The 72089-nt window shown below is 38.4% G+C and overlaps 1 long non-coding RNA gene and 2 pseudogenes across 2 annotated transcripts; all 3 read right to left on the reverse strand.

The window, feature by feature from the left end:
• Nucleotides 1–19700: 19700 nt before the first annotated feature.
• LOC113894692 lies at nucleotides 19701–20014 on the reverse strand (annotated as a pseudogene).
• Nucleotides 20015–21153: 1139 nt separating this feature from the next.
• Nucleotides 21154–41855, reverse strand: LOC113894693. The gene is made up of 4 exons (XR_003511637.1): nucleotides 41649–41855; nucleotides 39654–39715; nucleotides 26246–26302; nucleotides 21154–22094 (listed from the first exon to the last, which is right to left on the reverse strand). It is a non-coding gene; the product is annotated as an uncharacterized LOC113894693 (long non-coding RNA).
• Nucleotides 41856–48016: 6161 nt separating this feature from the next.
• LOC113894785 lies at nucleotides 48017–51012 on the reverse strand (annotated as a pseudogene). The gene is made up of 3 exons (XR_003511655.1): nucleotides 50932–51012; nucleotides 50741–50801; nucleotides 48017–49731 (listed from the first exon to the last, which is right to left on the reverse strand). The product of XR_003511655.1 is annotated as a eukaryotic translation initiation factor 4 gamma 2 pseudogene (transcript).
• Nucleotides 51013–72089: the final 21077 nt, after the last annotated feature.

Raw genomic sequence — 72089 nt, forward strand, 5'->3', positions numbered from 1 at the left:
TATGGCCCAACTCTCACATCCATAAATGACTATTGGAAAAACCATAGCTTAGACTAGACAGACCTTTGTCGGCAAAGTAATGTCTCTGCTTTTTAATATGCTGTTTAGGGTGGTCATAGCTTTTCTTCTAAGGAGCAAGCGTTTTTTTAATTTCATGGCTGCAGTCACCATCTGCAGTGATTTGGAGCCCAAGAAAATAAAGTCTATCAGTGTTCCCATTGTTTCCCCATCTATTTGCCATGAAGTGAAGAGATCGGATGCCATGATCTTAGTTTTCTGAATGTTGAGTTTTAAGCCAGCTTTTTCTCTCTCCTCTTTAACTTCATTAAGAGGCTCTTTTGCCTTGAAGGTTTCTCACTCCATCAGAAGTACATTCTCTATCTGCATGAAAATCCAGTTTGTAATTGTCCAACTCTAATAGAACTAGATTCATTAAGCCCCTCTCCTCAGAGATCCTGGTCCCATGCTCATGAGGTCCTTTCTTCTATGGTTCTGCTGCTGCTGCTGCTGCTGCTAAGTCGCTTCAGTCATATCCAACTCTGTGCGACCCCATAGATGGCAGCCCACCAGGCTCCCCGTCCCTGGGATTCTCCAGGCAAGAACACTGGAATGGGTTGCCATTTCCTTCTCCAATGCATGAAAGTGAAAAATGAAAGTGAAGTCGTTCAGTTGTGTCCGACTCCTAGCGACCCCATGGAATGCAGCCTACCAGGTTCTTCTGTCCATGGGATTTTCCAGGCAAGAGTACTGGAGTGGGTTGCCATTGCCTTCTCCGTCTGTGGTTCTAAATTTCAATAACTTTGTCTCTTTTCCTCCCAAGTATGTATTAGAGATGAGGGATGCTTACAGTACTTGCAACCTCTAAGAAATTTAGAATTCTACTTCCTGTAACTTAAATAACAACTTTACCCTTATGTAACATTCAAGCTTCTGTCCTGACTGAAACTTGACCCGTACAAGGTCATATGTACAGTTATTAAGTGATGGTCAGGAACTAGACTGAATATACAGTTCCTGCACTGCCCACATTCTGGCAGGGTAAACTGAGGTTAAACAAGTGGGTACTCTATGAAAAGTATGTAACTTTAGGTTGCTTATTTCTGAGTGTTTTTTGAGGGAGGTCTTTGGTGGAAATAATAAAATACCTCTTAATGTACAACTGGATGGTAAAGAATCAAAACTTTTAGATTTTTTTCTAGGAAATGAATTTATTATCTCAATCAAGTTTGTATTACACAGAAACTTTGCAAGATTAAGGAGCTACAAAGTGACAATGTGTTGATAACCCTTGTTTGCTGTTGTTTAGTCACTAAGTCCTGTGTGACTTTTTACGACCCCATGGACTGTAGCCTGCCAGGCTCCTCCATCCATGGTATTTCTCAGGCAAGAATATTGAAGTGGGATACCATTTTCTTCTCCAGGAATCGAACCTGCATCTCCTGCATAGGCAGGCGGATTCTTTACTGCTAAGCCTACTTTACCAGGGAAGCCCACTGACATCCTTACTTTCCCTAATTTTAGGCCATGTTCCAAAACCTAAGTGTCCAAGCAAATACATAGTTAAGCATATTTGCCAGGTTGTTTTCAGTCACTAAGTTGTGTCCGACTCTGGGACCCCTTAGGCTGTAGCCCACCAGGCTCCTCTGTCCTCCACTATCTCCCAGATTTTGCTCAAATTCATGTCCATTGAGACAGTGATGGGGATACTATCTAACCATCTCATCCTTAGCTGACCCCTTCTCCTTTTCCCCTCAGTCTTTCCCAACATCAGCATCTTTTTAAAGTTGGCTCTTTGCATCAGGTGGCCAAAGTACTGGCTTTCAGCACTCTGCCTTCTTTATGGTCCAACTCTCACATCCATACATAATTACTGGAAAAAACCCTAGCTTTGACTATTTGGACCTTTGTCAGCAAAGTGATGTCTCTTCTTTTTAATATGGTATCTAAGTTTGTCATAGCTTTTCTTTTAAGGAGCAAATGTTTTTTTAATTTCGTGGCTGAAGACACTGCAGTGATTTTGGCACCCAAGAAAACAAAATCTGTCACTGCTCCCACTTTTTCCCCTTTTGTTTGCCATGAAGTGATGGGACCAGATGCCATGATCTTGGTTTTTTGTATGTTGAGTTTAAAGTCATATTTTTCACTTTTGTCTTTTGCCCTTATCAAGAGGCTCTTTAGTTTCTCTTCACTTTCTGCCATTAGATTGGTATCATCTACATATGTGAGATTGCTGATATTTCTCCAGACAATCTTGATTCCAGATTGTGGTTCATCCAGCCCAGGATTTCACATGATGTACTCTGTTTATAAGGTGCAATTTCATTGCCTCTTGAGTCATATTTACCTTTCACTGTAAATATGTACAGTTCTCACAACCCACACACCAAATGCTTTGAAAAGCTTTCTTTAGTGTTACTAGAGAGTGGCTGAGTTGGACTGTGGGAAAGATGCTGTGACTAGAGGAAATGAGAGCAGGGTATTATTTGCCTCTTGTGCTCCCATAACTCATTGTCTTCTCCTGTTCTCCATGCCATGTGGGCATGCTCAGTTGCTAAGTTGTGTCTGACTCTTTGCTATCCCATGCCAAGCAAGTTTTAATCCTATAGTCTGCAACTTTTGCTATACCCAGACATCACCCAGGAGGCTTAGAAATGCAAATTTCTGAGTTGTTAGTGTATAGATTTTTGAACTGCAATTTTCCAGATTCATGCAAAAGGTCTGGGGTGAAAGCCCACTTGGTCATGATGTATGATCTTTTTAATATGTTGTTGGATTCTGTTTGCTAGAATTTTGTTGAGGACTTTTGCGTCTATGTTCATCAGTGATACTGGCCTAAAGTTTTCTTTTTTTGTGTCATCTTTGTCTGGTTTCGGTATTATGGTGGCCTCAGAGAATGATTTTTGGAGTTTACCTTCCTCTGCAATTTTCTGAAAGAGTTTGAGTAGGTTAGGTGTTAGCTCTTCTCTAAATTTTTGGTAGAATTCACCTATGAAGCCATCTGGTCCTGGGCTTTGGTTTGTTGGAAGATTTTTTATTACAGTTTCGATTTCTGTGCTTGTTATGGGTCTGTTATGATCTTCTATTTCTTCCTGGTTCCCTTTTAGAAAGTTATACTTTTCTAAGAATTCATCTCTTTCTTCCAAGTTGTCCATTTTATTGGCATATAGTTGCTGATAGTAGTCTCTTATGATCCTTTGTATTTCTGTGTTGTCTGTTGTGATTTCTCCATTTTCATTTCTAATTTTGTTAATTTGATTCTTCTCCCTTTTTTTCTTGATGAGTCTGGCTAATGGTGTGTCTGTTTTATTTATCTTCTCAAAGAACCAGCTCTTAGTTTTGTTGATTTTTGCTGTAGTCTCCTTTGTTTCTTTTTCAATTATTTCTGCTCCCATTTTTATGATGTCTTCCCTTCTACTAACTGGGGTTCCTCCTGTATTCTTTTTCTAGTTGCTTTAGGCGTAAAGTTAGGTTATTTATTTGACTTTTCTCTTGTTTCTTGAGGTAGGCCTGTAGTGCTGTGAACCTTCCCCTGAGCACTGCTTTCACTGAGTCCCATCATTTTGGGTTGTCGTGTCTTCATTTTCTTTTGTTTCTGTGCACGTTTGGATTTCTACCATGATCTGTCAGTTATTCAGAAGTGTGTTGTTTAGCCTCCATATGTTTGTATTTTTAATAGTTTTTTTTTTTTTTTTCCTGTAGTTGACATCTAATCTTACTGCATTGAGATTAGAAAAGATGCTTGAAATGATTTCAATTTTTTTGAATTTACCAAGGCTAGATTTATGGCCCAGGATGTTATCTCTCCTGGAGAATGTTCCACATACCCTGGAGAAAAAGATGAAATTCATTTTTGGGGGGTGAAATGTCCTATAGATATCAATGAGGTCTAACTGGTCATACATCATGACCAAATGGGCTTTATCCTAGGGTTGCAAGGATTCTTCAATATTAACAAATCAATCAATGTGATACACCACATTAACAAATTGAAAGCTAAAACCATATTATTATCTCAATAGATGCAAAGAAAGCCTTTGATGAAATTCAGCACCCATTTATGCTAAAAGTTCTCCAGAAAGCAGGCATAGAAGGAACATACCTCAACATAATAAAAGGCACATATGATAAACCCACAGCAAACATTATCCTCAATGGTGAAAAATTAAAAGCATTTCCTCTAAAGTCAGGATCAAGACAAAGGTGCCCACTCTCATCACTGCTATTCAACATAGTTTTGGAAGTTTTAGCCACAGCAATCAGAAAAGAAAATGATATAAAAGTAATCTAGGTTGGGGAAAAAAGAAGTAAAACTCTCACTGTTTGCAGATGACATGATTCTCTATATAGAAAACCCTAAAGACATCACCAGAAAATTACTAAAGTTAATCAATAAATACAGTAAAGTTGCAGGATGTAAAATGAATACACAGAAATCCCTTGCATTCATATACACTAAAACAATGAGAAAACAGAAAGAGAAATTAAGGAAACAATCCCATTCACCATTGCAATGAAAAGAATAAAATACTTAGGAATAAATTTACTAAATAAACAAAAGACCTATATATAAAACACTGATTAAAGAAATCAAAGATGACACAAATAGATGGAGAAATATACCATGTTCATGGATCAGAAGAATCAATCTAGTGAAAATGGGTATACTACCCAAAGCAATCTATAGATTCAATGCAATCCTTATCAAGCTTCCAATGGTACTTTCCACAGAACTAGAACAAATAATTTCACACTTCATACGGAATCACAAAAAAACCTCGAATAGCCAAAGCAATCTTGAGAAAGAATAATGGAACCAGAGGAATCAACCTGCCTGACTTCAGACTATACTACAAAGCTGCAGTCATCAAGACAGTACAGTACTGGCTCAAAGACAGGAATATAGATCAATGGAACAAAATAGAAAGCCCGGAGATAAATCCATGCACCTATGAACACTTTATCTTTGACAAAGGAGGCAAGAATATACAATGGAGAAAAGACAATCTCTAACAAGTGGCTCTGGTAAAACTGGTCAACCACCTGTAAAAGAATGAAACTAGAACACTTTCTAACACCATACACAAAAATAAACTCAGAATGGATTAAAGATCTAAATGTAAGACCAGAAACTATAAAACTCCTAAAGGAAAACATAGGCAGAACACTCTGACATAAATCACAGCAAGATCCTCTATGATCCACCTTTCAGAGTAATGGAAATAAAAACAAAAATAAACAAATGGGACCTAATTAAACTTAAAAGCTTTTGCAGGACAAAGGAAACTTTAAGCAAGGTGAAAAGACAGCCTTCAGAATGGGATTACTTTGCCAACAAAGGTCCGTCTAGTCAAGGCTATGGTTTTTCCTGTGGTCATGTATGGATGTGAGAGTTGGACTGTGAAGAAGGCTGAGTGCCGAAGAATTGATGCTTTTGAACTGTGGTGTTGGAGAAGACTCTTGAGAGTCCCTTGGACTGCAAGGAGATCCAACCAGTCCATTCTGAAGGAGATCAGCCCTGGGACTTCTTTGGAAGGATGATGCTAAAGCTGAAACTCCAGTACTTTGGCCACCTCACACGAAGAGTTGACTCCTTGGAAAAGACTCTGATGCTGGAAGGGATTGGGGGCAAGAGGAGAAGGGGACAACAGAGGATGAGATGGCTGGATGGCATCACTGACTCGATGGACGTGAGTCTGAGTGAACTCCGGGAGTTGGTGATGGACAGGGAGGCCTGGCGTGCTGCAATTCATGGAGTCACAAAGAGTTGGACACAACTGAGCAACTGAACTGAACTGAACTGAATAGCAAATGAAGCAATTAGCAAAGAATTAATCTCAAAAATATATAAGCAGCTCAATACCAGAAAAATAAATGACCCAATGAAAGAAATGGGCCAAAGAACTAAACTGACATTTTTTCCAAAGAAGACATACAGATGGCTAACAAACACATGAAAAGATGCTCAACATCACTCATTATCAGAGTAATGCAAATCAAAACCACAATGAGGTACCATCTAATACCCATCAGAATAGCTGCTATCCAAAAGTCTACAAGCAATGAATGCTGGAGAGGGTGTGGAGAAAAGGGAACCCTCTTACACTGTTGGTAGGAATGCAAACTAGTACAGCCACTATGGAGAACAGTGTGGAGATTCCTTAAAAAACTGGAAATAGAACTGCCTTATGATTCAGCAATCCCACTGCTGGGCATACACACTGAGGAAACCAGAACTGAAAGAGACATATGTACCCCAATGTTACAACAGCTAGGACATGGAAGCAAACTAGATGTCCATTGACAGATGAATGGATAAGAAAGTTGTGGTACATATACAGTATGAATATTACTCAGCTATTAAAAAGATCATATTTGAGTCAGTTCTGATGAGGTGGATAAAACTGGAGCCTATTATATAAAGTGAAGTAAGTAAGTCAGAAAGAAAAACACCAATACAGCATACTAACACATATATATGGAATTTAGAAAGATGGTAAAGATGACCCTATATGTGACACAGCAAAAGAGACACAGATATAAAGAACAGACTTTTGGACTCTGTGGGAGAAGGCAAGGGTTGGATGACCTGAGAGAATAGCATTGAAACATGTATATTACCATATATGAAATAGATGACCAGTCCAAGTTTGATGCATGAAACAAGGTTCTCAAAGCTGGTGCACTGGGACAACCCAGAGGGATTTGATGGGGAGGGAGATGGGAGGGGTTTGGGGATCAGAGGACACATGTACACCCATGGATGATTCATGTGAATGTATGGCAGAAACTACCACAATATTGTAAAGTAATTAGCCTCCAATTAAAATAATTTTAAAAAAGAAAAAGGTCTGGAGTGTGGCTCACTACATTTTTAAGAACAACTACTAGTTGAGAATTGCTGATGCAAAAGAGTCATTGCTTCAAATGTTAGCTAGGTGCACTGGAATGAGAGTAAGCTAGAAAAGTGTGATATGGATTCAGGACCTGGAACACAATGTAAAGTAAATCCACCTGGGTTCTGAAAACATCTTGGGAAGATGATCATCTGAAGTTCTACACACTTACCTGATGATTAGGGAACTTAGTGAAGCAGATCCTTCCTAGCTTTATCTCCTAGGGCAGCGGTTCCCAATTTCTCCTGCTCCATAGAATCACCTGGGGGAATATTTTAAAATCCAGATATCCAGGTCACACAAAATCTCTAGGGCTTCGTCCAAGCCTGAGTATTTGTTCTTGGAATATAATTGATGTCAGTTTCATGTGGACAACACAATGATTCAATATTTGTTGTTGTTCTTATGAAATGATCACCACAATAAGTCTACTTAACAACCATCAACGTGCATAGTTAACAAACGCTGGTTTCCTTGTGAAGAGAACTTTTAAGGTTTACTCTCAGAAAATTTTAATATGTGATTTGCTGTTTTGTTGTTTAGTCGCTAAGTTGCATCCAACTCTTTTGTGACCTCATGGACTATAGCCCACCAGGCTCCTCTGTCCATGTGATTTCCCAGGCAAGAATACAATATGGTACTATTAACTATAGTCACCATGCCATACCATCCATCCTCATGACTTATTGATTTTATAACTGGAAGTTTGTACCTTTTGACCTGCTTCACCATTTCAACTCACTCCCTACTTCTGAACTTAGATAACTGCCAATCTGTTCTTTGTATCTATGAGTTATTTTTCATTTGTTTGTTTAGAATCCACATATAAGTGAGATTAGATGGTATTTGCCTTCCTCTGTCTGGCTTATTTCACAGGCATGAGTATTTTGTAAAGCTCTCCAGTGATTTCAATGTGCAACCAAGGTTGGAGTGATTAGAGAATGATCCCAGAAGTCAGGGATGGTGACCAAGAATCAGTATTTTTTCGCAAAAGCTACAGGTGGTTCTTATGAAGACAAAGTTTGGAAGTTATTAAATTTGATATACAAGGATATATTTCAAGTTATTTAAAGAAATAGCCATCCACAAATGACTAACTTTATAATATACAGTTCATAATATACATAAAGTCTTTCTTTTTGGAATTGATTCTGCCATTTCTTAGTTCAACATGCCTGCCTTTAGTTGCAATTGATGACTGCTTTAAACACACACACTGTAGCATTATCACCCTTACATTGTGAAATAAGGACTAAATACACAGATGACAAGTCAGGACCTTAATAAGATTGATTGTTTCTTGACTAATGTGATGAAATATTATTTCCTTAAATGTGTTTTAGGGTATGGTGTTGAAATTGCTTTTCCTGGATAACTTAACGTTGATTTCTATCAATCCTTTTAAAAGTCAGAGTGGAGCAACTTGTTCCCAAGAAGGAAAGTTCCACCCTACCTTCCAGAAACATAAACTGGAACACAATGTATGTCCCTCTGAGTATAGCAGAACAGAGAATATGTCTTAAACTGTAACCAACCAGGCAGAAGATTATTTATTAAAACATCTCAATGATATCCTACAAAACAGACACCAGGGTAGCACCATGGCTCGAGTCCATGAAACCTTGACTATGGTTTCCTCCATCATGTTATACAACCATCTCATAGAGCCATAAGACCTCAACTCTGAGCTGCACTGCAGAAACCTCGGTGTAGTCTAGCTGCTCTGTTTGAAAGGAAAGGAAAATGATGAACAAAAAAATGAACTGATTTGCGTCAAGTCAACACTACTAATGCCTGGTTTCCGTATCTCCTGAGTGGAATCCCAGAACTCTTAAATGCCCCAGATGCTGTCTGTGTTCTCCTCTAAATCATGCACCTTTAGACTAGCTGTTATTAAACACTCTAAACTCTAGCAATCTGGGGAGATCTAACACTCTTCCTCATTCACCTCTGAGGAGTAAAAAACAAGCACAATCTGGGGAGATCTAACACTCTTCCTCATTCACCTCTGAGGAGTAAAAAACAAGCAATATTCTCTTAGGAAGATGGAGCTTTGACTGTGATTCAATAAGCCTCTGTATAGTGACTTTTCAATAGATTTTCCATCTTTCCATTCCCTTTAGTCTTTTAGGGGTAAGAACAAGGCCTGAGTCAGGAAGATAATTACATGAGCAGTTTATTAAACTGTATCGTAGCCTTTAAAGAGATTTCATTTTCTTTTGGCCCTTGTTTCCTTATGTCTCCCTCATCTTAATTCTACTGTAGCTGCTGTGATGTTAACACTGCATGAACAGGGTATGTGTTCATGGAAATGGCCTGTTTTTCATTTAGGTCAGAATTTCTCCAACTGGTATGTACTCTTTGACGTTCTAGAATTCTCTATGTGAAATCAAAATTAATTTGAGTGCATTCTGTAACTTTTGGAAGACAATCTGTAATTTGAGTGTTCACATTTGAGTTTGTGTCACAGGTGTGTTCTCATCAAATGAAACCCAGGTAACAGCATAAGATGCTTTAGGAAGGAAAGTTTTTCATTAGTTTAAGTTAAAAAATGTGGCAGAATGGAGTCATTACAGACCACACAGTAGGATAGACCCCATGGCAGTCAGACTCTATTGTAATTGGTAATCTGTTGGTTTGGACCCACTTTTTGTGCAAAGGCTCCTCTGCCCTCCATTGTCTCCCAGAGTTTGCTCAAACTTATGTCCATTGATTCAATGATGTTATCTAAGCATCTCATTCTCTTTTTTGCCTTCAATCTTTCCCAGTATCAAGGTCTTTTCCAATGAGTCAGCTCTTTGCATCAGCCCACTTTGGCCGTCTTTGACTCAGGTGGCCAAAACATTAGAGCTTCAGCTTCAGCATCAGTCTTTCCAATGAATATTCAGGTTTGCTTTCCTTTAGGATTGACTGGTTTGATCTTGTTTGGGTGTTAAATTTAAGCAAATTAAGAAGGAGGGCTGAGCTGAAGTTTTAACATCACTATACCAGACCTGGTGGGCACTGGGCTGCCCAAACAACTCGTAGCCTTGGTGATCACCCGTCCTTGTGGAACCGCATAGCTGATGAGCATCACCTTCTGGCCTTTCCTCCTTCATTTTACTGTTTATTACAAGACCCAGCATGACTATACAGTGAAGTTAGGAGGAATGGCCCTTCCACCTCATCTCTCCTTACTGCTCAATGCATGTAGAAGATCTGTGGTGTAGCTCACAGAATTCCTGTTGACACACACACATAATTTCTTGCAAAGAAAAGTGGGAGACAAATGTGACAAGGTCAAGTTAAGGTTTCACAATGATCTCTTGAATTTTAGAACTCAAGGTGTTTTATAAGAGGAATTTAAAATAGCATACTATTATTATCTAAACAAATCTCTATGCCTTTATCCATGTTGTTTCCTAGAATGCCTTCTGGTGTCCCTCAGCACCATTGTATTTTATGTCTAAATACTACCCACCTAACCTCACTCAAATGCCAACCATAAAAATTCCAGATTCACACAGCAAGAAATGACCCCTCCCTATCTGCAGGAGACATTAACTTCTGACAGAAAGTACATTAGGATTACATGTTAAAATCTTAGGATTTTAACTAGGATTAAATCTTAAAATCTTTCTCTTGTCCAATTTACCCAAACACCAGCCCTATTTATACTAATATATGACAAGTGCCTGACAATTGCAGGAGGATAGATGATTTCAAGTTGAAAAAATAGATAGATCTAAAAGAGTCATTACTTAGGACATAGGTGTCTTTATTAAAAATATGACCTTGTTGTACCATCAACGATTTTATCTACTGCAGCCCATGAAAAAGCTTTTGTATGGGTTAAATTTCTTGAAGGCTTTATATTCGATTCAGTTCAGTTCAGTCACTCAGTCGTGTCCGACTCTTTGCGACCCCATGGACTGCAGCACGCCAGGCCTCCCTGTCTATCAGCAACTCCCGAAATTTACTCAAACTCATGTCCATTGCATCGTTGATTCCATCTAACCATCTCATCCTCTGCCGTCACCTTCTCCTCCCGCCTTCAATCTTTCCCAGCATCAGGTTCTTTTCCAATGAGTCGGTTCTTACATCAGGTGGCCAAATTATTGGAGTTTCAGCGTCAGCATCAGTCCTTCCAATAAATATGAAGGACTCATTTCCTTTAGGATTGACAAGTTGGATCTCCTTGCAGTCCAAGGGACTCTCGAGATTCTTCTCCAATGCCACAGTTCAAAAGCATCAATTCTTCCACGCTCATCTTTCTTTATAGACCAACTCTCACATCCATATATGACAACTGGAAAAACCATAGCTTTGACTAGATAGACCTTTTTTGGTAAAATAATGTCTCTGCTTTTCAATATGTTGTCTAGGTTGGGCATAGCTTTTCTTCCAAGGAGCAAGTGTCTTTTAATTTCATGGCTGCAGTCACCATCTGCAGTGATTTTGGAGTCCAAAAAAATAAAGTCTCTCACTGTTTACATTGTTTCCCCATCTATTTGCAATAAAATGATGGGACCAGATGCCATGATCTTCGTTTTCTGAATGTTGAGCTTTAAGCCAACTTTTTCACTCTCCTCTTTCACTTTCATCAAGAGGCTCTTTAGTTCCTCTTCACTTTCTGCCATAAGGGTGGTGTCATGTGCATATCTGAGGTTATTGATATTTCTCCTGGCAATCTTGATTCCAGCTTGTGCTTCATCCAGCCCAGCATTTCACATGATGTACTCTGCATATAAATTAAATAAGCAGGGTGACAATATACAGCCTTGACATACTCATATCCTGATTTGGAACCAGTCTGTTGTTCCATGTCCAGTTCTAACTATTGCTTCTTGACCTGCATACAGATTTCTCAGGAGGCAGGTCAGGTGGTCTGGTATTCCCATCTCTTTAAGAATTTTCCACAGTTTATTGTGATCCACACAGTCAAATATTAGTTGACTGAATAAATTATTTACATAGTAAGGTAGAGTTGATGATCTTGTGTACTAGAATATTGAATTAATTTCTTGCATTTCAAGACATCAGCATTCTCTGTAACTTTCTGCTACATCCATGCATGCATGCTAAGTCTCTTCAGTCATGTCCAACTCTTTGGGACCCTATGGACTATAGCCTACCAGGCTCCCTTGTTCATGGGATTCTCCAGGCAAGAATACTGGAGTGGGTTGCCATTCCCTTCTCTGGGATATCTCTAACCCAGGGATCGAACCCATGTCTCCTGTGTTGGCAGGCAGGTTCTTTACCAGTAGTGTTCTGGGAAGCCCTTTCTCCTACTTAGAGAAGCTCATATTCAAGTGATGAAGAGATCACTTCTTTGACTTCACAGCTTCCTCCTCCTTCCCCTGTTTCTTCAACCATAGTTTTAAACACTCCTGTTTATAAAACTGGCTAAATTTGCTCCTGCCTTACGTGATTTGTACTAGCCATTTCCTGAAACTATAATTCCCTTCTGCCAAAGATTCTCTCTCTACATGATGGAAGCTTCATCTTTCAAGTCTCAGGTCAGATACCCCTTGCTCAGAGAAGCCTTGCTCAATCATCTAAGCTAAATTACCCTAGTCCAACATTCCACCATGTTTGATTTTCTTTCTAGTATTAACTGAGTTTATTGTGTCTATTTTTGCCTAGTTTATTTTTCTGCCTTCATAAGATTGGAACTTTATAGGAGAAGAAATCTGGTTTGTCTTTGTTTATATAGGGCCAGCTCCAAGAAGAATGTATGAAAATGGAAGATGCTGAACATGTAACTGTTGAATGAATGGATGAATAAAAGAACAGCTTCCAAATAAAAGTGCTTTTACATATATTTTCAGTGAAAAGCCTCGGGGCACACAAAAGCACATGACTTTATATGCTTAACTTTCACTGGGGAGGTAGCCTGGTTTAAATTTTCTGCTCCGTAGGAACTTGAGTCATAGCATCTGTAACACCTTATTAAACACCTTATTGGTCATACCTTAAAGAGAGAGCAGGCAGGCTCTTGCTGTTACATTTTTATGCCAGTGCTTGACACAGTTCATGACATTAAGTGGAACAAATTGAGTAATGGGTTAAGTAAATGTGGCTTGATTCTCAAACTCTTATTTTACCTTAGTACTTACCCATTTTTCAAGAATAATAACTATCATTTTTGGAACAGCTACTCATTAGATAGGTATTTTGTATTCTTTATCATATCAATTCACTTAAATAACCATTTAAGAAAGGATTACCATAATCCATTTTTAAAACTTAAGCAACAAATGATTCTTTGGCATTGGACACAGGTCTAGTTTCCAAAATTCATAATCTTAGTTCAATCAGTCAATTGCCTGTTCTTATTAGACTAAAAGAAATTCAAATATACTTGACAGACAGTTTATTTGAACATTAACTACTATCTCAGACTTTGCTGACTAATTCCTAATAGTCTTCATAGCAAATAAGTACTTTGTAGCATGAATCTGTTCTTAATATATAAACAAATCTATGGAGATTTTTGCTATACATCTAGCCTGTCATTTTTAATAGTTTAACATAAAAATAATTTTGTTATGATTGTAAAAAATAATATTGTCATTGCAAAAAGTCAAATAATACAGAAAATATGGAGAAGAATATACAGACTAAAATCCCATCTTGTGTGGGCTCAGTTGCTCAGTCATGTTTGACTCTTTTTCACCTATGGACTGACTGTAGCCCACTCCTAATGTAGCCCAGCCTCCTGCATCCATGGAATTTTCCAAGCAAGAATACTGGAGTGAGTTGCCATTTCCTACACCAAGGGATCTTCCCAACCCAGGGATCAAACCTGATTCTTCTGCATTGGCAAGCAGATTCTTTTACCACTGAGCCACCTGGGAAAGTCCATCCTAAATATGTATAAAATTTTATGTAAATAGAATCAAATTGTATATGATATTTTTTTCTTGTCTTTCACTTAGAATTATATCATGCTACTACTTTCACAAAAAAACGTTTAGGCACTATCATGGACATTTGGATTTATTGTCTCTATTCAACATAGATGGCACAGGTGACTTAAAATCTAGCTGAGTGAAACCTATTCTGACTTCTGAAGTACTACTAATCTAACTCTGCTACTGCTGCTGCTAAGTCGTTTCCATCGTGTCCAACTCTGTGCAACTCCATAGACGGCAGCCCACCAGGCTCCCCCGTCCCTGGGATTCTCCAGGCAAGAACACTGGAGTGGGTTGCCATTTCCTTCTCCAATGCATGAAAGTGAAAAGTGAAAGTGAAGTCACTCAGTCGTGTCCGACTCTTAGCGACCCCATGGACTGGAGCCCAGCAGGCTCCTCCGTCCATGGGATTTTCCAGGCAAGAGTACTGGAGTGGGGTGCCATCGCCTTCTCCAGTGCATGAAAGTGAAAAGTGAATGTGAAGTCGCTCAGTCTAATTGGTTTAGTTTGTCAGGTTTACCATCACATATGCCTTCTCTGAGGCAGAAAATCTACAGAAGTCTTAAACTGGGAACTGTATTCATATTTATTCAATAAACTACAAAGAACTGAAGCAGACTGGTTTTTATTTTTTAATGCTTTCTCTTTTCTGCTGCCTTTCAACTTTTGACAATGACGTGTTTTCATCAAGACTCATGTTATTGAAGGTACCAATGGTTCCTCCTCCCTTACGCTCTGCATCCTTTCTCTTTCACTCCATCTACCTCTGTCCAGTGTTAGAAATCTGAGCCCAGGCTATTACAATTCTCACATATATCTTATCCACTCCAACTCATGCTGTATATAGCAATCATCAGATAGATATTTCTGAAATATCCAATTTTTTATAAGATCATATCCAAGCATCTTAATCAGACATTCCAAGTCTTTCACAACCTGGACTCTATGGATTCTCCAGATTCTCTCAACCTCATGGGCTCTGTGTTACATCCAGGCTACTGTACACAGAGTTCTTTCATTCAGGAGACATGCTGTCCGAATCCTTAGTACCTTTTAACACTAAAATAAAGTTGGCTCATTGGAAAAGACCCTGATGTTGGGAAAGATTGAGAGCAGGAAGAAAATGGAGTGACAGAGGATGAGATGGTTGGATGGCATCATTGACACAATGGACATGAGTTTCAGCAAACTCAGGGAGTTGGTGATGGACAGGGAAGCCAGGTGTGCAAGGAATTGGACACAATTTAGCAACGAACAACCCTGAAATATCATCTTCCCCTGAAATCTTCTTACTCCATTTAATATGTTTCTGCTTAATTGCAGGTATCTTCCATATAATTCATTCATTCCAGAAATATTTTTATTGAATATTTGCTGTGTATCAGACATTGTTCAGGGCACTGGGGATATATCAGAAAATAAAGTGGACAAAATTCTCTGACTTAGTGGAATTTGTGCTCTTATAGAGATACAATATACATAATTTACAAAGACAGTGTATGGTACAATGTGATAAATGTTATTTTTAAAAATTGAGAAGGCGAAGGCATCAGGATTGCCAGTGAGTGCTTCCAGTAATTAACAAAATGTTAAGCTTATCCTCAGGGGTGGGCAAACTTGTTCTGTAAATGAGCAGATATTAAATACTTTAGACTTTCAGGGCCACATGGTCGCTGCCATAACCATCTAACTTGACCATTTTAGCACAAAAGCAGCCTGTGTTTCAATAAAACTTTATTCATGAGCCCTGAAATTTGAATATCATGTGATTTCCATGTGCCATAGAACATAATTCTTCTTCTGACTTATATGTTTTTAAATACAAATCTAAGTGCTATTCTTACTTTGTGGGCCACACACACACAGGCAGGAGGCCAGATTTGGCCCACGGATGATAGTTTGCCAACCCTTTGTACACCACTGAGAAGCTGAGATTAGTGAAGACATGGGGAAGATAACAGAGTGAGCATGGGGACAGGTAAGAGTAGAGTATTCTAGGCAGAGGGTACAGTCACTGCAGAGTTTGTGAGACAAAGACATGCCTCCAGTGTGCCAGAGCAAGCTGAGTGAGAGAGAGAGGCAGGAGATGAAGGAGGAGGAGCAATAAAGATGAGAATGGATAACACAATTGATCTACAATCACGGTGACAACCATAGGCTCTTAGACCTGCAGAAGGAAACCCCAAGAGATTCTCTAGTTCTTGCCTGTCCAATAGGCTTCAACTCAGAAAGCCAGCTTTGATTGGCATACTGTTGAGTACTGCTCTAAGACCGCATTCTGTCTTAGCCAGAATCACTTACATGATCAATTAGCAATATGTGTTCAGGGGTGAGGGTAGTGGTTGTTCTACATTTGTGTTCTTCATCTAGTCTGCCCACAACATTTCACCTCTAGGACACCCGGAGTTCCCAACAATTTACATGGCATCCTCAACATTACCATCTAATTAATGACAGGAATTCTGAGTGCCAGATTGTGATCTTCATTGTATCTTGGCCCTTCCTTGTTTCAGGTTTTACACTTAGGGCAATGATCAGTATGTATCTTTTCTGAAGAAGCTGAAAAGATACTGAAATTGAAAGCTGAATAGAGATGAGAATTGCCAATGCAAATTTTACTCCCTTAGACCTATAAAACCTTTACCGCTTCTAAAGCACTTTTGTCTTTATCCCTTCTTTGAGCTTTAGGATGGCCCTATGAATCTTTAATAAACCCATAAAACAATCCTTAGGCCCTAAAATGAAAAATCAGGCTGCTCTTATCTTAAATTGCATTTGCCTGTGATCCGTGAGATTTTTTTTCCCCACAATTCCATGTATTAAAATTTAGCTTAAAATTATTACCAAAGATTTTTTCATAATTGTTACTAAAATACTTCTTAGTGTATTTAGAGCAAAAGGAAGGAAGAACCAACTGTTCCAAAATGTTCAATGATAAGCTTAAAACTGCCATTGTTTCTCTGCATTGTCAGAAAAAGAGGAGGAGTTCGTGGTGAGCTACTGTGATGACTAATGAAATTTTTATTCTTTTCAATAAGAAGAGCTTTAACAATTAGGCTGTGTTATAATGAAATGTTCATTTGTCCAAACTCTGATTCCTGGTCCATCAATACCTCTTTGTGAGAGGTACATCCCTAAAACATGCCTTTGTCTTGAATGGAATGCAACCAGAGGCGTTTAGTGCAAGGACTCTCAGTAAGGCAGCCTGAAATGAACAATGGACTTCAGATAAAGCTAAAATTAAAATGTATATATATATATTTTCCTGTACCATCTGCTATTCATTAGGCAGCTTTCACCTGACTAAATAGCTAAAACAACGAATGAAACGTCACATTTTAAAATAAGCATAAATAAATGTTTAAAAATCCAAATTGTAAGGGAAGCATATTTTACATTCTCTGTATCAGTATAAAGGACATCTGGAAAATACTTTTTTGCTGTGTAGATTTAAAGGATTTCAGTTAAAACTATCTAATGAGTTTAAACGGCCTATAATTTCCTAGAAATATTTTCAGTTTTATATTTTGATAACATTCTATTGCAGCTGGAACCAGTTGGGATCTATTTTAAATACTTTCTTGTTCCTCCTCCTACTAATCTCTTCTCATTACTATTCAACATTTAGAAAGCGGCAACAAATGCTGGGTCTGTATTTAATGTGACCTTAGTGACAATGGGCTCACATTTCCACCATGATGGGAAAGAACTTTGCATTTATAAAGAATGTACATAGCAGAGAATGGAAGCAAAATGATAATAATTATGGGGATTTGCATCACCTATAAGTTGATTCTGGTTCTCTTCATAGCTTGAGGTAATTCCAAAATGCCAGTGATGGTGCAAAAGGCAGAAATTTTTGCAGGAATGGCATTTGAGTAGAGTAGTGGAGATAGTCAGGCTCCTAGAAGTAGAGACAAGGGAGGCACAGGCAGAAGTGGGAGCAGTGGCAGCAATGACAGTTAAGAAGTGTCCATGACATTCCTTATTTCATCTTACACTCTTACACGGTCAGCCTGTGGCTCACTGGACACTAAGCAGCCTCTGGTCTCCATTCTGCTCTCTCCGTCTTCCCGCCCACGTCAGAGCATCTAATGGGGTACTGGAACCACTGGGCCTAATTATGTTCTCATGGACAATGCTGATGTTGTTTTTCTCGCTCCTGGAATGAGAACCCATGTTTTGTGCCTAGGCAATTTTAACACACACACACACACACACACACACACACACACACACACACTTCAGTGAAAGTCACCTGCTCTGAAAAACTTCTGTGGTATCTATAGTCTAAATGAAATGCCCTTCATTTGAACTCTTATAGTAACTTGCACACACTTCTATTCTTATATGATTAGTCCTTTTTTATCCTTCTAAATTTCTCTTAAAAATTATAAACTACTTGACAAGGAAAATATCTCATTAAAGTGCATATATATTTCTAGTGCCAAACACACTTCCTGGGAGAGTGATAGTCACTCTAGAAATGCTTTCTGTTCTTCCTTTGGAAGAACAGAGGAATGATATTTCTCATTGCTTTTTTTTTTTTCTTTTTGCCCCATTCAGGTAATTTTTTCAACTGTTAGAAAGATGTTCTAGGTGAAGAGAAATAAAAATCCAGGCACTATGGCTTTATAGAATGTTTTGCAAAAGTGGAAATGATTCTAAAGTGATACAAAGTGATCCGTTGTCTTTATTCAACACTTAGTCTGTGTTAGCAATGTCACTCATAAGAGTTATAGCGAAAAACTATTGCAGATAAAACTAGCTTGTCTTAGCAAGTTCTTTTATAAAGCTTGTATAAAATACCATTTCAGGCAGAATTGACCCAAACAAGGAACATGTTCTATCTTCAGAAATAATTTACTTAGATACTGATAGAAGAATTTAATGCCTGTGCTGTGCTGTGCTTAGTCACTCAGTCATGTCGGACTCTTTGCAACCCCATGGACTGTAGACAACCAGGCTCCTCTGTCCATGCGGATTTTCCAGGCAAGATTACTAGAATGGGTTGCCATTTCCTTCTCCAATTAAGTGCCTACATATACTAATTTTATGGTCCTGAGAAGCTGCCAGCATCCAAACCTGTCATTTCCTCTGCCTATGGTCATGTTGAAATCATCATGAAGTATTTTAGGCTAATGTTTTATCTATTAGGAGAGATAAGACTAGAATGTTGTCATTTCTCACTTGTTGATGCCAAGAAGAGCTTTCTACTCACTGCTTTCTAAGAACAATTTGCAAGAATAGGAGCTGAAGACAGGTTGTGCATTAAGAAGAGAAATTTGCAAAACCACAGAATCCAACATTTATCTTATAACAGTGCTAGCTAGAAAATATTTGTGGGACTTTGAAAGACATTCTCAGTTCAGGGGGGCTTTTCCTGGTCATCTATAAAATAAAGGAGTGGAAATTTTGAGATTTATAGTACCGTATTTCTTTTGTTTGTTTGTTTGTTTTCCCCAAGTGAAACAACGATTTTATTTGAGGCATAAAAGTGAATGCATTTCTGTCACATAGGATGAGGACAACTTGAGGGTCCTGGTTTCTAAGATAAAACTTTGTCTTAGACACAGTTTCCATCAAGCTTCTTGGGAAATGAATCAGAAAAGGAGCAAGCAAGACATGGCCTGAAAAGAAAGCATTACTGTTGCTGGGAAGTAGTGAAGCAAGAGAAGAACTTACTCAGATCAGTGTACATGTTTCAGAGGTCCAAGGAGGAGGAGAGTGGTGTGGGAAAAATGGTCTAATTTCCTCATCTTGGCAGGAGATATGGCCCTCTCCTTCCAGGGAAATAACTTGCCTCTAACCAGAGGCAGCAGTACTGACTTGGCAGTTTTGACTGCAGCAACATCTCAGGGCTCCCCAGTTCCCTGGATCCCCTGAAAAACTCAGAGACGAAGGGTGGGGTCTATGTCACGGACCCTGCCACTTGCTCCCTGAAGCTGGCCGTGTTTATGTCCCTTTCTGAAAAGCCCGCACACTTGTGGGTACTCAGGATGGTGTGGGCCTTGGTGCACAGGTTAAACCATTCAGGATGCTGGTCCAGTTTTTCAGTCTGCAGGCCACTGTCATCCGGAGGCCAAGAGCCCTACTGAAGTCTTTGAAATGGAGCTGCCTGCAGATGGCATCCTGCCCATCTGGCTCCCTCCACCTCATGGCAGGTGGGTTTGGCAGCAGCTGGTCCTCCTCCTCAGCACTTAGTTTGTGGGCTTAGCCAGTCATGAAGTGGGGAAGGAGGCGGGGGCATGGACACGGGCAGCTGTGATAGCAGTAGAGTGGAGGAGTATGACTTACAGTTCCATACTTCTAAGAGATACTTACCATCTAAATTTTTACAATAATTGAGAGAATAAAATGAAAGGTCCACACCATATCATTAGAAGGCTTTTGAGTGGCATGCCTTTTTTTGTACATAAACTCTCAATCTTTCCTTCTTTTGTAATTAATTTTTATTGGGGTATAGTTGATTTACAAGTTTCTGTTAGTTTGAGGTGTTCAGCAAAGTAAATCAGTTATACATACACATACATCCACTCTTTTTTAGATTCTTTTTTCCATATAGGTCGTTACAGAGTACTGAGTAGAGCTCCCATGCTATACAGTAGGTCCTTGTTAGTTATCCATTCTATATATATGGTGTGTATGTGTCAATCCCAGTCTGCCAATTTATGCCTTCCTAGGGAGATGCTTAACAAAGAACCAAGACAGGCAAGGAAAAATGCTTAAAGCTAATAATTCAGACTGTGAGACAATGGCGTTTAGGGTTAGTGATTACTGATCTCGTATCTTTCACAGCTTTGTTTAAAGCTGGTAAGAGAAAATGGGGAATTATAGAAAATGAGGTGGATGAAACTGGAGCCTATTATACAGAGTGAAGTAAGCCAGAAAGAAAAACACCAATACAGTATACTAATGCATATATATGGAATTTAGAAAGATGGTAACAACAACCCTGTATGCGAGACAGCAAAAGACACAGACGTATAGAACAGTCTTTTGGACTCTGTGGGAGAGGGAGGAGGGGGGATGATTTGGGAGAATGGCATTAAAACATGTATAATAGCATATAAGAAACGAATCGCCAGTCCAGGTTCGATGCAGGATACAGGAAGCTTGGGGCTGGTGCACTGGGATGACCCAGAGGGATGGTACGGGGAGGGAGGTGGGAGGGGGGTTCAGGATGGGGAACACATGTACACCCGTGGCGGATGCATGTTGATGTATGGCAAAACCAATACAATATTGTAAAGTAAAAAATAATAATAAAAATAATAAAAATTGAATGACAAGAACAAAGATGGATGGCCCAGAGAGCAATTAGAATCTTGAAAGATTCTGACCAGTACATCTGAATATAATACAAATTAAAAAGAATGAAATGCTAGTGAAGTTCAGGTTTAATAACCACATTTATCAACTATCTGAGGTTTTAGTTACAGAAATCTGTTTGTTTTACATAGAAACAATATTAATAACTAATAAACATTGGCCATTCTATTGATAAACACTTGCTAAGTACCTCTTTTATCATCTCCGTTATCCTGAGGTACATATTCTTTTTATTGGCAGCTTATTAATAAGGAAAATAACACACTGCTGCTACTGCTGCTGCTAAGTCGCTTCAGTCGTGTCCGACTCTGTGAGACCCCACAGACGGCAGCCCACAAGGCTCCCCCGTCCCTGGGATTCTCCAGGCAAGAACACTGGAGTGGGTTGCCATTTCCTTCTCCAATGCAGGAAAGTGAAAAGTGAAAGTGAAGTCGCTGAGTCTTTCCGACTCTTAGCGACCCCATGGACTTCGGCCCACCAGGCTCCTCCATCCATGGGATTTTCCAGGCAAGAGTGCTGGAGTGGGGTGCCATTGCCTTCTCCAAAGGTTAAAAAATTTGTTCAAAGTAAATGGTAAAGTGTATTTTGAGACAGGGCAGTCTAATTCCCAATCAAAGTTGAACTCATATCCATTAGACTATAATACATTGATTAAAAATTATCTTATAGTAGATCTAAAAAGAATTCCTTAAAAACTCAACACTGTTTTAAAGAGTGATGTTCTTGGAATGATGTAAAGCGTGTAGAAGTTACTTCATCCCTAAGGTATCTGTCAGTTCCTTCCTGTTGTTGCTAGTAATCGACTGTTATCATGACCTGCCGAGGGGAGGCAGAGTTTGCTCTGGCCACAGTGACCTTCTCCTCCACCACTTCCATCCTGTGGGCGACTGCGGTCCTCTTGAGATGCTGGCGCTCTCCAGCCTCCAAATCTCTCTGTCCCAGTAAAAGCAAGCCAGAGGAGGCATAAGCGTCTCTACACAGAAAAATGAAATGGATCATATCTCTGTTTGTCCACGTTCCCCAAAACTCCAACATAGGACTTATTGTGCTCACATAGATGAAGGCGTTTCTCTTTCTGATGGTAGAGATTTAGGTCTCTGGCAGGCAACTCAACCCTAAGAATGGCATTAAGACTCAGATTACCCTAAATATCCATTCACCACTTGCATTTTTTTTTAGCTCTGTAACAACACATATACGGGTTTCTTTTGACAAAAGATAGACAATTAAATACTAATTACTACTAGAAACTTGAGAATAAACCCACAAATAAAATATTTAAAAATTTTCCGTTCATTATACCACAGCATTCCTTTAAAATTCTATGATTTTATGCCAGTATTTTTTGGTGGTGTTTTCATGTATATCATATTCACAAAATCACAGAATTATACAGCTGAAAGGTTCTCACACAATCTAGTCCTGTGCCTAACATTCAGAGAGACTGAATAGCTACCACCTTATGATGGAAAGCCCTCCAGTTCCCATGTCCATGTTTTACCATTATAGCTCATTTTCTTGGAATTTTGACAACTTACAAATGTAAAGAGCAATGAGTTATCACAGAGTCTTAGACCACTTGAATTGTCAGATGGCAGTGTAGCAATTTTTTAAAACATAGTACTCTCTCTCATATCAATAACCTGTTATCCATCACATAACATCTAACAGTTAAATTTCCCAACTCTTGTAACTTCAATGAGTATTCTTTTAGGAGCCATCTCTGAGAACTTCTCAGTTTAGATCTGATGATAGTTTTGCACATATCTTGGTCTCATATCATGTGTCCTATCTCACCAAATTTTTATCTTACAGATAATGACCATATCTGCTGGTTTACATAAACCTCCCTGCAGTGCTTATTCCAGTTTTATTAAATCACTTTTTGAATAAATCACTTTTACTTGGACAAGCCATATCTCCCTAAGTCCTTTTGTTGGCTGTTTCTGAATTTAATCTGTGAAACATCTTTCCACTTTCCAAAGAAGATAGATTTCCAAAGAAGGCATCTATCACATTCCCCTATGCCTGAATGTATACCTTAGACTCGGATGGTTGCCTAAATACACACCTTAATAAGAAAGCCATAAATAGATTGCTTTGACCACTTGGGCAACTGCCTATTTCAACACGACTCAAATTCACTATTTCTACCAACTTACCAAAAGAACTCTTTTGGGCAACAGGTTCCTTTCTCTGAGCTTCAGGAGGATATTCCAGAGATTATAGAGTCCCTGCATCCAGGCAGCTGACTTAAATTTGAGTTACAAAGCAATAACATGAAATACCAGCCACACCTAAAATAAGTTACTTCATTTTCCCAGCAGATCCAAATGCATGCTTCAATGAAACTGCAGCCCATATTTAAGACATGGCCCAGAAGATAGGATCTTCTTGTCTAGGATGTTTATTCACCTGCTTGCATTTCTGTCTGAAATCTAACCTCTAAGTTTGATTATTCTCGAGCAAAGTAATAGATCTGTGCTCATCACATGTGCTGTTAGAATACACGATAGTAAAGGATGCAGTCACTGCTCTTAGCTACCCTTTGTCACTTGTCCTTTTCACTATAATAATCCAAAATAGCTTCTGATAGGTGACATAGTAAAAGTGGAGATAAATGAGAACTATGATGAGAGTATGGGGTTCCTGGGGTATAGAATATGATGGAAGACAGAATAAATAAGAAATAAAAAATTATCAGACAATTCTCAGCTTGAAACTTTGCTTAGGATTAGCTGTGTTTCTCGGGGTTTCTGGAGCATCTTGGAGCACAGTCAAGATGTAAGTGTTCCCCGCAGAACCTGAAACCTAACTATGGTCGTGTCCTTGGGCACACATTGTGGACAGCACACACTGTCCTCAGACAGGAAGATCCTGAATTCTCAGAAGTCATGCCAGGCCAAATCATGCCAGACTCTTGCCCTTTGTCAGGGACCCAGTCCAAAGAAACCATAACATGTTTTTCCTCTAAAAATTTTTTTAAATAAATATGTGCTCTCTGAAGCCCAGTTAAGATACTGTGGGTTCTTACAGATTTCACACAGCTTATATATATGGCTCAAATGAACTGGACAAAAAGGCAATCTCACAATGAAAGGACTTTGTTCAGCCTGAGCAAAGTTGAGCAGCTTAATAACAGTGACTTGGTACATTATAAAGGTGAAAACTGCCAACTCATCACTATTGTGCTGTAGTTAGTTATAATAGAAAGAAGTAGATTCAAAGTATAGGAAGTATGTGAAATGCAAAGGAGAACGTTTCACTAGTGGTAGGGCCTGGCTGCAGCTCCCTTTTCTTGTTGTGGTTTGACAATATTTTTCAAAGGATGATACTGAGTAATTTGTAAAGGTAGTTCACTAACTTTTATTTTAATTATCATTAAGCTTCTAACTGCAAAGATAAGAATTGTTTCCTAGTATTTTGTAATAAAATAGCCTATTTTGTCCGGCTTCCCTGGTAGCTCAGCTGGTTAAAGAATCCACCTGCAATGTAGGAGACACCAGTTCAATTCCTTGGTCAGGAAGATTCCCTGGAGAAGGGATAGGCTACCTACTACAGTATTCTTGGGCATTTCTGGTGGCTCAGATGGTAAAGAATCCACCTGCAGTGTGGGAGACCTGGGTTCGCTCCCTGGGTTGGGAAGATTCCCTGGAGGAGGGCATGGCAACCCACTCCAGTCTTAATCCCATGGACAGAGGAGCCTGCCAGGCTACAGTCGACGGGGTTGCAAAGAGTTAGATATGACGAGGCACAACAGCCTATTTTTTCACCAACATGATGTTAGCAAAGTACAGTGAGGGAAAAGATTATTAAAAAAAAAAAACTGTATGTGTTTAACTTCTGCACATCTTCCAGCTAAATATATAAAAGTGGAGTTGCTGATAGAGGTCTAATATATTCCCTTAGATAATTTCTGGATCTGTAGAACTCTAGAAGTTCTACGCTAGGAGAACCCCATCACTCTTCCTTCTAACTTCACATATAGTTTTGTTCTAAGTTTAAAAGTGTTCCAGCTAACTATAATGGTGTAAGAACCTCAATTTACTGTTACTTGTGTGTTACTTAGAAAGATATATTCTTATTTCCCAGTGGTGGGATGATTATCCTCTCTGATTCTCCCCATGCCCTCCTGAATACATGTATCCCTTCTCCCAATCAAATTTTAATTCAAATGAAATTTCTCTTCAGAATTTTCAATTCAATATACTTTGCTTTATATTTTATCCTTTTTCTTTATTTCATCTTTTTATGGTGGAAAAGCATTTGCTCTAGTTTACTTTTGAACTAAAAATTCAATACAATATTACACAGATGTAATAATTTAAATTTATAAACTAAATTTATATGAGGAACAGGGAATTATAAAGCAGTGAGTTGGGAGAAACAGGGAAATTGAATATCACTAAGTATCACTCAACATTACTAATTACTAGAGAAATGCAAATCAAAACTACAATGTGGTATCACCCTACACTGGTGAGAATGGCCATCATCAAAAAAAAAAAAAAATCTACAAACAATAAACTCTAGAGAGGATGTGGGGAAAAGGGAACCCTCTTACGTGATGCAGGGAATGTAAATTTATACAGCCATTATGGAAAACAATATGGAGATTCCTTGAAAAACGAAATATAGAGCTACCATATGATCCAGCAATCCCACTTCTGGGCATACATCCAGAGAAAATCATAATTTGAAAAGATATATGCACCCTGAAAGAAAACTGCAGCACTATTTACAATAGCCAGGACATGGAAGCAACCTAAATGCCCATCAACAGGTGAATGGATAAACAAGTTGTGGTACATGTATACAACAGAATATTATTCAGCCATTAAGAAGAATGTAATAATGCCATTTGCAGCAACATGGAAAACCTAGGGATTGTCATACCAAGTGAAGTAAATCAGACAGAGAAAGACAAATGCCATATTACATTACTATTACATTACATGTGGAATCTAAAAATTTGGTACAAGTTAATCTATTTACAAAACAGAAATACAGTCACACATGTAGAAAACAAACTTATGGGGGAAGGTGAGGAAGGGATAAATTGGGAGACTGGGATTGACATACACACACTACTGTATATAAAATAGATAACTAAGTAGAACCTACCGTGTAGCACAGGGAACTCTATTCAATCATTTGTAATGACCTATATGGGAACAGAATCTAAGAAAAAAGAACAGATTCATATATATATTTATAACTGATTCACTTTGCTGTACAGCAGAAATTAATACAACATTGTAAATCAACTATACTCCAATAAAAATTAACTTTAAAAAGTGCTAAAAATAAAATAAATACATTTCTAAAGTAAATTACATCTAAGGAACAGGGAGTTATAAACCAGTAAGTTGGTAAAACAGGGAAATTGAAATAGTTTGTACATCCAAAGTATTTGCCTTGACGCTATCACCACTCCTGACTAAACCCACAGTCATGATGGGAGTAGCAGTGGGTATCTTTTGAGCAATTAGAAAACTTATTCATTCAGTTCTGCTTATAAGCTAAGAGCATGTCCATTTTTAAACTCAAAGGAAATTTTGAGTGATTTATTGATAAATAGTAGCAGTTTTCTTCCTCAGAACTCATATTCATCAAAGAATACTATCACAGCTAAAAAGAAATGATGAGTTAACAAAAATAATCCAATATTAAATTCATTTTTTCATTCAAACTTACGAAATCTAAGTTGTTCTGTTTCTCACTTTCAGATACATGACAAAATAAATGCAAAACATCAATGTTTAATAAAAGTGTTAGAGACCAGTTGTCCTCTGGAATCTGTTCTATTCTCCATCCACAGGAACAAAGAATTAAAACCATACTTGGTCATTCAGAGCTACTCAGTCACCTATTCTTAGAGCCAGAGTAAACACGTGAGAGAGTTCTCACTGATGGAATGTGAGCAGAAGGGACTTGTGCCATTCCAAGGCTGGGTCTTACCACACCACGAGTGCTCCTTTGTACCCTCCTTGGTTTCCACTGGGAGAAACTGGACATCGTGGCAATCAGACTTCAGTGTCTGATTGGACAGACACTGAGGCAGATGAGGGCAATGCCTTGGTGAATGGTAAAGCAGCCATTGCCTCTGGGAGATGTCATAAAGCCCAACTACCCTTCCTTGACTTTTACATAGAAGAAAATAATAAACTATCTCTATTGGAGCCATTGCATTTTTTGTACCTCTTTGCTGCACAGTCTTCACCATAAACTAACATCAAAGGAAAACTAATATAAATTCATGAGGCTTTTTTTTCCCCCTAAAGTGGGACATTTCATTACTAGAACTAGATATGATTCAAGTGATTAAATAGAAGGAGACATAATCTATATATATTTATCAGTTCATGCTAAAATTGCTGATTATAAACAAGCAAGATCAAGAATGAGCAGTTATTAGGAAAAGTCATTGCATCGGTATAAAAAAAAAATAAGTTGAGTAGACTATACAGTTGTTAACTTAGGGCTTTCTGCTTTGTTTAATGTGTAAATGTGTTTTAAGAGTGATGTATATAAGGAGCAATGTAATTGAATTGGACCTGACCAGTGATGTTTGAACTTTACAATAATGTTTCTAAGAGCAATAAAACGGCTTTACAGTAGAAATCATCTATAGGGTAAATAAACTTACTGTATTTATTCTTAAATTCTCTAGACCTTAATACCATTCTTGCCTAAAAAACAATTTTTAGAATTAATTTTTTACAATATGTGGGTTCTTAGGTCTTCAACTACTATATTATAGCATAACAGAGTAATGAAATTATAAAAATTCTTGAATGATCTAGAAACCAATGTCCATTTAATTATGGCCAGAATTTATAGGAAGCTGGAGAACGTTCTCGTCTAATAAGCACTTGGTCAGTGTTGAACAGCTGAAGGGCTCCAAGCACTCCAGCTACACAGTGAAGTGAAAATGTTAGTCCCTCAGTCATGTCCGACTCTCTGTAACCCACACACTGCAACCTGCCAGCCTCCTCTGTCTCTGGAACTCCCCAGGTAAGAACATTGGAGTGGGTAGCCATTCCCTTCTCCAGGGGATCTTCATAACACAGGAATTGACCCAGGTCTCCTGCATTGCAGGTGGATTCTTTACTGTCTGAGCCACCAGTGAAGCCCCCTGCAACGTAAGACTCAGTTCAGTTCAGTTCAATCACTCAGTCATGTCCGACTCTTTGTGACCCCATGAATTGCAGCACGCCAGGCCTCCCTGTCCATCACCAACTCCCGGAGTTCACTCAAACTCATGTCCATCAAGTCGGTGATGCCATCCAGCCATCTCATCCTCTGTCGTCCCCTTCTCCTCCTGCCCCCAATCCCTCCCAGCATCAGGGTCTTTTCCAATGAGTCAACTCTTCCCATGAGGTGGCCAAAGTATTGGAGTTTCAGCCTCATCATCAATCCTTCCAATGAACACCAAGGACTGATATTTAGGATGGACTGGTTGTATCTCCTTGTATTCCAAGGGACTCTCAAGAGTCTTCTTAAACACCACAGTTCAAAAGCATCACTTCTTCGGTACTCAGCTTTCTTCACTAAGGGAGTATTTTTTTGGTGTGGCAAATATTGAGCTAAGCTGACATGGTCATTGTGCTTCCTGATTCAAATGACTTAGTCATTTGAAAGTTTCAAAGTGTCTGGGCCATGCCATTAGAGAGCAAGCTGTATTCAGAGAAAACAAACAGGCTTCCAAAGAACCAAGCAGCGAACGAGGCAGAGCTTGAAGGACAGCTAATGAGGTTCTGACTGTTCCACCGAGGCATGCCAGGCAGTAAATCCCCATTTACAAGCACATCTTCCATCTCTCTAAATCCTACCACTTGGCAATGACTCCTGACAACAGTTTATGTCACTGGAAAGTATCCTTTGACTAATAGCTCTTTTCCTTGTATGTACACTGACCTTAAAAACACGGGAACATTTTCTTTTGGGAGATGTTACAGTAGACATGTTGTTCAGTAGTCAGAATTCATTATCTCCTTCACCTTCCATAGTGCACCCTGATACTATTTAGTTACCTGCCTCTCAGCCTAAGTGCCTCTTAGAAAGTTGGGTCTGGTGATTCTAATGCTCCTTCCACTCCCATTTTTAGTTTTTGGCTCAGAGACAGCCAAGGGCAACAGTCAGAATACTGAGATTCTTATAGTGATTTGCATGAAGCTTGTGGAAAAGATCCTCTTCATTACTCTGAAAGAATTCTGGAAGGCACCCTCTCTTACATCTGATATAAATCAATATGCATGTATCTTCTGTTGCAACTGTCAGCCGTTCTAGAACCAGGTAAGGAATTAATATTAAAAGGTATATTAGAAGGATGATGAAGATCATGACAGAGATACAATGACTCTGAAGCTTGAGATAATTCTTAGAGTCCTAGAGCTACCGAACTCAAAGCCTGTTTCTCTTTGAATTTTTAATTTCATTTGTCAACACATTTTCCTACCATGTAATCCAGCCTCAACTGGTTTTTTGTTTACTTTTTTTTATTTAATTATGCCCAAAGGTCAGTTTTCATTCCATTCCCAAAGAAAGGCAATGCCAAAGAATACTCAAACTATCGCACAATTGCACTCGTCACACACGCTAGTAAAGTAATGCTCAACATTCTCCAAGCCAGGCTTCAGCAATACGTGAACCATGAACTTCCAGATGTTCAAGCTGGTTTTAGAAAATGTAGAGGAACCAGAGATCAAATTGCCAGCATCTGCTGAATCATGGAAAAAGCAAGGGAGTTCCAGAAAAACATCTATTTCTGCTTTATTGACTATGCCAAAGCCTTTGACTGTGTGGATCACAATAAACTGGACAATTCTGAAAGAGATGGGAACACCAGACCACCTGACCTGCCTCTTGAGAAACCTATATGCAGGTCAGGAAGCAACAGTTAGAACTGGACATGGAACAACAGACTGGTTCCAAATAGGAAAAGGAGTACATCAATGCTGTATATTGTCACCCTGCTTATTTAACTTCTATGCAGAGGACATCATGAGAAACGCTGGGCTGGAAGAAGCACAAGCTAGAATCAAAATTGCCGGGAGAAATATCAATAACCTCAGATATGCAGATGACACCACCCTTATGGCAGAAAGTGAAGAGGAACTCAAAAGCCTCTTGATGAAAGTGAAAGAGCAGAGTGAAAAAGTTGACTTAAAGCTCAACATTCAGAAAACGAAGATCATGGCAACCAGTCCCATCACTTCATGGGAAATAGATGGGGAAACAGTGGAAACAGTGTCAGACTTTATTTTTCTGGGCTCCAAAATCACTGCAGATGGTGACTGCAGCCATGAAATTAAAAGACCCTTACTCCTTGGAAGGAAAGTTATGACCAACCTAGATAGCATATTCAAAAGCAGAGACATTACTTTGCCAACAAAGGTTCGTCTAGTCAAGGCTGTGGTTTTTCCAGTGGTCATGTATGGATGTGAGAGTTGGACTGTGAAGAAGGCTGAGCATCGAAGAATTGATGCTTTTGAACTGTAGTGTTGGAGAAGACTCTTGGGAGTCCCGTGGACTGCAGGGAGATCCAACCAGTCCCTTCTAAAGGAGATCAGTCCTGGGTGTTCTTTGGAAGGACTGATGCTAAAGCTGAAATTCCAATACTTTGACCCCCTCATGCGAAGAGTTGACTCATTGGAAAAGACTCTGATGCTTGGAGGGATTGGGGGCAGGAGCAGAAGGGGACAACAGAGGATGAGATGGTTGGATGGCATCACCAACTTGATGGACATGAGTTTGAGTAAACTCTGGGAGTTGGTGACAGGGAGGCCTGGCATGCTGTGATTCATGGGGTCGCAAAGAGTTGGACACGACTGAGCAACTGAACTGAACTGAAATCATCCTAGGCAACACTTATGGTCATAAAACCTACTGTGTAAACCTCATTGAGGTATGCGACATGTGACAAGTAAACTTTTCCAAACAGGGATATATAAGAAATACTTTAGCAATTTAGTCAATAATGTTTGTTGGTTGGACCCATCAATATTTTTGACCCCACTTTTTAATTTTATATTGAAGCATAGTTGATTTATGATATTATATTAGTTTCAGATATGTAACATGGTGATTCAATTAACTCTAAAGTCATAAAATATTAGCTATATTTCCTGTGCTGTATAATGTACTTTATATTATATATAGTGGTTTGTATATCTTAGTCCCCTAATTCTTTTTTCTTCCTCCCCCTTGCCTCTCTCCACTGGTATCCACTATTTTGTTCTCTATATCTGTAAGTCTGCTTTTATTATATTCACTCAGTTGTTTCATTTTTTAGATTTCATGTGTAAGTGATAACATACAGTATTTGTCTTTCTTTCTTTGACATATTTCACTAAGCATAATCCCCTCCAGGTCCTTCTGTGTTACAAATGAAACAAAATCTCATTGTGTTTTATGGCTGAGTAATATTCCATTGTTTATATACATCACACCTTCTTTGCCTATTCATCTGTCAATGAACACAAGTTGCTTCATATCTTAGCTATTATAAATAATGCTGGACATTATTATTATAAGAAATAATATACAAAAAACAATGAACATTAGGGTGCATGAATTTTTTGAATTAGTGTCTTCATTTTCTTCTGAAATTACCCAGGAATGTAATTTCTAGTAGCTCTATTTTTTAGTTTTTTTGATGAAACTCAATGCTCTTTTCCATAGTGGCCATTTCAATTTACATTCCCACCAACAGTGTACCAGGGTTCCATTTTCTCCATATCCTCACCAACATTTATTATTTGAGGTTTTTTGCTGATAGCCATTCTGACAGGTGTGAGATGATCACTCATTGTGGTTCGGATCTGCATTTCAGATGGTTAGCAATATTGAGCATATTTTTCATGTGCCTGTCTTCTTTGGAAAAATTTCCGTTCAGATATTCTGTTCACTTTCAGTTGAGTTATTTTTTTGATATTGAGCTGTATGAGCTATTTATGTTTTGGATACTAACCCTTTGATGGGCACGTCATTTGTATATATTAATTTCTCCCATTCACTAGGTTATCTTTTCATTCTTTTGATGGTTCCCTTTACTGTGCAAAAGCTTTTAAATTTAATTAGGTCTCTTTTGTTTATGTTTGCTTTTGTTTTCTTTGCCTTAGGACATAGATCCTTATAAATATTGCTATGGCTTATATCAAGGAGTGCTCTGCTTTGTTTTCTTATAGGAGATTTATGGTTTCTAGCCTTACATTTAGGTCTTAAATCTATTTTGAGTTTATTTTGTATATGATGTAAGGAAATATTCTAATTTCATTATTTACATGCAGCTGTGCAGTTTTCCCAGCACCACTTTATTGAAGAAATTGTCTTTTCCCCCATTGTTTTGCATGTTTTCTCATAGATAAATTGACCATAAGTTTATGGGTTTATTTCTGGACTCTCTATTCTGTTGCATTTATCTATATGTCTGGGTTTGTGACAGTACCATACTGTTTTGATTACTGTAGCTTTGTAGAATTGTCAGAAGTCAGGAAGTATGATACCTCCAGCTTTGTTCTTTTTTCTAAAAATTGCTTTGGCTATTTGGTTGACCAATTTTTTTTTTTAATTTTATATGGTCAGATATCTATAAATGGTCTGAATAAATCACCTAAAATTAATATCACAATTTGTCCATCTGTTCCTGTTTTCCAACATTGCACAGTTAGACTTCACCGTTCCTGGAAAACATTTCTTTTTAATTATAGTGACTCAAATTTATTCAAATAATAATGGCATTATTATTCTATTCAAGTTTAGTTTATATTTAAATAATAATAACTTGACGGTATTATATGAGTCACTGTTGGTGTGCCCATCTTAACATTCATATTCAGAATGACTAAGCAGTCACTCATAAATGATAATGCTCATAATGTGCACAGTTTGAACACAAGTACTTCCCTGGCTAACATAAATTAGCCAAGAGATTAAGGCTATAGTGGCACCATTTTTCATCTATCAGATCCTTAAAAATGTTCTAATCTTCTTTCTCCTTTTTTGTATTACATAACAAAAGTTCCCCTCCCCCAAATTCTAATTATTTGAATAATATTGCTTTACTTCTTGTATCAGTCTTTGCCCATATCTACTGTAGGCAATTGTCTCATTGTATTTAGGTTCATAGAATCATTAGAATTACACTGAAGAAAATTTAGAAATTGATATAATCCCAGTACTCATGGCAGATATTTTACTCATTCACTTTTTCATATGCCTATATCTACATATATAAAAGTTTATCCGTAGTCATGCAGTTGGAAAATAAATGATTCTGTGCTTTGATGATTCCAACCAATACATATCATATGATCTTAAACTTCAGGAGGAACACCACAAACTGTTAATTGTGATCACCTCTGCAGAAGTCTCACTGGATATTTGATAATGGAAAAATCTTTCATTTTATACTTTATATGATAATTTTATAAATTAATAGATTATGTTTACTTCTTTGTTTTACATTTTCTATATTTTTCTAGTAAAAAAGTAAGATATAACACAGTAAGCTGTAAAAGTGCTACCAAGAAACCAGAACTAAACAAAATATATGTTCCACTTTGACATAAGACCTTCTTACAAATCTTTTAAATGGTCTGTAACATATTCAAGTGATTGAATATACTAGATTTTCATCAATAAGTTCTTAGCCAATAAACATACAAGTTGCTTAAATTTTTTCACTAGTCTATTTAGAACTATATTGAAAATATCTGTACATAAAGCATTTGTCTTATTTTGATAAATTTTGAACATAAATTCCCAGAGGAATGATTATTACATTTGAAAAATTGTGTCACTTATCACAAGTTTTCAAATTAATTTTCAAAATGATTTGAATCAGTTTACATTGCCATCAGCAATATAAAGTTCTATTGAAACATTTACCAAAAAAAGTATAGTGATAAATATTTATGGGATCTCTTTGTCTACTGCTCTTAATTTTCATGTTTGTTTGTTTATCCATTTATTCATTTAACAAATATTGAATGAGTATCAATATTATGCCAGATACTGATAGTCACTGATGAGAAAAAACAGAAATGATCCTTTTCTTCATAACTTATCTCAATTCCAGGAAGAAAATATTTTATCCGCAGATTTTCAGAAGAGAAAAAAGTAGTTCAGCAGGATAAAAATGTATTTAAAATCACACAGCAATTAAAAGAGCTAGGGCTCTAGGATTCAAATCTGAACTGTCAGACAAGAAAGCCTATGTCCTTTTGAGCCAATCTGGGCATCACTAAGTATTATTACTCTACAAGTTTCTACTATTTTTGCTGACTTAATGATTAGGTTTAATACCTTCATATATTTTCAGGTTTTTTTTATATCAAACAAGGTTGAAATTTTTTTCTCTTTACTAATTGTATTTCTTAATGGAACAATTACTTGCTCTTGTGTTTAATCATTTGTAACTGCTGTAGCTTTGATGATTTTCTTACTAACCTACAGAATCTGTAGATGAAGGTATAGAAAAATTATTAGTTTTTGGTAATGTTTGTTTAATGAAAATTTACATTTTTAAGGTTTACTTTTAAACTTTGGTTATATGAGTTAAAAATTCAAATTGATTTAATACAGTGCATTTTACCTTTATATTTACTGATGTGACAAAATCAAGGATATTAATGAAATAAGTAGCAATCTTATAAGATGTGAGGAGATTGCTCTTGTACTCAGCACTCTTATTTTGACCATGTAACTATATTTATGATTCATGTAATGAATCACAGGGCCTACTAATGGAGAAATCTTGATTGATCAATAACTGTTTGAAAGGCAAACTAATTTTTTATTAAAGAGCACTTTAACTTGAAGTGGATATTTTGATGGGGTGTTTAAGAGCTTTTCTAATCCCAACCTTCAGAAACTTTAATCCTTGCCCATATTTTCTGTTAATATTTTGCTTTTATCATCATGGTTATATGTATAGTCGCCCTAATAAATGATAGCATATGACTCCACATAACGTCTTATCACTATAATTTAGTCAATAGAGCTGTATTTACTTTTCTTAATGAGTCATGTTTTCTTCATACATTTATTAATACTCTTTACAAGCTCATGCTCACCACCATTCATGTCTCTGATTAACTGCTTGAATGATTTTATATGGTGAATTGAAATCTCTAGGAAGAATTTTCTAGAAATAAGCTTAATATTATTTTACAGCTTACCTGATATACTATATGTATAAAGAATAAAATATTGCACAAAGCTATACCGGTGATGATGATATCAGTGACTTATGACATAAGAAACTTAAGGGCTATTTCCTGCTACTGCCATTATGGCTACTAGCTACCATCTACTGAGCACTTACTTACTAAGTGCTACATGCTTTGTGACCCCATGGACTGTAGCCTGCATGGCTCCTCTGTCCGTGGGATTCTCCATGCAAGAATACTGGCATAGATAGCCATTCCCTTCTCCAGGCAGTCTTCCCAACCCAGGGACTGAACCCAGTCTCCTGCATTGCAGGCAGATTCTTTACCATCTGAGCTACCAGGGAAGCCATTTCTCTCTTTTTTTTTTCACTACTAAGCACCACATGCTAGTTAAGTGCTTTATTTTGTATTATTATTATTTAGTTTTCATAATTCTTATATATGTAAACATACATAATTTTAAAATGTAGACTTTGTTCTGATTGTGAAAGGTATTTAGTGCAGGTCATATAGCTAGTCAGTAGGCAGAGAATATGAATTAAAATCAAGTTCTAAATTTATCTGAGAATGGAATATAAACTTCAGAAACACCTCTTTATAATTCTTGAGACAGCTGTATTCTCTGTGCTGTGCTTAGTCACTTAGTGGTGTCCGACTCTTTGTGACCCCATGGACTGTAGCCCACCAGGCTCCTCTGTCCATGGAATTCTCCAGGCAAGAATACTGGAGTGGGTTGCCGTGTCTTCCTCCAGGGGATCTTCCCATGCCAGGGATAGAACCCAGGTCTCCTGCATTGCAGGTGGATTCTTTACCATCTGAGCCAGCAGGGAAGCCTGCTGTATTCTTTAGAACAGTCTAAAAGTATTGTTTTAGGTGTTCCAGAGTTGATCAGACTTTAGAAGTACCAGTACTTCAAATAAGGCTCAGAAGACAAATAGAAACTAGAATACAAATTTCATCAATGGTAAGTATAACTGCTAAAAGAATTAAACACTTAAAGTTCTTCTTTAAGTGGATTCTACTCCTATAAGTAAGTTATAGGGAAAGTAGCATTTTAGAGAATTTCTGCATGTTGAAAAATTACAACAGGAAAAATTGATTATTTGAAGTGGATATTTAAAAGCATCAGGCCAATGCATCTCTTCCCACAAAAGACACATCTATCATTAGACTGGGTAACTCAAATTCTTGGATTAGGAATCCCTTTTCTTTGGACAGTTCTTGGATATGAAAAGCTAATGTTTGCCTCTGTGATCATGTCTTCTATAATGCCATCACCTAAACCAACTTTTCTTTGATAGATACCATTTCTTCAAATCTGTTAGACTTTCAACAAAAATATAGCAAGCTTGAAGAAAAATTTGGTTCCTGGATATTATTTTGTATATTTTCATTTTATGTTGATTTGCATAAAAATTTTGTTTCCAAGGTGAATGCATCTCAAGGCAATCCCAACTATCAGGTGCCCCAAATAATATAATAGACACTCATAAACATTGTGTTATAATGAATGAACAAGTGACTTAGGGAATAAATGGGCTTCGCTTTTGATGCCCTTAAAATTCCTTATTTTATTGAGGAAAAAGGAAATGTAAGTTAAGTCTTTGTATAACTCCTGGGTTGCTTTCATTATCAACATCATATAAAATCTGATACCCCAAGACCTGTCTGGCACCTCTTTGTGTAGGATGATTTTATTTTGTTTATGCACCTTGAATAATAGATCACTCTGTGCTTTAATATAGTGAGTTCCCTTTGATTTCAGCTAGACAATGTTTAGGACATATTTTGGGGTTTAATCTCCTGCTTAGAGTAAATGGCTATAATACAGAACTTAGCAATTGCTAAACTCTGGCAGTGCAAAATCCCTGTGTGTGTGCTCAGTCACTCAGTCGTGTCGGATTCTTTGCAGCCCCATGGACTATAGCCCACCAGGCTCCTCTGTCCATGGAATTTTCCAGGCAAGAATACTGGAATGGGTTGCCAATTCCTCCTCCAGGGGATCTTCATGACCCAGGGATCAAACCCAAATCTCCTGTGTCTCCTGCACTGGCAGGTGGATTCTTTACCACCGAGCCATGTAGGAAGCTCTCGATGATTTACTGATTTCTAAGTTTTCTAGCTGGAAAGATAAGAGAAAGACATGGATGGAAATAAAGGTTAAAACTTTTAAACCTTTACTTTTCATCCTTTTTCCTTAATACACTAACCCTCTCAGTCTCTCAAAACATATCTCTTCAAGACTGCCATCTGGTATTTTTTAACCAAGGAGGCCAAAAATTTTACTAATATTTTTTGTTCTTTGATACAAACTATCACTGGGTTTATTTGAGAACTTCAAATCCAGCTGCTCTTTCGTTTGGAAACCATTACATAAGTTTTAAAATCTCAGACTGAAGGACACCTGTCAATTTAATAGTCAATTATATATTTAGTTAATATTCATTGAACTAAAATGAGCAATTAATGCAAAATAATGAGCATTCTTAATATTAAATAATAAAAACACAATCTTTACCAGAGGAGAGTGAGCTTGATATTATTTCTAATGTCAAAGAAAAGTTAGATGATGCAAGCTCATAGCATTTGCTATAAAATCCTATAAAATTAATTTATTCCTCTGATGTAATTTTCTTTCTTTTCACTTATCATTATATAACTCAAATAGGCAGGTATTTATTATGTTTTTATAATGTGTTTAGTTGGGAATGAAAGAACAGAAAGAAGACTAAGACATTATGCTTAGTCTAGAGGTGATGGTACTGTAACTGAATTCCCTGGTCACAAGCCCCTTACAATGGTTCTTAAATAGCATACATATCTAGCATGTCTTTTCTTCTCTTTTCTGTGTCAATCTTATTAGCCTGTTTTTACTCACAATTGTTGTATGTCCATCTATTTCAACATTTCCCCCAATTCTCATAACCTAACTGGGTGTGGCACAGAAGTTTCTAAACTTAACTTTGGGAAATGCTATCTAGAATTCCTCCTATTTGATTTCTGCACTCAGAAAGCCTAACTGCTCTTCCTCACTTGTGTTTTGCATGCTAATACTCAACTTTAATTGACCAATATTAGATAGCAATAAATAATGGACAGAAAAGCAGAAGTTGAAAAGCTGGAAGCTATAAAGATGAAGTTAAATAGTTATTGATCAAACTACAGTTAAGACTGTGATCATAATATCTGATGGAAATTTTGAATAAAAATAATCATGTGGCAGGGGAAAAAGCAGATTGATTGAGTTTGAATGAACAGTAGAAAGCAAGGAGTGGGACTGAAGTATGGATGAGTTCAAAGTGATAGTTTTAAAAAGAAGAATAAGGGAACATACTTAGAATATGACTGTAAGAAAATATAGGTGAAGGGGAGTTGTTTTACAATTTAAAGGAAGAAATTATAGTAGGGAGAGATAAGACGCACTTTCCAGTGGGTTGTGAGGATTGATAAGATTTACTCGGCTCACTTTCACTTTTCACTTTCATGCATTGGAGAAGGAAGTGGCAACCCACTCCAGTGTTCTTGCCTGGAGACTCCCAGGGACGGGGGAGCCTGGTGGGCTGCCGTCTACGGGGTCGCACAGAGTCGGACATGACTGAAGCGACTTAGCAGCAGCAGCAGCAGCGACAAAGATAAAAAGCTGCTTTGGTGGCATGATGGTGTGCCTTGTTACTCGTGTGGTCTGTGGACCTGCAATATCAGCCTCCCTCAGGCACTCAGTAGTAATACAGAATCTCAGGCCAAACCCCAGAGCACCTGAATCAGACTCTGCATTGAATAGTATCCCCAGGTGAATTATTTGCATTAATAAATGAGAAACACTCATGGAGCAAAATCTTCTAACCACTCCATTTTGAGATTTGTGTTTGTTTTGCATTGGTTGTAATCTTTACAAAGAGATGACTTTTATGACATCATAGAATTTGAACATTATTAATGAAAATGTATACTAATGTTTAGGCATGTGATCAATGCTTAGTAAATATTGATCTATATTCTCTTTTGTTAAAGATTTTTCTCCTGCTAATTTTCTTTCACAGAAAAGAAATGAGAAATTAATGGAAGAAATTTTAAATTTCAGTACAGGAAGATTAGATAATTAAACTCTACCCTTGAACTGAAAACAACTAGAAAAAGTAGACTAATCCAAGAAACATATGTAAAAAGCCATTGGAAGAGTAAGGAAAAAAGGCAAAAAGGAATTGTGAAAATAAAAATCTGTGAGAAGGAATTGCAGAGAGGTGAGTCTGGTAGTGCAATTTTTCTGAAAGAGGAAACTGAGAGGATGAGAAATTGAACAAATAAATCAACAACCTCAATAGACTCAGAGGCTGAAAACTGACGTTAGAGCTTACCATTTGGGAGAAGGGTACTGATAAGTTCACAGGTCTTGGTAGGTGCTCCAAAAAGTTAAGTCCTAGGAGTAAGGGAAAAGCAAAGCAAAAATAAATATACTCTTTTGCTAAAGTCCAGCTGCCAGTCATCTCAATTTCACAGTTACATTAAGGAGGTCTGAGACTGATCCTACCCTTATGGGAAAAAGAAACTATAAATCATTTCTGGAGGAAACTAATATCATTTAAGTCTCAAAATATTTCCATAATTTTCACATAAATATCTGATATTAAATATGAAAGTGTTAGTTGCTCAGTCGTGTCCGACTCTTTGCAACCACATGGACTGTAGCCCGCCAGGTTCCTCTGTTCATGGGATTTCCCAGGCAAGAATACTGGAGTGGGTTGCCATTCCTGTCTCCAGGGGATCTTCCCGACCTAGGTATCGAACCCAGGTCTCTTGCATTGCAGGCAGATTCTTTACCATCTGAGCCAAGATAAATTAAATATAAAATATATTAAAGTAGGCAGAACATACAAAGAGATATAAACAAAACTGAAGAAATAGAACAGAAAGTAGAAAACATTTCAGAGAATCCAGACAATTGAATTAGCAAACATATACTTTCAAATAGTTATGTTTAATACATTTATAGATATATAAATGCAGAATTTTGACAAAAGTACTGGAATTATGAAAGAATTAGGAGAAACTCTAGGATTTAAAAATACAATAACTAAAATTAAGAACCCAATGGGTGGGTTAATAATAGATTAGATACAACTGAAGAGCAAGTTAAACTTTTGATATAGTTAGAATAAAACACTAAAAATGAATCAGGGAGTGACAAAACACTGGAAAATACAAAAGAGAAGATCAGATAAGTAGGTGGTACTGTGAGAAGTTCTAACATTTGTGTAACTAGATTTCCAAGAGGAACAGTAAGATGATGAATGGCTATAAACTAGTTTGAAGAGGTAAAAATTTCCAACACCCTATTCTTCAACGTTATATGAGCCATTCTAACTGTGCAACAAAGAAATAACTATTTTTAAAAAATTAAAAAGATTGGAAAAGAGGAAATTGCCCTTATTTGCAAACACTCTGATTGGGAGAAAATATTTACAAATGATATATCCAATAAGGGGCATTCCCAGGTGGCAGCAGTAAAGAATCCACCTGCCAATGCAAGAGACTCAGGAGACACAGATTCGATCCCTGGTTTGGGAAAATACCCTAGAGGAGGAAATGGCAACCCACTCCAGTATTCCTGCCTGGAAAATTCCATGGACAGAGGAGCCTGGTGGGCTATAGTCCATAAGGTTGCAAAGAGCTGGACATGACTGAGCACACAGGCATGCATGATATTCAATAAGAGGTTGATATCCAAAATATATAAAGAGCTCATAAAACTCAATATCAAAAAAAAAAAGAAAGCTTATTTAAAAACAGGCAGAGACCTGAATAGATATGTTTTCCAAAACAGATATATAGATGGCCAATGGGCACATGAAAAGATGCTTAACATCACTAATCATCAGGAAAATGTAAAACAAAACCAGAATAAGATACCATGTCATATCTGTCAGAATGGCTGTCATCAAAGAGATAAGAAACAAGTGCCAGGAAGAATGTGGGGAAAAGGAAACGTTTATGCACTGTTGATGGGAATGTAAATTGGTACAGTTACAATGGAAATCAATATGAAGAGTCCTCAAAAAAAAGTAAATAAAAATAGATCTACCATATGATCCAGTAATTCCACTTCTGAGTATTTAGCCAAAGAAAATAAAATACAAATTCAAAAATATGTATGTACCCCTAGGTTCATCACAGCACTGTAACATCTTACAGAAAAACCCATTTGAACTTTTTGACCAACTCAGTACAATAGCCAAGATATGGAGGCAACCTAACTGTCCATCTATTTATGAATGGAAAAAGAAGATGCAGTATATATACACAATGGAAGATTACTCAGCTATTAAAAAAAGAAACAAACAATGACATCTTACCATTTGGAGCAATATGGATGGATCTGGAGGTTATTATGCTAAGTGAAATAAGTCAGATGAATCTTCACAGTTTTCATGTGGCTATCAAAACCTGGTATCCTAGTTGAGGTCTTACATGCTCTTAACTAATTTTCTGACAAGAAGAAACAAAGTCTATTGAGCGACAGTAGTGGAGTACAGTAGATTAACTGTGCACTCTCCTTAGTGCAACAGCTGCACCGAGTGTGATGGGCTACTTATGAAATTATTTTCTCTTCTATCCCAATTAGTTTTAGCTTGCAACATTATTCCCATAATAGGTAGCCATCTTTATAAATACTGGTTGCATTCTTTTAACTTTTCTGTAGCAGATCAAATTTGCAGATAACTCAGTTGCCAGAATGCATACTCTAGGTGACTAGTTACTTCTGCTAGATAAAGAATCACTGGTTGTCCCCTGTAATAACCACTCAGTTCCAAAGATGTTCTGGAGCTTTCTCTGTCCTTTTATTGTTACATAGAGCTAAAACTCTGACTATAGGAACAGGGGTAAAAAATCCAAAATAGTAGATCAGAAAAATATGTATTTTGTAGTTCTTATGAAACTGGAAAAGTTGTATTTCACAGATGAAAGAAGCTGCTGGTATAGTCCTATTTCCAGTGATCCCAGCTCAATAATTTTCATTAAAACACATGTCGGAAGGTGACCTTTTACAGTCCATCCTCATTGACCCCTTCACATTCAGAACACAGAGAACTGATGGTATAACAAATGAGATGGTTCTACTGCTATGAATGAATTAATTGTGCTCCTTACTTTTACCAGTTAACTGAAAAAAAGCAAACTGACTTTGAAACCTGGGGAAGAACAGGACCAATGACTTAATTCTTCTTATTAATAATATAGCAACATGTGCTTGTGTTAGTTCCATCTAAATCTCCACGCTTTATTTGTTCACTTTAGGCAAATCTGCTGAATCAAGCAAGTGCTCCTCATTGTGAAAGTCAGTGACGGCTTTTTCAGGTGTGGTGTGGAAATAAAAACATAGAACCAGTACCTTATATGCAGGATCAAGATCTGAACTGAGTTAATTTGGTCAGAAGGAAAACATTTGTTTTGACTTCGATGTGGAATGCTCACTAATATAGACAATAGGCTGCATAATGAATTAATCTCAGCAAATTTCAAAGGATTTAAACCTTAGCATGTTCCCATATCCCCAAACTTATTAAATAAAAAATCAGTAGCAAAAAGATTTCTGGGAAAGCACCAAATATATTGAAATTATAAAATATATTTCTAAATAACCTGAAGATCAAATACTATGTTACAAGAGAAATTAGAAAATATTTCTAACCGATTGACAGGGAAAACACAATGCAACAGATATTGTGGGGTGCAGTGAAAGAAACGTTTAAAGGGAAATTTTTAGTTTTAAATTTAAAATTAAAATTTTGTATGAGATAGAAAAATTTTAAAGTCAGTGAAAAACAGAGTGATATCAGCAAATATAACAGAGGAGCTAGCTCCAAGTTTTTCTCCACAAAAAGTTAGAAAAGCTGAGTGAAAACTGCCAGAATCAAGTGGAAGAACCCTGGGAAATACCAAAAGGTTTTACAGCAACAAAGCATATGTTGATCAAGAAAAGGCAACTTTAAAACAGCAGGAGTGCTCCGTGGCGTTTTTTCTGTGACCTTGTCCAGCTTGCTCCTCAGCTCACTAGCAGTCTTAAGGATAAGAATCTATGCTCCCAGTTTGGGACCTTCACCCTGGCTCTGGAGTGATCAAAGCAGAACTTCTGAAAGAATAGTGTTCTGTTTTTGCCTGCCTTGGCGCTACCTGAAGGGATGATGGGAGGTACCTGTCTTTGTTTCTCCCAACTCAAGAATTGTCTCCTATATTGTCTCTAGGAGACAATAGTCTCCTAATAGTCTCTGCTATATTTGCTGATATCATTCTGTTTTTCACTGACTTTAAAATTTTGATATTTGGCAAAACTAATACAATTATGTAAAGTTTAAAAATAAAATAAAATTAGAAAAAAAAATTTTTTCTATCTCATACAAAATTTTAACTATTTTAAGTTTAAAACTACAAATTTCCCCTTAAACGTGTCTTTCACCGCACCCCACAATATCTGTTGCATTGTGTTTTCCCTGTCAATCAGTTAAAGGCAGAAAAGTGTCTTCAGAGAAGGCATTCCTAGAAAACACCGAGGCAAATGAACAGCTCACTGTCTCTGCTGTTTGGGACAAAAGACTGTAGTTGAAGCAGACAATAGGCATGCATAGGAGGAAAAGCTGGGAAGACAATGCTTTCTTTTGGAAAGCAAGGCACCGAAAAGCACTTGCATATACAAGGAATTTAGAGAGCCACATACTGCACAGGGTAAGATGCACGGTCAGAAAAATCCAAGAAGACTACAAGCTTTTTACCTCTGACTGTTCATTATACTCACCACAAGTTAAGAACTAAGGCTAAGGCATAGTTGTAACTAGCCTGGCTAAGCACTGAGGGGGTGCCACAACACAGAGCCAGCCTGCAGAGAATGGCAGAATTGTTTTAATTTTTTCCCCCTTTTCTTTCTTTTTGTTCCTTCTTTTTTTGGGGGGTGGGGAGAGGGGGGCGGGGGCAGGGGGGAGGAAGTCCAAGTATTCAAGGAAATTTCTGTCAAAACAGTAGCTGACCACAAGCTTAAGGAACAGATTTTAGACACCACACATGACAAAAAGAGTTTACAAAAAAAAAAGTTACAAAAATAATTTACTAAGTCATTAAATGACTAACTAAAACCCACAGCAAACAATGAGAACATACCCTGAGACGGGTGAAGAATATGACTTCCGTATTCACCACATTATAATACCCAAATGTTTTAAGGACTGGAATGTTATAAATTATTCTGCCATGAAATATTTTTCATCAACTATCTCAGGAATGATCAACACCAAGAACATATATTCCTCATAGACTGAAAGAGGAAAAAATTAGAGGAGAAATACAAGTTTCTGTCTGTCAGCCATACACAACTAACATTTTGTAGGGAAGCAGGAATTCTAGAGATGCTTGCGTTGCCGAACCACAAACCACAGGCAGAGAGCTTAATGATTTCAATACACACGGTAACTTAACACAGCCATAGGGGTTCAAGAGCATTAATATCTTAACAGCTTAATAGGTGCTCCTTCACTCAGCAGATGCTAAAGAACAAAGGTGTGCCTTGGCAAACATTCCCATAATTAAACTCTCATACTTTTAAAATCTAGATAAGGTGAGTATGTACACACTGCTAGATTTAAAACGGATAACCAACAAGGACCCATTGTATAGTACATGGAACTCTGCTCAATGTTATGTGGCAGCCTGGATGGGAAGGGGGTTGGGGGAGAATGGATACATGTATATGTGTGGCTGAGTCCCTTCGCTGCTCACCTGAAACTATCACAACATCATTAACTGAGTGTATACAAAATAAAAAGTTCAAAAGGAAATAAAAAGGAATAAGAATCAGAGACCCAGTATATCATATCACTAAATCTTATTAGCTGAGTTCTAAAATGGGAAAATCAATGCATTTATTTAATATAGTCCCCCTTATTGTCTAGTGGGTGACTCTTCTCCTTGATGAATACTTTTTTAAAATTCTTTTTATTTATTTATTTTTGGCCGTGCTGAGTCTTTGCTGCTCTCCAAGGGCTTTCTCTAGTTGCAGCAAGTTGGGGGCTACCCTTCATTGCAGTGCGCAGGCTTCTCAATGCGGTGGCTTCTGTTGTTGCAGAGCACAGCTAGGCTTCCAGGCTTCAGTAGTGGCAAATGGGCTTAGTTGCTTCATGGCATGTGGGATCTCCCCGGACCAAGGATCAAATCCATGTCTCCTGCATTGGCAGGTGAGTTCCACTAAAGAAGCTCAATGAATACTTTTAAGAGTCCATCATGGACTTTTAAGAAGTCCAGGAATACTTTTAAGAGTCCATTAAGAATTTCTGTGTGCACCTACCTTAAGACAAACCTATTGTCAACAATATTTCCCTGTAAAGTTGTGATTTTTTTCTTCATGAAATCTTATGCTTATTATGCATCTGAATATATTTAATGAGTAAAGAAGGAGTTAAATTAATGTTTATGATTCTTACAAAGATTGCTACCATCTCCTCATCAAATGAGCACTTGGCAAAATCCTACTTATTTATTACTTTAAGCAACTCCCTCAGGGTACTCACTCTAGTGTTCTTTATTACTTTTATTTATGAAATATATTGGTAAAAAGCTATCTATTGTGTCTACACTTTCTATATCCTTAACATAAGTTCATAGTGAATGCAGTTTTGCTGAACTATTTTACTGCTTTGCAGCATAGTTTATCTTTATATATGACCAGAGCAAGATATCTCTTAGGAATGTCCTTATTAGATGACTGCTGGATAGAAAAATAGACAGATATCTATCTACATCCATACTTATCAAGCTGAAGCCCTGGAAATCATTGGCCAGGATAAGTAAGGCAAGTCACAGACCTAAAACATTCTAGTAAGTTTATTAAAAGTCAACGTATTGAACACATAATCTAGAACATTGCCCAGATGGGCATAAGAGGAGTCAACTCCTTTATAGCCAGTAGATGAAATCAATGTCTGCTTTGATGTTAACCATTTAAATAATATTTATTCCTGCCTCTTGTTAACATACATAAAAGTCATTACCCAATAAGCCAACCTGCTTTTAACATATGCCTTATTGCCATATAACTTGTTTCTCAGTTCAGTTCAGTTCAGTCGCTCAGTTGTGTCCGACTCTTTGCAACCCCATGAATCGCAGCATGCCAGGCCTCCCTGTCCATCAACAACTCCCAGAGTTTACTCAAACTCACGTCCATCGAGTTGGTGATGCCATCCAGCCATCTCATCCTCTGTCCCCTTCTGCTCCTGCCCCCAATCCCTCCCAGCATCAGGGTCTTTTCCAATGAATCAACTCTTTGCATGAGGTAGCCAAAGTACTGGAGTTTCAGCTTTAGCATCATTCCTTCCAAAGAACACCCAGGGCTTATCTCCTTTAGAATGGATTACTTAGCCATTAAAAAGAATACATTTGAATCAGTTCTAATGAGGTGGATGAAACTGGAGCCTATTATACAGAGTGAAGTAAGCCAGAAAGAAAAACACCAATACAGTATACTAACGCATATATATGGAATTTAGAAAGATGGTAACGATAACCTTGTATGTGAGACAGCAAAAGAGACATAGATGTATAGAACAGTCTTTTGGACTCTGTGGGAAAGGATGAGGGTGGGATGATTTGGGAGAATGGCATTGAAACATGTATAGTATCATATAAGAAATGAATCGCCAATCCAGGTTTGATGCATGATACAGGATTCTTGGGGCTGGTACACTGGGATGACCCAGAGGGATGGTACCGGGAGGGAGGTGGGAGGGGGGTTTGGGATGGGGAACACGTGTACACCCGTGGCAGATTCATGTTGATGTATGGCGAAACCAATATAATATTGTAATTAGCCTCCAATTAAAATAAATAAATTTAAATTAAAAAATAAATAAATGGCTGTAGGAGAAGACAACTCATTTATAAACTCATTTAAAATGTTTTGATTTTTATTCATCTTGTGTTCATACCTTATTCCTCTTTTCTTGCACATATTGGTCATGTCTGATTTTTCCCATACTCACTCACAATGTTTTCTGCATAGTTCTGGGTATTAATGATTGCTAACACACACAAACATGCATGAAAAAACATATAATGTCATATTTATTGTCGTCTCTACCTATCTCTATTTCTTTTCCAGGTTTACTTCTGTTTCAGTTCAAGCCAGAGATATCTTACTTACACATTCTGGCCATTAGTTAGGCAACTCTACTACTCGGAGTTACTCTTTTCCCTGAGTTGTCCCTTTCCTCAGCTAGTTTCTTGTTGCACCATTCCCAAAACATTACTCCATCATAACATCTTCTGCAACTTCTCTAAAATCTTGATTCTCATTTTACTTCTTTACCTCAAGACTGACCTGTACCTTTGCCATTTCAGCCCCAAGAAAACCAAAGTCAAAGGGAATTTTGTTCTCAGCAGAGATCTAGTTCAAGGGTTAGGAAATCAGGGCCTCTGAATTAAATCCAGACCATATCCTGTTTTCTGTACAGTTCATGAGCCGGGAATACTTTTCATATTTTTAAATGGTTGGGGGAGAAATGAAAGAAAATAATAGTTCATGACATGAAAATTGTATGAAAGTCAAATTTCAATGTCTATAAATAGTGAAATCTAGCCATGCCCATTTAGACATGTGTCTGTGATTGCTTTTTTTTTTTTTTCAAGTATCACAATGTTTATTGATAGATACAAGTACATAAAATCAGGGCATGAACATGACTTGATAAATTAAGTAGACTTAATTTCAATACTATAATAAGAGGGACCAATTCAAATTCTCACCATTTGTTTCACACCCACAAAGACCACTTCAAGGGCATTTACGATCTCTCAAAACTGATCAGTTTTGTGCAAGTAAACCATGTTTCTTTTAAAGAGACTTGATTTTTATTCATTAGGAAAGACTGAGCAGGCCTCAAGCTAACCTCATCTGCATTAAGCTGTCCTTTCTTAAAAAACCGAGGTGGCATATCCTTCGACTGTCCTTGCAGCTGGGATAAGAGTCCCTGACTCTGGTTATGGTAGAGCTGGCTTAGCCCCTGGCTTTTCATAAACTTGCCTCCCATCTCCCCAAACTGCGACTGTGTGGGAGGCATGATGTGTCCCCCATGGCCACTGAAGAGCAGATTTGAACGATGGCGCCCCATGGTGGGTGAAAATCTATCCTGGATAACTCCTGGACCAATACCAATTCCGCTTCCTGGCATTTGTCCAAACATATCAGCAAGTCCTCCAAGTGGGTCCCTATCTATTTTCATCCTGGGTGGCATAAACAGTCCCTCCAGAAGAAGTCACTTCTCATCCCTTGAGCCATAGGAGCAGGAATAAATACTCCTAGATCTTTTACTGCATCTTGACGGATTTGATTGATCGTCTTTGGTCCATTGTCAAGAAAAGCTTTGCAAGGAGCCCAATGGTATTCTCGCAACTCTACAGCATCCTGCAGCAGGGAACGAATCCTCACCGGCAATTCCTTACTTAACATCAAGGAGCACATTCGGGCAAAGTACTGATCCATTAAGGACTTGGCTCGTTCATGGTCTAATCTAGGCCCCACTGTCCTCATTATCTGACAGAGGCACTCCAAATCCTCTCCCATATCTTTGAGTTGGACTCTCTTCTTTTTTTCCAAAAGTGTTTTGATGCACTTATGAAGGATAGATTCATGAATAAGATCAAGCTTTCCAAGTTCTCCAATGAATTTGATGTTCCCCAACATCTTGATCTTGGCAATAGCTCTCTGTTCCTCCTCCTCAGGGAGGAGGGGATTTTCACGCTTATCATAGACATCAACATTTCTGGTTTGGTTTTCAAATTCATCTTGTAATTTGGAAATTAGGAGGCGTCTGAATGTTGTGCTTTGCTTTTGTCCTGGTTGACCCTCTGCTGCTGGGCCATCAAAGTTTGGTGCATCTTCTGCCAATCGCAGACATAAGTGAACATACAGTGAGCTATACTTTGGCTCTTCTAGGGCTTTGTCCACAATCAGCTGTATGACCCCTTTAAGGATGAGTTTAGACTCTACACCCACATTGAGGAGCTCAAGGCATAGCTTGTCAAACTTCTCAGGAGTAAGCTTGTTTAATATACCTCTTACTTTCCTGAAGATTGCATCATGTCGTTCTTTTTCATTTGCGGAGTTGTTTGCTGCGGAGTTGTCATCTCGTCTAGGGCTTCGTGCAGGAATCCATTTCTGAGCGTTTTGCCCTGGGGTTTCCCCCGGGAACTCGCTGTTACCAGCAGTCTTGGGATAGTGCTGAGGTGCACCCCTACTTCCTCCTCCGCCCGAAGAAGCGCTGAAACGAGAAGCACCCACTTCTGCGATCGCATTCTCCACTTTGGCGGCTTGACAACGAAGAATCTTCAAAAGAATAATATTAATGGATGGGGTGGGGAGGGAAGAGGATGGGAGAAATGAAAAACCTTCACCGAGAACTCAGCAGCTGCTACAGCAGCTGCCTCCTCAGGATCCGGTCGTCGGGGACAGGGAAGGGAGGGGGAAGGGGAACGGAAAACAAAAAAGGGGGAGGGAAGGGGGAGGAAGGAGTCTGAACCGGCTTGAAACGGCTCAGAAGAGTCGCTGCTGCAACCACCACCCGATACTCGCCGCTACCTCCATAGAGCTCCGACTCGCTGCTGGCCTGTGATTGCTTTTTGCACTATGACAGCAGAACTAAACGTTGCAATAGACACCAGATACCCTGCAAAGCCTAAAATATTAATTACTGTTTATAGAAACAGTTTGCCCACCCATGATCTAGATAAGACTTCCAAGTTTTGCAAAAATGTGAATTGTTTTTCACAGAGGTTAAATGATTTTCCCAAGGTCATGATAATTTATTGCTGAGAAAGGGCAGGGACTTTGATTCACACCCTCCTCACTCTATCACATGCAGCCTTCTTTTTATAAATATGTAGTTAACCTTGTAACTGAAAAATAGGGGGAAATACAACTTTTCCTGAGATCTCCTGCATTTCCAACGTTAGTTACAAAACACACCATGTAGGAAATCAACACTTAAGATGACTACTGAAACAAGGATTATTACAAAATACATAATTTGGCAGCAAAGATTATTTATACCTTCCCTAAGCAATAGATTTTAAAAATCAATGTTATTTCCAGTTAGGCAGAGTTGTACCAATACTCAATCTACTCTATAGTATTCTATTTACATGTTATTTTTATATACAGATATATTCTTAGAGGAAAATGAGAACAATTCCCTGAGATAATTTATCATCTTGCTTTTAAATGAAAAAAAGAAATAAGTTCTGTTGCTGAAATGTTCTCCACGTGTTCCACCCGTGTCAGGATAAATAATTGTTTGATCAAAATAGAAGTTGCCTATGGGCCCCTGGCTGAGGAGTTGATTCATGAATTCTCATTAGTAATTACAACTCTAGAACGATCTAGCAGCCTTTTGACATCCTGATCACCTACCTCCTTCCCCAGTCTTCCACCTTGGGAGAGACGGCAGTGTCTCCTTCAGGCAGCTACAGATCTGTAGGGAAACAGAGGATAAAGCAAGGATTGCAGTAGGCCCTGGTTTATTCTTTCCCAGACAAAAGGAACAGGAAACTTCAAAGAAAATGCTCTAATTATCACTCTGTAACTGTATTCCAAATTTCTACTTTCTTTCCTTTGGCGAAAATACTGCTCCTACTATATTCGAGAAAGGGGAAGGAGTCCTCTGCCATCTTACTGGAGCCCATCCGCGCTGCTACAGCGTCTCACACCAGTTGACCCTGCATGGGCCTCTGGTCACTGCGTTTTGATCAGCTTCCCTGGAGCAGTGGCCTTACTGCTGCCTGGGCCTCAGTGCAAAGCATGTAGGGGAGACAACACTACCCTTTACTCTCTGCCCCCTTGACTCCCCACACCATCGCAAGCCCTGATGTGACCGTGATCTGAGATTAAGGCCTAACTAGAGCAGACGGGACAATCCACGTACAACCATATTCTAGGGGACTTCACTCACGGTTCAGTGCTTAAGGCTTCCCCTTGCAAGGCAGAGGGTATAGGTTTGATTCCTAGTCAGGGAGCTCAGATCCTACATGCTGCACAGTCAAAAAAATAAAACAACATAAAACAGAAGCAGTACTGTAACAAATCCAATAAAGATTCAAACAAATTGTCCACATCAAAAAAAAAATTTCTTTAACGCCCCCCCCGCACCCCCCACCGAAAACCATATGCTAAATCTGACTGCTGCCAGAGTCCAAGGACTAAGCTAACCTCAGCCCTATGTCTCCTCTGTGGACACAACCAGTCCAGAGACCTGCTCCTCATCTTGTCCCACCTCTAAAGAAGATATCCCCCTTTGTCAGACAGAGAATAAATTTTCTTATCACTTTAGGAAAATAACTACCGGTACCAACACAAATGGAATCTGTCTGGGTGTTTTCTCCTTTTCTTATTAGGGAAATGCATAGGCTTAAGTAATAAGACAGCATTGGTTGGGGCTTTGGCAAGAAATGCCTAATATCGAATTCCTGAAAGTACCATCAGACCCCGTGTAAATAAAGACAAACGAAGTTTAACTCACTATAGTGAGAAAGTCAGAGTCTTGGCAATATCTCAAAAGGAGGAAATCTAGAAGTTCTGAGGTCTAGGCAGATCTTTGAAGGCAGGGGAATAATAAGGATTGGGCAACATTTATGATACAACAGTTTAGGATTGTTGCATACAGGGAGGTGAAGGTTCTGAAGTGATAAGTAAACTACTGTTTAATAAATGATCTCCTTATATGAGCAGAATGCTATCTCTGATAAATGAATTTGTAGGAATTTCTTCAGAGAAGGCGATGGCACCCCACTCCAGTACTCTTGCCTGGAAAATCACATGGACGGAGCCTGGTAGGCTGCAGGAGTCGGACACGACTGAGCGACTTCACTTTCACTTTTCACTTTCAAGCATTGGAGAAGGAAATGGCAACCCACTCCAGTGTTCTTGCCTGGAGAATCCCAGGGACGGGGGAGCCTGATGGGCTACCGTCTATGGGGTCGCACAGAGTCAGACACGACTGAAGCAACTTAGCAGCAGCAGCAGCAGGAATTTCTTACAGCCCATAGTAAAATCATTTACTGATCTTGTCTTGTCCTTTCCTGCCCCACTCTTCCCCCAAAGAAAACAATTAAGTCATGGTGACATAGCTGGTTTCAGTCACTAGGGTGATCTTTAGTACTCATAGTAGCAGAAAAGGCCAGGTGTACTGCTGACAAATCCAATTTGTGATTTGGAGGAACCAGAGATCAAATTGCCAACATCCACTGGATCATTGAAAAAGCAAGAGAGTTCCAGAAAAATATCTATTTCTGCTTTATTGACTATGCCAAAGCCTTTGACTGTGTGGATCACAATAAACTGGAAAATTCTGAAAGAGATGGGAATACCAGAGCACATGACCTGCCTCTTAAGAAACCTGTATGCAGGTCAGGAAGCAACAGTTAGAACTGAACATGGGACAACAGACTGGTTCTAAATAGGAAAAGGAGTCCGTCAAGGCTGGATATTGTTACCCTGCTTATTTAACTTATCTTCAGAGTACATCATGAGAAATGCTAGGCTGGATGAAGCACAAGCTGGAATCAAGATTGCCGGGAGAAATATCAATAACCTCAGATATGCAGATGACACCACCCTTATGGCAGAAAGTAAAGAAGAACTAAAGAGCCTTTTGAAAGTAAAAGACGTAAGTGAAAAATTTGGCTTAAAGTTCAACATTCAGAAAACTTAGATCACGGCATCTGGTCCGATCACTTCATGGCAAATAGATGGGAAAACAGTGGAAACAGTGTCAGACTTTATTTTGGGGGGCTCCAAAATCACTGCAGATGGTGATCACAGACATGAAATTAAAAGACACTTGCTCCTTGGAAGAAAAACTATGACAAACCTAGATGGTGTATTAAAAAGCAGAGACATCACTTTGCATACAAAGGTCCCTACAGTCAAAGCCATGTTTTTTTTCCAGTAGTCATGTACAGATGTGAGAGTTGGACCATAAAAAAGGCTGTTCTCTGGTTCCTCTGCCTTTTCTAAGTCCAGCGTGTACGTCTCAAAGTTCTTGGTTCACTTACTGTTGAGGCCAGCGTGAAGGATTTTCAGTATTACCTAGCTTGTGAAATGAGTGCTTACTGTTTCTCTTCTTTTGGTCTTAATTTTTTTAAATTATGAATTTGGTCTAGGTATTTAATCATTTTCATTAGCAAATTTCTTAGAGCACCTCTGAGACTTTTTTCTCCTTTATCTTGAGTATGTGCATGCTAAATCACCTCAGTCATGTCTGACGCTTTGTGAGCCCATGGACTGTAACCCACCAAGGTCCTCTGTCTATGGAATTTTCCAGGTAAGAATACTGGAGTGGATGGCCATTCCCTCCTCCAGGGCATTTTCCCTATTCAGGGATCAAACCCATGTGTCCTATGTCTCCTGCATTGGCAGGAGGGTTGTTTATCATTGGCAGCACCTGGGAAGCCCAGTTATCTTGAGTACTTCTTCTAAAAGTGTTTTTAATGTGGATTTTTGTGAGGCAAAACTTCTTAGTTCTTGTATGCTTAACAAGGTTTTTACAGTACCCTCACTTTCAAATGGCAATTTGGCTACATATAAATTCTAGATTGAAAGTTCTTTTTAATACTTTAATGGTATTAATGCATTGTTTTCTTAGAGTATTGTTATCTTTTCTTTTTTTCCTTTAAAAGTGATCTGTTTTTCTATGAAAATTTTAGAATTTTTCAGTATTCTTAATTTTTAATTTACTGAGATGTAGCTTTTCTTAATATTTCCTTTTGGTCACAGTGGATTCTTTTAATCTGAGACCTTTCACTTTTTTTTTTAAGTTCTGCTGCTGCTGCTGCTGCTAAGTCACTTCAGTCGTGTACGACCCCATAGACGGCAGCCCACCAGGCTCCCCCGTCCCTGGGATTCTCCAGGCAAGAACACTGGAGTGGGTTACCATTTCCTTCTCCAATGCATGAAAGTGAAAAGTGAAAGTGAAGTCAATCAGTCGTGCCTGACTCTTAGCGACCCCATGGACTGCAGCCTACCAGGCTCCTCCATCCATGGGATTTTCCAGTCAAGAGTACTGAGAAATTTCTTTTCATTATTAAAAAATTATCTTCTATTTTTTCCCTTTTTGTGATCCCTATTATATGGCTGCTGATATTTCTCTATGTAGGTTCCATATTTTTAACATTTCCTTTATCTTTGTATGCTCTCTTCTAGGAGAACTGCCCAATTAGACTTTCCAGCTTTCTTGTTTCTTTTTTGTCTGTATCTGTTCCATTTTGGGGGGCTTCCCAGGTGGCTCAGTGGTACAAAAATATGCTCGCCAATGCAGGAGGCTCAGGAGACACAGGTTCAATCCCTTGGTTGTAAGATCCACTGGAAGAGGGCTTGGAAACCCACTCCAGTATTCTTGACTGGAAAATCCCACGGACAGAGGATCCTGGCAGGATGCGGTCCATTGGGTCACAAAGAGTCAGACACGACGTGTTGACTGAGCACAGCACAGCACACATTCTGTTTGTTGAATCTATTATGTGTTTCATGTCATATGGACTATTGTGTCTAATACTTTTCACACCTAACATCGCCAACTGATTTTCTTGACAGTGTCTATTATTTTCTTATTGTTATCTTAACTAAATCATGTCTACTGTACCTATTTAAAATTCTCTATTTAGGCAATTCCCTGGTGGTACATTGTAGGACTCAGTGTTTCCATTGCAGGGGGCCTTGGTTCCATAACTGGTTGGGGAACTAAGATCCCCAGAAGCTGTGGGGCATGGCCAGATAAGCAAATCAATCAATCCATCCTCTATTTTAAAACACCAGTTTCTTTTGATGCTTGTAAAAAGTTAATATTTTAAAATTTTGAAATAAAAATTCACTCAGTTGACATCTCTTTATTTAGAATGATCTACTCATATTCCTCTGGGTATATATATAGGCTACTCTGTCCAGGAATGCATATTTGGGGAAAATGAAAGAAAGAAATCTATTGTAGTTATTCAATTAGATCTCTTAACTCTCTCCCACAACATTCTAAATTTGTTGAAGGTCAAAAGCATCTTTTACATGTCTTGTAAAAAGAGCTCTGGAGCTTTGTATAAAGATTTCCTTGAGTCTATGCTTAAGTACTGATTTGTCTATTCATAAGAAGTAATTACAAAGACCAAAGAAAGAATCACCAGAAAGCAATAGGCAATTAATTTCTGGGGCACAATCAGTTCAGTTCAGTTCAGTCACTCAGTCGTGTCCGACCCTTTGCGACCCCATGAATCGCAGCACGCCAGGCCTCCTTGTCCATCACCAACTCCCGGAGTTCACTCAGACTCACATCCATCGAGTCGGTGATGCCATCCAGCCATCTCATCCTCTGTCGTCCCCTTCTCCTCCTGCCCCCAATCCCTCCCATCATCAGAGTCTTTTCCAATGAGTCAACTCTTCACATGAGGTGTCGAAGTACTGGAGTTTCAGCTTTAGCATCATTCCTTCCAAAGAAATACCAGGGTTGATCTCCTTCAGAATGGACTGGTTGGATCTCCTTGCAGTCCAAGGGATTCTCAAGAGTCTTCTCCAACACCACAGTGGCTGGGGTTATATTGAGTTTCACCTGACAGAAATCAGAGTCACACCATATACAATAAAAAATGAACAAGTGTGCAAAGAAGCAAGAATAATAATTAATGACTTGCAGAAAGAAAAAAAAATCTCAGTGGAAAACCCACAAAAACTTAGGCAATACAATTAAAAGATAAGAATATTAAGGCTGCTTTTATAAATATATACCATATCTATGATTATTCTAGGTTACTGCCTGGAAAGAATTTCTGTACTACAGAAGAGGGAATGGGAAACCAGGAGGAGACGCCAGCAGTCTAAGAGATAAAACTGGGAGTCTAAGTATAGAGAGAAGAAGTCTAGCATTCATCTAGAAGGAGGGAGAAGAGTAGATAGAAGTACAGAGCACACCACAGAGACCTGCTGAGAAACCCATGTAAGTCTTCAGTTGATTTCTGATCATTGCATGTGTATGACGATCTCAAATTAAATGGACAAAATGAACCATCTTGAGCACGTTAATCCCTTTTTCCCAATCACCCCATACTACTTAATAACTTCTAAAGTTTGGGGAAGAAGTGCTTGTGGTGGCATGGATGCTATTTGTGCATTCAAGAACATAGGCATTCATTCATCAAGACTGATATGACTACAGTCAGGGCTAAGTACTCAGTCTTTGAACAAAAGAGATATTCCCCATGGGAACTAGCTAGGTCTCGGTGACTAATTGATTGTATTGGATCTTTTCTAATACAGGAAGGACAGAGAATGGGCTTTACTGAGATGGTCATAGATTCTTGATGTCAATAGGCAATCTCCATGCACAGTCCTTCTGCCAGCAATACCATCTGTGGACTTACAGAAAGCCTCATCCATTTGCCATGATATCTCATCAGACAACAAAACCAACTTATACCAGAAATGTAGCAATGGACTCACAGCCATGGAATTTGGTAGGCATTTTACTAAATTCTCCAATAACTAGTATTAATCTACTTCGTTTGGTAGAGTAGCCTTGTGTTCAGTAGCTGTACCAGCTGGTGCAAAGTGAAAAGGTAACAATGGTTACTCTACTACAAAGCAAAGTTGTAACATTCTCAAATTTATAGCTTATCACCAAGAACAATGCCAAGTACATAGTAGATACTCAATAATTTTTAAGTAAATAAATGAATGGCTCAGATCTTTATGATTCTCATTTTCTCATTTTGATAAGAAGCAGGTGTAAATTCTATTTGGGTTTAAGGTTGTTGCATCAAAACAGGTCACTTACTTTTCAGTAAAACATTAATTACTAAGAATTGATCAGAAATGCAGCTGCTTCTTTTTGCTGCTTCAAATTTTTATAGTACCTAGGAGAAATATAATCAGTATACCAAACTGAAACACTCTTATGGCCATATCTCTTTAGCTAAGCCAAAATTACCTCTAATTTATCTCATAACAAAAACTCACATACTCAAAGTATATCTTTTACTTCTTGGATTTTCAAGATATTATCAACCCAATAATGTGTGTGCATGCTCAGTCTCTTTGGTCATGTCAGACTCATTGCAACCCTGGGGACTGTAGCCCACCAGGCTCCACTGTCCATGGGATTCTGTAGGCAAGAATGTTGGAGTGGGTTGCCATGCCCTACTCCAGGGGATCTTCCCAATCTAGGGAACGAACCCATGTCTCCTGAATCTCCTACACTGCAGATGGGTTCTTTCCCCACTGAGTCACGTGGAAACCCCACCCCAATAATGATGGTGCTCAGTGGGAAAGTTCTCACATACAGGACAGACGGGCATGAGCACTTTTTCTGTCACCTTGAGAGATAAGTAGGAATAGAATTTGAATACATCTTTTTTAAGAGATTAATTACTTAATATGACAGCATTTCCATTTTCATATTAGCTGTGTCTTGCTTCCTTTTGGAATTAAAAATTCAATGAAAACAAGCTGGGACTTAGGTTATTGCAATAAATCTTGCACAGGAAAATGGAAGAAATGGCATTAATGAATATACAATACTTAAATACAGATGATTAAACATTTGGGACAAAGCTAGGGAAGTTCTAGTATATTTTAAACATATTGATATCCTCTTTCATTCCTCAGAGTGTTTGTAAACATATTAGAACAAGCAAGAAAAGTTACAAAATAAAATTTTAAAGTGGATCTTGGCATGTAAAAATGAGAATAAAAAGTTAAATATGTTGGATATAAGTTTCTCTATATGGTAGATGGTTTTAGTATATCTTAATAAAAGTTCTCTTTATGTTTATTAAAAATGACTCAGTCCAAAAAATATTTATGTCATTTATAGAACTGTTACATTTTAAGAAAAATTGCTCCTTCTATAACCCTGAAAAAAATTACATAGGTTAAGAAAAACTATTGCAAATCTTTTAAAAGCACCCTTGTGCCATACTTTACTTGTTTAGCAACATTTGCTCTGATTTAACAGTATGATGCAAAGCATTTAGTTGAAACAAGCAGTTAATAGCATAGAAGCAATATCAGGTAAGCCATATGAGCTTGTAATTAAATGTTAATTGTCTTCTGATCCTTAAACTAGATACCTAAACTGAATAGACCACTATCAGCAAGAGATGCAAATTATATGAATGCTGTAGGTACCCCAACACAAGTGGATTGATAAATATTTTATTGCTTTCCTAAGTGTCACTGAAGAATTCTACATAATTTCCCTCATACTCTAAAAGAGGTAGTTTCAAAATGTTTGTCCTATTATAAATAATCAAAACTTATTTTAAATACAATTTTCCTGAGTGCCTCAGAAAGCTAACCAGAGATTGCATTTTGTATATTTTCTTTATGTAGATGAGAACTGGGGGCAATATACTTTTATATTTTTGATGATAAAATATCAACAGTCTTCCATTCCAACCTCTTTAACTTATGCATGTTATATGTATGGCTAACTGAGCAATTTACTTTTTCATCTAAATACCCAGCATTCCCATACCTTTGTATATTTGCTTGCATTGTTAATACAATGTTTTCTCCCAACATCTATGTTGCCCAACAAATTCTATCTCCTGTCGCTAATATTTTACTCTTGTGTGAATATACTGATCCACATAGATAGAAATTAACTTTCCCTTCTTTGAATTTTCACAATGCTTTGATATTAGTATTTTTGGCATGACTCTCATTCTGTTGTATGATGTAGTTAGCATTTCAGAACTCAAAATTACTTTCATAAACTAAAGAACCTATAGGAAATAAAACTCGACATGTGAAATGCAAAGTATTCCATTTAGTGGGGTGGGGAACCCACTAAAACCCAAGAAGTGAATATTGTCCATATAATAATAAATAATTATGGGATAGTGAATATGAATGGAAAATAGCCAGGTTGTCACATCTGGTTGTACTTTTTTATCTTATAATCAGAGAAGTTGACTAAGAAACACTCATTATATAAAGGAGGTCAGAAGGTACAAACTTCCAGTTATAAAATCTCCTAATAATGAATGGCACGGTGTCTATAGTTAATAATTCTGTATTAAATATTTAAAAGTTGTTAAAAGTAGATCTTAAATTTCTCGTAAGTTTTTTTTACTATGTGTGATGATGGATGTTATATAGACTTACTGTGGTGATCATTTCATAATGTAAACAAATATTAAATCATATTGTACACCTAAAACAACTATTTTAGCAGTGTACAATCTTATTTTATTTTTTTTTCATTTACATATATATGTATCAATTCTTTCTCAGATTCTTTTCCCATTTAGGTTGTCACATAATATTGAGCAGAGTTCCCTGTGTTTTACAGTAGGTCCTTGCTGGTTATCTGTTTAAAATTAACGGTGTGTACATATCAATCCCAAACTCCCTAACTATCCTTGAAACTAATCTAATGTCATATATTAGTTACATCTCAAAAAAGAACAAAAAACACATTATAGAAGCTAGGACCTTTTGAGGGGGAAAAGGGTAAAAGGATTTTTTTTTTTTTTAAGATTTAAAGGTTACTGTGCAAAAACTGATGTTTCATTTTATTCCAGTGATGGTATAAAAATGAAGAATTTTCCTGTGAATTAAGTCTTTTAAACAGTCATTATTTTATTAATGGTGGGAAATACTGGTGTCTTCTTTTTTAGAAATTTTTAGTAAGTAGAGAATTTTATTTTTCTGAAATATTTAAATTAATTCTACCTAAGAAGGAAAAGTAACCTTGTAAGAGACAAACTTAATAGGTGCAACCACAATCAACTTTATATTGTTTATTTTCTTAGTCCTTTCCACACAGAGTCTCAGACCCGATACTGAACTTGAAAAGGAAAATAAAGTCCTGTGTAATTTGAAAGCTAGGAAAATAGTGTCAGTTTTCTTGTTTGATTAACTAGGGGTTAAATAGAAAGTCTTATGGAAGGTTATGTCACCTTTTTTCACTGTTGAAATTTTTTCCAAAACTTACCAGAGCAATTATATTTCACAGAGTATAGCATTTGAACACAGTTTCATTTTCACAGAAGCTTCAGGAACTTTCAGGGTATAAGGTTTATTAACACTAATGATAAAATCCTGTATTTTGAGGCACTATACAAGTGGGTATCAGTTCAGTTCAGTTCAGTTGCTCAGTCGTGTCCTACTCTTTGCGACCCCATGAATCGCAGCACGCCAGGCCTCTCTGCCCATCACCAACTCCTGGAGTTCACTCAGACTCATGTCCATCGAGTCAATGATGCAATCCAGCCATCTCATCCTCTGTTATCCCCTTCTCCTCCTGCCCCCAACCGCTCCCAGCATGAGTCTTTTCCAATGAGTCAACTCTTCACACGAGGTGGCCAAAGTACTGGAGTTTCAGCTTTAGTATCATTCCTTCCAAAGAAACCCCAGGGCTGATCTCCTTCAGAGTGGACTGGTTGGATCTCCTTGCAGTCCAAGGGACTCTTAAGAGTCTTCACCAACACCACAGTTCAAAAGCATCAATTCTTCGGTGCTCAATCTTCTTCACCATCCAACTCTCACATCCATACATGACCACAGGAAAAACCATAGCCTTGACTAGATGAACCTTTGTTGGCAAAGTAATGTCTCTGCTTTTGAATATGCTATCTAGGTTGCTCATAACTTTCCTTCCAATGAGTAAGCATCTTTTAATTTCATGGCTGCAGTCACCATCTGCAGTGATTTTGGAGCCCCCCAAAACAAAGTCTGACACTGTTTCCACTATTTCCCCATTTCCCATGAAGTGATGGGACCGGATGCCATGATCTTCGTTTTCTGAATGTTGAGCTTTAAGCCAACTTTTTCACTCTCCACTTTCACTTTCATCAAGAGGCTTTTTAGTTCCTCTTCACTTTCTGCCATAAGGGTGGTGTCATCTGCATATCTGAGGTTATTGATATTTAATTCTATTCAAATGATGGGGTGAGACATTTTGTGTTCCATATTATCGAGTATCAATCTTATTAACTATTGCATCATTGCCTTAGGGCACATACTACACAGTCTTCTGTAAAAATCCATATTTAAAAGTAAGATAATTGCTGCAGATCACTGACTGAGGCCTTTGGTTTTACCCTTAGAGTGGAGATATTGTCCAAAATAAGTAGGGAATTCTGGAGATGCTATTGACCTGCTTAATTTGGCATGAGTGTGTGCAGTGGGAGTAAATCTGCTGACAAGCTCAGTTTCTCTCACTCGTCTGATCTAAGGAGACACTGAGTCAACAGAATAGAATTCCAAAAGCTTCCCTACTGCAAAGCTCACGCCCTTCAGAGTGATACCTTTGTCCTCTGAGGTTTATTCAACTGCTTTAGGAAAGTGATCGCCTGAGCAGTAAAAATAGAACAGTGTCCAATCAGAAGAGGGGGAAAAAAAAGTTAGATTTAGCTTAAAACAGTGTAGCACATTTCAAAAAATTTATCTATTTTATTTATTTTTTTGGCAAATTTGTGTAAAATTAAACCTTCTTTGGAGCATACTTTATAGCATTTTTTTTTTTTAGGATATCTGACTCCTCTCCTTATCATTCTCATTCTCTCATAGAAGCAGGATGGTTTACAAATTTATCTCCCTATCTACAACTCACAACATGAAAAGAAGTGGGGAAAATTGGCGCTCTCCTGAATTGGCAGCAAATCTGCTGCTGCTAAGTCACTTCAGTCATGTCCGACTCTGTGTGACCCCATTAACGGCAGCCCACCAGGCTCCTCTGTCCATGGGATTCTCCAGGCAAGAACACTGGAGTGGGTTGCCATTTTGAAAAGTGAAAGTGAAGTTGCTCAGTCGTGTCCAACTCTTAGCGACCCCATGGACTGCAGCCTTCCAGGCTCCTCCGTCCATGGGATTTTCCAGGCAAGAGTACTGGAGTGGGGTGCCATTGCCTTCTCCATTTCTACTTATTTATCCATTCATTGACATCTGCTCAGTAACTCCAAAGACAGGAATTGAGTCTAAGTAAATAACCACACCTTGATCCTGCCCCAGGCAGGTATTCTAGCATTCACTTGTCCCTGTGGCGTGTAGTTTGTGTGTTTGAAGATTATATTTGGAATAAGCTTATTTCAAAACAGCTTGGGACTATAGCCAACTCCAATCTTTTGACCTTCCCTATGAGAAAATTAAGGAAAATAACTTTATAAGGTTACTAGTAAGTAATTAACAGAGGTAAGACCTATAGGATATCTTAGAGAATTGGGAAGTTAAAGAGTCATAACACCCTTTCAGTGATAGATTTCTATGAATTCCTAGGAATAAGACACTTCAGGTTCATTTTCTGTAGTAGTGTAGTCATTCATTCTAATATTATTCAAGCACCCACTATGGCTGGGGAAGGAAATGGCAACACACTCCAGTATGCTTGTCTGGGGAATCCCATGGACTGAGGAGCCTGGTGGGCTACAGTCCATGAGGTCGCAAAAGAGTAGGACATGACTGAACAACTAACACACACACACACACACCTTCTATGAAATAGGCTTGTGCTCCAGACAAACTGTAATTTTGACAAAACATGGCTTGTGTATGTTAAGTGATACAGATAATCTGGAAGTTGCAATGCAATGGATTAAGTTCTCCTTGAGATACAGTGATCATACTGAAAAAAAATTGGCTGAGAAGTATTTGAGGCACAAAGGCCCCAGAGAAAATTTGTGGATATTTTGGGTACAGGGTCACATTCTTGGAAAATGAAAAGTGATTTGTGAGGAAATGAAGTAACTGTATATAAATTCTGCTTTCAAGAAATCTGATTAAGCAAACAACAGCAAAAGAAAGGCTTTGTGTTACAATGACAGGCATCAAAGAGGGATCCCCCCACTCCACCCCCCCACTGCCCCAATGAAACAGTTAAGTGTATTTATACACCATAAGAAAGAATCCAACACATAGAGATATAATTAATGGGGCAAAACACCTTCAGAAATGAGATGCATTGGATCTAGATTATTGGCTATACTTTCTAACAAGGAAAATAAGATAATGACAAGGAGTAGATACTTGACATCCAAATATAAAGCAAGGTTGCCAGCTAACACAGAAAGAAAGCCAGGCCAGGAAAGGAGTAAGATGAGAGGGGTGAATACTATCCTTGTATTTGTGGGAGCTGGAAGACAGAGAAGAAATGGGAGAAGCAACTGACCAAGGATGTTTTGTATTTTTGTTCTTTTGTATTGAAAGACAAGCAGAGATTAGAAAGTGTTCACTTTTAGTACCAACGATAAAGCTCAGGAATGCAAGAGGTGAGGAACAATCAGGTGAGAGGAAGAGTTGATGGTTTGGCCATTTTCAGGACAGTGGAGAAGAAATACTTGAGATGAAGTCTTTGGGAAGGCTGCAGAGAAAGTATCGGAACTTCCAAACCTCAAAATGCCCAAAATACAGAGAAAGAAGTCAACACAGGATAAAGAGAGGGAAACTAAGGGTCTCAATATAGTAAAAGACCATAGATACATGGGAGGAGGAGATAGCGAAAGCCAGGGGGCTTAGATGACTAAAAGGGTTGGTGGATACTAATAATCCCAAATTGGGGAACCTTCAGGGGGTAACTTCCTGTGTGCTATCTTGAAGTGTATATTGAAGCACTGCTGCTGCTAAGTCACTTCAGTCATGTCTGACTCTGTACGACCCCATAGATGGCAGCCCACCAAGCTTCCCCGTCCCTGGGATTCTCCAGGCAAGTGATTATATTTGAAGATCAAATAAATAGGATAACCATGGAATTGGATAGGACCTCAGCTTGCATATGGAAACCATCCAGAAGAATGAAGAAAAATGAGATGGAAAGAAGACTGTAAAATGGGAGCCAAACCCCTCAATGAATATGGAGAAGGACTGATTCACCAGAAAATTGACAAAAGAGGGGAAGTTTATGTTACAGAGCCCAAGCTCACTCTGCTTTCCACACAACAGATCAATGAATAAGAGATGAGGTGTTGAGGCAAGGAATATGACTTTATTCAGAGAGCCAACTGGCAGAAAAGGTGGCAGACTAATGTCTCAAAATATCCATCTTATGAAGGTCTGGATGTCAGGTTCTTTTATAGATCAGAGATGGGGGCAGGTGAGTAAACAAAGTGAAAAGACCATTAGTCTTGCAAATATCTCAGAATGGCAAGCCTCTGCCAGAGGATGTTTTCATTTCTTCTTTCCTGCCATCAATAGGTGGACAGGGTTCTGAAAAAGGCACTTTACCAGTCAGGCAGAGGGGCAGGATTCTCTGAAACAGGACATTATGTATGATTTTAAAAACAAAAGCAAGTTTCAATGCCATTCTCCCAAATCCGAATCGCCAGTCCAGGTTCGATGCAGGATACAGGAAACTTGGGGCTGGTGCACTGGGATGACCCAGAGGGATGGTATGGGGAGGGAGGTGGGAGGGGGGTTCAGGATTGGGAACACGTGTACACCCATGGTGGACTCATGTTGATGTATGGCAAAACCAATACAATATTGTAAAGTAAAATAAATAAATAATAAATAAAAATTTTAAAAAGAACTTAAAAAAATAAAATAAATAAAAACAAAAGCAGTGAAAAGCAAGTCAAAGAAACAATTCCAAGATGGAATCAGAATTGGCTCTTCCCTGAAACCTTTAGAAGGTGGTAAACTTGATTACTATAAACTTTATAAAGACAAGAGGTTTTTCTCACATGCATATGTAATAATGGTCTAGAACTGGCCAAAAAAAAAACACAACAACCTAGGAAAAACGCTATGATTGCATTAGAAACCTTGGGGTGTAGGAGAATGAACAAGACTGTGCTTGAAAGGGCAAAAGTGAAGTCAGGTGTTTGGAGGACATCCAGGTTTCAGTTGAGGCATAGAGGAGAAATGTATAGAGAATTTGTCATATGCTTCCATCTGGAATATTACAACATGTACTTAGTTTTAAAGAGAACCATTTCAAAAGCTTCTGGTGCCCTTTCAAGGTGATTTCTTAAGGGGAAGAGTAAATGCACATGTTTATCTCTGTATCTATCCCAAGTAGGCATCTGTATACTTGAGATAAGGGACTGGTCCTGTTTGTTGAATCCTCATCTGATATACAGTTTAGCAAACAACAGACTCTTAATAAATACTTGTGCCTGCCATATTATAGGTGACCCACATATACTTGTAGAATGACTGTGTTATCCAGGACATAGTATATAAAGCCTTCTTCATGTTTGCTTCTTGTTTGTTTTAACCTTTGAAGAATAAGGGCTTCCCTGGTGGCTCAGATGGTAAGCATCTGCCCGCAATGCAGGAGACCCAGGTTCGACCCCTGGGTTGGGAAGATCCCCTGGAGAAGGAAATGGCAACCCATTCCAGTACTCTTGCTTAGAAAACTCCATGGATGGAGGAGCTTGGTTGACTTCAGTCCATGTGGTCACAAAGAGTCGGACACGACTGAGTGACTTCACTTTGAAGAATACAATGGCTTCCAAAGTGAAGAGTTTTTCCCAGCCTGTGCATCTAAAAAACTGGTCTGAGACCTTCTCTTTAAATAATTAAATTCTATAAAACAGGACATCTTTTCTCCCAGTTTGAAAAGGGTAGCCATTTTTCTACCTATGAGAACCTTCCATTTCTTTTTGTATTATGGTGTAATTCATGGATTTTTATTTTAATGATAAAAAAATCCAGTCAGAAAACTGCCATTTTTTTTCAAGCCTTCTTTAAGTAGACACCTAACTACTATCCAGTTTCACAGTGGACATTTATATATTTTTCTCATGCTTGTAGCTGTTTTGCGTTAGTACTGATAGATGAGCATAATTACTGCTGCAAAAGTAAGTTAAAAAAAAAACCTTTAAAAATCTAAAAGTGTCATTATCAGTGAAAATTCTATTAAATTCTAGGTTATATATGAGACATTTTGCAGTTGATACTTCCATGTGCTCATAATAATACAGATAAATTTAGTTATTGGATATTCCCCCCTAACTAGGATATAAAGTTATTCCATTTTATCTAACACATGTGTCCATTTAACTTCACAAAGAATTTTAAAGATTTCATTTTATGTAATTTTATAAATATTAGTCCTGCTAATATAAATGTTTGTTTCCTTAGACTCATTTTGAGTTTGAGTATTCATTTTCAAATAGTCAAATATTTATAGAGTACCTACAATGCAAAAAGTGACATGCTAGATTTTTGCTAGAAGATTGGGATTAAACTGACTTCAGATACAAAAAGTTCAATATGTATACATAATGAGACATGCTATTTGTTTACAAAACTGTAGAGGTCTATTATAGAATGATCAATGATATCTATTTTTTTAATTACTACAAACAATTCTGATGATTATATATAAAAATATCTGAGTACTTCTGAGTACTGACAAAATTTGTTCTTGACAAGGTTTATTCTTTTGGATTTCTGTTCTCCTATTTCACTAAACTGTGTTCTATTCTGCTATTGTATTCCCTTGAACTTGGCAGGATGCATTATGCAAATAAGTACCTGGTTCCTATCTATCAGCATGTGAGATCCCCAAAATGTCTGCTTTAACATGCTGATTAAAGTTAACCCCATGCAAATAGGAGAGCACACTAACTCAGTGCAAGATAAATGTCAAGGGTGTTCTGTATTCTTTCATACAAACTTTCCATTATAAATGTGACAGAATTAAGATGTTTTCAGTATACCATGATAAAAGACTGAAAGACTGAATCCGTGTTTCACAACAAAAAGCTTCTTAAATAAATCCATTGATCTCATTAAGATTAACCAAGGAGAAGGCATGTATTGGCACTGAGGTAAGTCATGAATGTATAGGGACAGTTTTAAATAATCATAAAATTAATATATCTTCAGAATACATCCTATAGGCAAAAAATTCTATTGAGTAGTATAATTAATAGGATCCCTGGTGACTCATGATGCAGAGTACATCATGAGAAATGCTGGGCTGGAATAAGCACAAGCTGAAATCCAGATTGCCAGGAGAAATATCAATAATCTCAGATATGCAGATGACACCACCCTTATAGCAGAAAGTGAAGAGGAACTAAAAAGCCTCTTGATGAAGGTGAAAGAGGAGAGTGAAAAAATTGGCTTAAAACTCAATATTCAGAAAACGAAGATCATGGCATCCGGTCCCATCACTTCATGGGAAATAGATGGGGAAACAGTGGATACAGTGTCAGACTTTGTTTTTTTGGGTTCCAAAATCACTGCAGATGGTGACTGCAGCCATGAAATTGAAAGATGCTTACTCCTTGGAAGGAAAGTTATGACCAACCTAGATAGCATATTCAAAAGCAGAGACATTACTTTGCCAACAAAGGTCCGTCTAGTCAAGGCTATGATTTTTCCTGTGGTCATGTATGGATGTGAGTTGGACTATGAAGAAAGCCGAGCGGTGAAGAATTGATGCTTTTGAACTGTGGTGTTGGAGAAGACTCTTAAGAGTCCCTTGGACTGCAAGGAGATCCAACCAGTCCATTCTGAAGGAGATCAGCCCTGGGATTTCTTTGGAAGGAATGATGCTAAAGCTGAAACTCCAGTACTTTGGCCACCTCATGTGAAGAGTTGACTCATTGGAAAAGACTCTGATGCTGGGAGGGATTGAGGGCAGGAGGAGAAGGGGACGACAGAGGCTGAGATGGCTGGATGGCATCGCTGAGTTGATGGACGTGAGTCTGAGTGAACTCCGGGAGTTGGTGATGGACAGAGAGGCCTGGCGTGCTTTGATTCATGGGGTCGCAAAGAGTGGGACAGGACTGAGCGACTGAACTGAACTGAACTGAACTGGTGACTCAGATGGTAAAGAATCTGCCTACAATGCAGGAGACACCGGTTCAATCCCTGGGTCAGGAATATCCCCTGCAGAAGGGAAAGGCAATCCATTCCATTATTCTCGTCTGGAGAATCTAAAGGACAGAGGAGCCTGGAGGTCCATGGGATCACAGAGTCGGACATGACTGAGCAACTAACACTTTCACATAGACTGCAGACTAGGACAGATATCAGTCAAATGGATTTCAAAGCTTGGGCAAGTGACAACATTACCTTTCTGATATTGTCTTGCCTCACCAGGAAAATGCATATAACACTATCTATTTTATAGTTGAGAAATGGATTATTTCCTGCCATTTGGTAATAAGAAACTAATACAGACATCAGAAATATACCTTCAGACACAGAAGTGCATGCAGACCATCAGATGAGAGCAGACAGGAGTACCTGAATATATAGACCCACACAAAACTTGGTAGAATGAAGGAACTAGGAGGGGAAATTGGAGTGTTAGTAGGACAGGACCAGCCCTCAACAGGTGGGGAAAATGAAGTAGGGGTCCAATCCCCACATTGGGGCAATTGTCTGAGTCAGAGAAGAAACATTAAAGGCTGAGAGTGAAACAGCTGATCTGTGGCAGCCTAAATGGAATAAGAATCAGTCCTTGCCACAGCCATATATACCCTAGATGGCGCAGTGGCTGGGAGCTGGAGTTTAGAGATTGTGGAGGTATCCCAGGGCGAGGGCTGCTGTTGACTGCAGAGAGATGGATCGAGGGGATGTGAAGGAGTAGATTGTGGTGGGAAATGCCTGTGGAGGAAAACAGATAGGCTGGCCCGTCAAACACCTGATGAACCAAACTACAGAGTAGGAGCCCACCCAGGGTGGCCCATTAAGTGCCTGATGTTTCGATCTACAGAGTAGGACCCCAGGAGAGGGGCCCCTCTATGTGCCTGATGCACCGAGCAACAGAGAAGGACTCCAGGCAAGGAAGCCCTCTAAGTGCCTGAATCGGCAGCGTTACAGAGAAAGACTGGCCAAAGAGGCTTTCTGATCACCAGCTACAAGAGGCTCGATAATAGACTCTGATAGGGCCATAACTCCTACTGTGGATGGAGGCAGTCCATGTCCCTGCACACTTGGTGCCACCAGGGTACCTGCAAGCCCAGCATTGCACTACCTTCACGCTTAACTGTCAATGGGGCAGAGCTGCCCCAGGCAAAAAAAGTCTTGTGCCTATGCGTGCAGGGTCACTTTGGCAGTGCCTGACCCTTTGTGACCCTGTGGATGGTGGCCTGCCAGGCTTCTCTATCAGGGAGCGGGTTTCTCCCGGCAAGAATACTGGAGTGTATTGGCAAATACTGGTTGCCATACCCTTCTACAGCACTAAATTTCCTGCTGTCCTAGCTGCCAACTCCCCTGAGAACCTGGTGTTGCCATAACCCCTGCTACTCAAGCAGCTGCACCACCTCCACACCTGTCCCTCACAGGGGCAAACCAAAGCCCTCCAGGGCAGCCTCAGGAGCAAACCCCAGTAGATGAACCATATCCAGAGGTGGAAATAAAGCCACAATTGAAACCCAGGGGCAGTGTGATTAAGGAAGAAGACCCAAAAACCTTCCCATCAACTGTACAAGCTGCAGGTTAAATCCACATGATCAACTAGGAAGACTCTGCGTCTGTGGAATATATAAAAGGTCATTGAGGGCTCCCACAAAAGAAAGACACTGGTTCTGATAGCTGTGGACATTGGAGGCAAGAACACAGAGGAGGAGATTAGATCTGAGCTGCCCTCACAGCAAGTCCAGAGATCAGCACAGTGTTACAGGGGATCCTAGGGAGGCAAAATGGACTTTGACTCCTAGTGAGGGAAAGGAGTCTGACAGCAGTGACTCAAGAAAACATTTATTATTCCTATGTTTTGACTTGTTCTGTAGATTCTTTTGGATTTTTTTTCTATCCCCTACCTCCACCCGGTTGCAATGGTCAATTTTATTGGCACTACAAAATCTAAGCTTTTGAGCCTTTTTATTTTTTTCTTTTTTTTTCCTCAGTCACATTTTTTATTGTTATAAATTTCTGCCTCTATGTTGGGTTTTGCAGTTCTGGGGAGTTTTTATTTTTCTCTATTTTTTAATTTTAATTTTAAATTTTAAAACCTATTATTATTTTTCTACATTTATTTCTTTGTCTGCTTTTCCTACTGTTCTTTTCCCCTTGCAGTTAATTTTCAATGTATATAAATCTTCTTCATTTACCTCTATTTAGCTTTGAATATCTATTCTTTTTTTTCTTTCCTTTCAACATATTTGTTAGTTTTGTTTCATTGCTTTATTCCCCACTTGGTACCTTCCTTTAGTTTTGTTTTCCAGTTCATGCTTTAGTTTTCATTCTTAACTGGTAAATATAATTTTTTATTTCCTTTGTTCACCAAGTCTAACTATTGTACTTTTTTTTTGTTGGACTGTTTTGACTTTGCTCATGGGTGTATATTGTATATTCCATTATTTTAATTATTATTTGCCTGATTTTGTAACTGTCACTTGTATTGGGTTCATCCTTGGTTTCTCATTTTTAGATATTTGTTTTAATCTCACTTAATGCCATAACAAACCACTTGTGAAATCTTCATTCCTGACCAGAGATCAAGCCTTGAGCCTTTGGGGTGGGAGAACTGACTCCAAGACCCTAGACTGCTGCTGCTACTGCTAAGTCATTCAGTCGTGTCCAACTCTGTGCAACCCCATAGATGGCAACCCACCAGGCTCCTCTGTCCATGGGATTCCCCAGGCAAGAACACTGGAGTGGGTTGCCATTTCCTCCTCCAATGCATGAAAGTGAAAAATCAAAGTGAAGTCGCTCAGTCGTTTCCGACTCCTAGTGACCCCGTGGACTGCAGCCTACCAGGCTCCTCCATCCATGGGATTTTCCAGGCAAGAGTACTGGAGTGGGGTGCCATTGCCTTCTCCTACCAGAGAACAAACCCTGCTGCTGCTGCTACTGCTGCTAAGTCACATCAGTTGTGTCCAACTCTGTGCAGCCCCATAGACGGCAGCCCACCAGGCTCCCCCATCCCTGGGATCCTCCAGGCAAGAACACTGAAGTGGGTTGCCATTTCCTAATCCAATGCATTAAAGTGAAAGTGAAGTCACTCAGTCATGTCTGACTCTTCGCGACCCCGTGGACTGTAGCCCACCAGGCTCCTCCATCCATGGGATTTTCCAGGCAAGAGTACTGGAGTGGGGTGCCATTGCCTTCTCCAAGAACAAACCCTAGGGGGTATCAAATAGTGAGAACTCACACAAAGGAAACCACTGCAATACAAGACCAGGCATCACCCAATGACCAATAGCACCCTGTGCAGGACACCTCATCTAAGTAACAAACAAAACAAAAAAATTCAAACCCAGTCATCAGCAGACAGGATTACCACCTCACTCAGCCTTGCCCATCAGAGGAAAAACAAACAAACAAAAACTCAGCACAAATCTCACCCTATACGAAGTTTACACAAACCACTGGACCGACCTTAGAAGGCAGAAACCAAAAGGAAGAAAGAATTCAACCTTGAACCCTGGAAAAGGAGACCTCAAACATAATGTTAAAAAAAAAAATTAATGAAAAGGCAGAGAAGTGCTACACAAATGAAGGAACAAACTAGAAACACAGAAGTCCAAACAAATGAAGAGGAAATAGGCAAACTACCTAAAAAAGAATTCAGAATAATGATAGTAAAGATGATCAAAAATATTGAAAGCAAAATGGAGAAAATGGAAGAATCAATTAATAAAAACCTAGAAGAATTAAAGAATAAACATACAGAGACAAACAACACAACTACTGAAATTAAAAATACTGTAGGAGGAATCAATAGCAGAATATCTCAAGCAGAGGAACAAATCAGTGATCTGGAAGATAAAATGATGGAAATAACTTCTGAAGAGCACAATAGGGTATAAAGAATGAAAAGAACTGAAGAGAGTCTCAGAGACCACTGAGACAGTATCAAATGCACCAACAATTG

Source organism: Bos indicus x Bos taurus, chromosome 6 (assembly GCF_003369695.1).
Source record: "Bos indicus x Bos taurus breed Angus x Brahman F1 hybrid chromosome 6, Bos_hybrid_MaternalHap_v2.0, whole genome shotgun sequence".
Taxonomy (NCBI): Eukaryota; Metazoa; Chordata; class Mammalia; order Artiodactyla; family Bovidae; genus Bos; species Bos indicus x Bos taurus.